The 71,626-nt window shown below is 46.6% G+C and overlaps 1 long non-coding RNA gene across 1 annotated transcript; it reads left to right on the plus strand.

The window, feature by feature from the left end:
- Positions 1-23,438: 23,438 nt before the first annotated feature.
- LOC133629554 (uncharacterized) lies at positions 23,439-29,568 on the plus strand. The gene is made up of 3 exons (XR_009821076.1): positions 23,439-23,518; positions 27,527-27,688; positions 29,455-29,568. It is a non-coding gene; the product is annotated as an uncharacterized LOC133629554 (long non-coding RNA).
- Positions 29,569-71,626: the final 42,058 nt, after the last annotated feature.

Consider the following 71,626-nt stretch of genomic DNA (forward strand, 5'->3'; position numbering starts at 1 on the left):
GCAGCAGCTGTTTCTTCCTTTTCTAAAATGCAATTACTTGGAGACTGAACTTCTCATGAGCCTGCATTCTGCACTGACCCCCTGGCAGAGCAGAGGTGGGATTCATTCCGTGGATTTCTAGCTGTCAAGAAAGGATTTGACTAGTCTGAGAGGATGAGTTTTCCTTTCCCCATCTTTAATGTTTTCCTTTTTCTTTCCCCATTGTTCCTCCAGGGCAGCTTTTGCTACAAAAAAGGATGAAAAACCTCAATTCTTGCAACAGGAGCCATCATCATCATCATCCTCGTCCTCATCCTTGTCCTCCTCCTCCTCAGCTGTTCCTATTCCTGAGGAGCTCTTATGTCCCCTCTGTAAAGAGTCAATCAGGGACGCAGCTGTTATTCCCTGCTGCCGAAGCAGTTACTGCGAGTACTGTAAGTGTTACAGCCATGTTTGTTAACTCCAAACATCACATCTCACCTTGTGAAAGCTGGAAGAGGAGATCACAAAAGAGCTTTGTTACCTGTTGTATTGAAAACTGAAGTACACTTGGAGTAGGAAAGGGCTCTTATTCAAAAGAGAAGAGAAAGGGAGCGAGCTCTCTGTTTGCTTTTATGTATCTACTTAGAGGATGTCTACAGGCAGAAGGAGTCTGAGGAGAGTGCATAGTTGTGCAGGTGAATTCCAGGGTAGATACTGAAGGCATTTAGTCTGCTCGCAGCCCTTTTGTTCCCACGAGACTGTACAGCCAGCTCTGGTCTCTTGCTGTGCTCTGCCACAGACAGACAGTCAGGCATTTCATCCACATTCTTCTCCACAGGAGAGCGGGTTAAAACCTGCCCAGCTCAAACCTACTGGTGGCTGTGTAGATGAACCTTGAGCTTGGTGACTTCTCACTCTACTGGAGAGTGGAAAGAAGGCAAGTCAAAACCTGAGGACACAGCCCACTGACATCTGCAAATGGTCCAGGAGGGACAGAGCAAAGCTGTGGAGTCATTGACTGCAGACAAGGGAACGTTTGAGGCGATTGGACATTTCTAGCTTCACGCTCTCAGCTCAAGGCCAAACTCACCCCTTAATCAGAGACAGGCTTTTGTAACTGATTGGAACCCTAAACCTCTCCTCAGTTGGGCTGAAAGCTATTTTGGTGGTTCTAACTCTTCACAGGCATTAGAAGAGCACTGCTGGAGTCTGAGGAACATCAGTGCCCAACGTGTCATCAGACAAATGTTCCTGCCGGCTCTTTAGAGGCCAACAAGTTCCTGAGCAAAGTAGCACCATGGCTTGGGTGGAAGGGGCTTGTGAGGAAAGTCTGTTTGCAAACAGCTGGAAGGGAAGGAAATGTTCATTTACATCTCCCCAAGCAAGGCTCAGTGGGGTTGGGCTGAACTGGCCATGATCTGTTGCCAGAGAAGCTGACAGCTCCTTGCAGGCAATCTGGCCCATTCATGTCACACCTCTGTTTCCCAGCACTGCCTCCCTTTCCAGGTGGCTGTTAACACTCAAGGTCTTTAAATGCAGCTGTTCGAAGCGACCAGTCATTCATATCAGTGTTTAGTGGGATGTGCCCATGTATCTGTCTCTGGGTTGATTTTAGGATTGACAGCTATTACAGGGACACACATCCCTTCACTCTGTGGAGGCTTTTGTTCCTGACTCTCAAGTGCACCCTCAGTGAGTAGGACGATCCTTTCAGGATCTGGCCCAGGCTGCCAGGGAGAGTGTGGAGGCTCCTTCCCTGGAGCTCTTCAAGACCAGCCTGGACCATCAGGCTAGACAATTTCAACAGGCTAATCAGAGCAAGTTTGAAGTCCCATCCCACAGATGTTTCAGACCCACATGTGTATAGAAACATCTGGGACTCAGAAGAGAAACACCCAGTTATAGATCAGAATAGAAGGGAGGTGATGACAAGCTTTTTGCTTTGTCAGGATCTGGATTTAGGTCATTGGTCGTGTCAGAAGCCGCTTTTCTAGAATTTTTCTTTGACAGATATGACATCTTGTCTGTGCTATCTCTTGATAATTATGACATCAGCAATACCTCTACTTGGCCAGTAATCCAACTTGCAGATTTTCTCATTTCATGGTTGCCAACAATGGCAGCAGAGCCACACAAAAGCTGCGAGCAGGGGCTGGCTGCCCAGAGACTGAGCTGAGGGGCTGCAACGTGTGTGTGAGGAGGAAGGCTGTGGGCCCTGGGGCTGCTGAGGCTGGAGAAGAGAAGGCTGAGCTCAGGGGCACCTCAGCAATGCTGCTCAGTCCCTCCAGGGTGGGTGTCAGGAGGCTGGGGCCAGTGTTTGGTGTGTAGGGGGCAGTGGCAGGACAAGGGGCAGCGGGCACAGGCTGGCACACAGGCCGTGCCCCTGGCCCAGGAGGAGCAAGGCCTTTGGTGCTGAGCGGAGGGAACCCTGGTCCAGGCTGCCCAGGAAGGGTGTGCAGGCTCCTTCTCGGGAGGTGTCCAACCTCAGCTGGACACGTTCCTGTGCCCCCTGAGCCAGGGGCAGCTGCTTTGGCAGGGGCTGGACTGGATGATCTCAACAGGTCCCTTCCAGCCCCTGCCATTCTGTGTGATTTTGTGTCTAGCACTCTCTCCTCCCCTTCAACACCTCAGCACGTGCTTTAGACACCACAGGCCAGAAATGGGCCGCACTGGTTGAATTGTGGTGACTGAGCTTTATTGCTTAAAGCAAAGCACTTTGCATCCATAAAAGAACACAGAACAAACCCAGTTGAGTTCACACAAAGGAGAACTGAGAGCTGCCAACCACAGAAAATGGTTTTCATGTGGTGAGCAACAACAGAAAGTCAAACGCACACCAAAGGGAAACAAATCCGAGCGTCAAGCCCGGTGCCTGAACCAATGCAGAGACACAAAAGAAACGGGTGGTGGGTTATGGATTTGCCACAGAGCACAGGGAGGATGGCACTGAAAGCTCCCTGGGATGGGCTCTGCTCAGGGCTCCCGCTGCACAGTCAGCCACGGGCCCAGAGACAAGATCGTCTCCTCCAGGCCCTGCGCAGCCGCTCCCGCAGACTGGGTCTGGAGGAAGCTGCTTCCTCTGCAGCTCTCTGCAGGGAGAGATGGGTCTGAGCTGCCAGGTTGGACAACGACGAGCTGATGTCACCTGGCAGGTTTTGAAGGGCTGCAACAGAGAAGAACAGAGCTGAGATCAGAGCCTGGGTTCACCCCAGGAACCCCCCCTGCCAGGGCCAACCCCCAGCTCTTCCCAAAGCCCGGAGGGAGCCGGGGCTGGAAGTTGCTGCCCACCGATTCCCCCCGTGCCCCTGACACCTCTCTCTGCTCTCCCTGGCTGGGGCAGGGGCTGCAGCCCTTGCCCAGGGCCTTTCCTCCCCTCTGCCAGCCCCCACTGACACCCCCTGCCCTCACTCACCCTCATGGATGACCTGCAGCTGCTCCTCCTGACCCTTCAGGCACTGCCCGGCGAGCCCTGGGAACACACAGAGAGTCAGAATTGCCCCACACCGGCCCCTCCGGCCCGGCCACACGCCTCCCTCCCTTTGGCAGGGCTGAGCCCAGGCTCTCCCCCCAGCACTGGGCCCTGGGGGCTGCACAGCCATGGGGCTGGGGCCGAGCTGCAGTGGGGCAGGGAAGGACAGGGGCTGCGTCTCACCCAGGAACCCGACGGCCGCCTCTCGTGTGGACTTGCGCCGGCTCCAGAGGCACCACACTCCCTGATGCACATAGTCACTGGCTCTGCTGCTGCTGCACTTGGAGAGCTGCAGGGGGAGAGGAGACAAAGGGATGGGTTGGTGCCGACTGTGCCCCTGGCTGAGCGGTGTCTGTGCCCAGCGTGAGCTGCAGCAGTGGGCAGGGGCACAGCGTGCCCGGGCTGGGGCTGGGGCTTGGGGCCATCCTTACCAGGCACTTGCCCACCGCCTCTGTCTTCCCGCTCTCCAGCAGCCAGCTGAGACTCCTCTTCTTGAGGAAGGTGGCAGCTCGCAGCAGGGTGTCCCGAGAGGCCTGCAGGGACACAGAGAAGGGAGCTGGTACTGCTGCCCAGGGCGCAGGATCCGTGTCCCCTCGCCTGGGCAAAGCTCAGGGCTGTTCCTGGCCACGGGGACGTCCTGTGGGCGCAGACACAGGTCAGAGAGCTTCACCTCTGCCACCGCCTTTCTCTCATCATGCAGGAGGCAGAGCAGTTGGATCAGGCTCTGCTGCACCTCTGCCTTCAGCTGCTTTCTTCCATCTTTGTTGACAAAGTCCATCACATGTCGGAAGAGCTCAAGGGAGAGCAGCTGCACACGGCCGGTGTCCTGGTGGGAAGGAAGAGGATAAGACCTCAGTCCTGGCTGCTGCAGGCCCACGTGGGCATGGGCCTGAAAACCCACACAGCACAAAGTTTCCTGGCAGCAGCCAGTGCCCGTGGTCACAGAATCTCAAGGGCTGGAAGGACCTGCAAAGCTCATCCAGGGCAACCCCCTGCCAGAGCAGCACCACCTAGAGCAGGGCACACAGAACTCATCATGCTGGGTTTGGGATGTCTCCAGAGAAGGAGCCTCCACAGCCCATCTGGGCAGCCCCTGCCAGTGCTCCCTCACCTCAACAGGGAACAAGTTCTGCCTTGTGTTACTTTGGAACCTCTTCTGTTCCAGTTTGTCCCCGTTTCCCCTTGTACTGTCACTGCCCATCCCTGAGCACAGCCTGGCCTCAGCCTCCTCACACCCACCCTTGATGGATTTGTAACATCAATGAGGTCACCCCTCAGTCCAAGCTGCAGAGCCCCAGCTCCCTCAGCCTTTCCTCACAAGGCAGATGCTCCACTCCAGCATCTCTGTGGCCCTGAACTGAACCCTCTCCAGCAGCTCCCTGTCCTTCTGCAACTGAGGGGCCCAGAACTGGACACACTATTCCAGATGTGGTCTCATGAGGACAGATGGCGGGGGACACAAAGCCTTACGTGTTCAAAAAGTGGCCGGAGCCTCTCAGCCAGCTCCAGAGCGATGGCGCTGCAAAGTGGGCTGTTGGTAGCCTGGAGCATCTTTCTGAGCAGCAGCAGAGTCGTCTCAACCACCTCCTCATCTGCATCCTCCAGTAGCTCCACGAGCTTTCTCTGCAGGATCCACATTCTCTTGGCCTGTGTGGAAAAACGATGCTTGAGGTGAAGCCGTGAAAAGCTGCACAGCCCAAACTGCTGCAGCGCTTGGACCCCACGCTGCTGCCTCGGGACCCAGAAGGCAAAGACCCGCCCCAAGGGACTTGAGGAAGCCACTGGGGAGGCAGGAGGGCTGGCAGCAGCTGCCTGAGCTCCCAAAGCCCAGCCAAGCCCCAGCTGTGTGTCCCCCAGCTCCCCTCACCCAGCCTCAGGCCCCCAGCACGGCTGCAGCCATCTGCTCACCATCGCTGGCCTGTCGCAGAGGCTGAGGAGGCCTCCGAGCACCAGGCACCGCATTGCGCTGCTCTCGCTCCCCAGGTACCTCAGGGCCAGCTGCAGGAAGCGTTCATCCAATGCCTCCACTTCAGGGCAGGGCAGGAGCTGAAACAGCCAGCAGTGATGAGGGTGCCCGGCTCTGACCGGTGTTCCCCCGCACCTCAGCCCAGCTGTCAGTCTCACCTCGACCAGGAACACCATGGCAGGGAGCTCCCAGTACGGCTCCTCGCTGGCCAGCACCTCCAGCAGGCACAGAGCCATTTCATAAGTCACTGTACTCGAGATCTTGCGCATCTCTCTGGCGAGAAGGGGCAGGAAGACACCAGTAACCATGAGCAGGGTGGGCAAATCGCTCCAAGGACTGACTCCCCCAGGGCTGGTCTTTTTTAATCCGGGGATTACGGGGGGTGCTCCATCTGCAGGGGGGAAAAGGGGGGGGAGCAGGGAGAGGGGGGCTCTCACCTGGCCAGTGACCACATGGCATGGTGCCGGGACTCAGCACGGAGAAGAAATTCCCAGCCACACTTCTGCTGAAATTTCAACACCACGTCCTCATGGCCCAGGCGGCACAGCAGCTCTTGCACAGTGTGCAGCACAAACCTGTGTGCAGAGCAAAGCCCAGGTCACACTGGGAGCCCTGGACACGGCTCCAGGGCCGCGGCAGGGATGGCAGGACTGGCGTGGGGCACCTGCTGGGGCTGGGGGGATTGTGGTCTTCCTGCTGGCATCCCTGCCAGAAGGCATCGACCTCCTCGGGCAGCTCCTCCGTGCAGAAGAAAATCTGGAAGACCAGAACCAGGAAGAAGGCAGGAAAATACAGCGACAAACTTGGTGGGCACTCAGGCATCTGCAGGATCTCGTGCAGCACTGTGGTTGCCTGCAGGAAAGGAAACACCCCGAGACAGAGCTCAGTGCTGAGATGTCCCCGTGGCAGGGCCTGAGCCTGGGGGTGAGCTGAGGAGCGGGACAGAAACTCACAGCCAGGGCACAGATGTGGATGCTGTCCCCGTTGGACGTGGATGTTGTGTGCAGGGGCCAGTCCTCCAGCACGCAGAGCAGCTCCCACAGCACCTTATCTGTTGTTTGGCTGGTGGAGATCATCTGCTTCCAGATGGCTGCAGCAGCTCTGCAGGCACAGAGATCAGAGTCAGAAGGGGCTTGGCCACAGCACCATGGCCTGGGCAGCCGTGGGGGCTGGGGCTGGCTGCTAGCCCTGCCTCTGCCCACTGCCCCCAGCGAGGGGCAGGGAGGGAGCAGGGCAGGGGGCCAATGCAGGGGCCAGAGGGTCCTGAAAAGCCCTGTCTGCCTGGCAGCTCCACGGGCCGGGCTCTACAGCTGCTGAGCCCGGGGCTGTCAGGGCCCCGTTACCTGTCACACGACGAGACACAGCGCAGGAGGGTCACCACCATATCATGGGGGTCATCCAAGACCATCTTCAGAAGACACTTGTCCACTTGCTCAGCAGACACGTGGCTGGGCCTCTCCTCTCCTGTCAGGTTCCTGCCTGGAAGGGGCAAAGAGCGAGCTGAGGCAGAGCTGAGGGGAACACAGCTGAGCCCTGCGCTCCCCGGGCAGGGCCAGCCCCGGCACAGGGGCTGCTGGGGACGCTGATTCGCGTGTCTCTGGCTGCAGTCTGGGGGTGTCCAGGGGATGGAGCCCAGCCATGGGGAACAGCCCCAGCCCCTCTCTCTCTGGGGATGCCCAGCGGGGCTGGGACAGGGTGCAGGCGGCTCCAGCGGCTGGATCTCCTGCAGCTCATCGGGCTGCCCTGCTGCAGCAGCCCCAGAGGTTTTCTCCTGCACTTGCTCCTCTCCCTGCCAGGCCAGCCTGGGCACGCTGGGGGGTCTCTCCTCCATCCTGCTGAGGCCTGGCCTCGAGGGCTGGGGAGACACTGCGCAAAGCACGGCGGCCACGGGTCCAGAACAACGAGGGGTCTGCACAGGGCTCCTGGCAGCCATGCTCTGTCCCGTCCTGTCCCGGCGCCTCCTCCGGGCACTGTGGGGTGGCCACGGCAGCGCCAGTGCTACATCATGCCCGGGAGCCAAGGGCTCTGTGACATCATTGTGACGTGTTGCCACGGCCCCTGGGGCCCCGTTTCCCCCTCACACCGGGCCCAGCCCCGAAGCAGCTCCCTGGGCCGGCGCCTCGGAGCCCTCCACGGCCCAGCAACAGTTCCCAGGCAGCAGAGGAACGGCGGGTCACGGCTGGGGGAGGCTTTGGGGGCAGCTCCAGGGACAGGTTTCTCAGGCAGCCCCACGCTTCGGGCATCTCCAAGTGCCGTCTCACAATCCAGGCCTATGCCACAAGCAGTCTTTTCGGTTGTGTCAGAAAAATCCCCTGGTGTTTCCCAAACTAATGTCCAGGGAAATGTGAAAAGGAACTTCAAAAAGATGACAGCGAGAACTCAGGAACTTCCTCCCCTTCCCTTGGAGAAGAAGAGGGGCTTTCACAGCCCTGCAGCAGCCCCAAGTGAAAACAGGCCTCTGCCACTGAGAAACCAGCCATATGGCAGTTCTGATGGTGCCTTTCATCGGTCACTCCAGTCACACAGCTCTACAGTGCCTTTGCTTCACAGAGCTGATGCTGCCTTTCTTGTTCCTCAGCAAGCTGGTTGACTTCTATCAGTACGCTTCTCTATTCCCTTGTTTGCATCTCTCGCTCTCCAGTATCTCCTTTTCCTGTCAGAGGTCAGGGGACTCCTTCTCCCCTCAGATGTTCTCCATCACCCTTGTTTCCGTTTCACAGTGTGCTGCTTCACATGTCTTGTTTGTCTGGAAAACTATTGGAATGAATCAATCCTGTATCTCGTCATTAGCTCTTGTAAGACTCCAGTGGGCAGCTTTAGCACTGCAGTGCAGTAGCATGACAAAGTAGGGCTCAAAAGCTCCTGTTTGGCAGGGACTGACATTAGATCCACCTCAGTGCTGGAGTTACTTGTTGCAGTAAATACCTTTGGCAGCTGCAGCTTCACAGCTGAACATCTGCATTGAACTAGCCATGTATAAGGCATCTGGAATATCATCTGGAACGTATCTAGAACAGAATCTGTTGTTTCACAAGGAGAGAAGTGGATTTGGTAAGTCTCAGTAACAAAAGGACTTTGCAAACAGCCAGTAGCAGTCCTCTGCCTTCCCTCAGGCACGAGCCAACTGCACAGTTTTTATCCAGTGGCTTCATTTTCAGCTGGCTCACCTTCAGTGGCTTATTTCTACAGATGCCCCTGCCCCAGAAATGACAAATTCTGCTTAGAAAAAAACCTTTTTCTGACTTTAACTGGAGAAGACACTTGGCATGAACTTATTAGAGTTGGACACAGAGGAACCTGCTGAGGGGCACCAAGGGCAAGGGCAGAGTCCTGCAGCTGGGGAGGAACAAGCCCAGCACCAGCACAGGCTGGGGAGGGGCCTGCTGGAGAGCAGCTCCAGGAGAGGGACCTGGCAGTGCTGCTGGGCAGCAAAGAGCCATGAGCAGCAACATGGGCTCGTGGGCAAGAAGCCAATGGCAGCCTGGGGGCAGCAAGCAGAGTGTGGGCAGCAGGGCCAGGGAGGTTGTGCTGCACTTGATACATTCCTTTGTCATCTTTTCCTTTATTCTTGCTTTCCCTCATCCCCCTCTGACAGATGGGTTGTCCTTCTTTTGGGAGGAGAAGTGACTGATATCAACACCCCGCTGCCATCCCTCTTCTTCTTTTTAAAGCAGAGGTCAAAATGCATAAAGTGACTCTGCTCTGCCTGGCTGGTTTGGGTTTGGGAGTCCTGCTGCATCACTTCCAGCAGAGTCATGAGTATCAAGTCGTTTCTCTTCTGAGGTAGGACACATCTCATTCAGTCCCTGGGAACACGTGGGGCAAGTGATCATCTGTTCCTGTTGCCCCTGGATGAGTTACTGGGCACCTCATCCCCAAACTGCACCTCCTCCCCAAATTGCCTTTGCATCAGGCTGGTGCAGAGAGCCTCAGTCTGGATAAATGTCCAGCAAGAACTGTAAAGGGAGAATCCCAGGCAACAAATGTGAAAAGGGGGGTGGAAAAGGGAGGGAGAATTCTCAAGTCCAGGTGGCCAAAATGTCAAACCAAACCCAAAGTAAAGTCCCCAGGAGATCAACAGAAACTTGTCACCACTGCAGTGAGAGGGAGACTTTTAAAACACCCATTGTTTGCTCTTCCAGATGCTGGGTTAGTGAGGAAACACTGGGCTGGAGAAGAGCAGGAAAGAACAGGCAGCTGCGTCATTGAAACACCATCACTTAGTTTTGCTACCAATAGAAATCTAGAGAATCAGCAAACCCAGCACCTCCCCAGTTCCTGTACGTCTGTGAGCTCCTTGACTTCAGTTAACACCACCTGGAAGCCTTCTCAGACAGCTCATTCTGCTGGAACTATCTGAGTTTCATCATTGGTTAGAACAATCCTTGTTGTTTCTTACTCCCCATCCCTCTGCTAAGCAGGAACAGTTGGCTCTCCTGCTCCTCTGCCCATTGCGCCCAAATACCCAAATTGCTTGGATGGGTTGGAAGACTTAAACCTGAACTTGACACTTGCTGTGCTTTAAAAATCCCATCTGTGGTCAGAGCACATTGTTGTGCAGAGGAGAAATGCTCTTCTGCTGAGGGCCCCCAGGCACAGAGGCAGCACTGGACAGTTGTCCCTGTGAGAAGCTTTTGCTAGTGGCAGTGATCTAGTGCAGGGAATTCGACCTGCACTGGCCCTGAAGGGATTCCCTTCAGACAGGCACACAGCATTTTCAGTTCCACCTCCCACAGAACACTCTTCTGTTTAGCACACAGAACCTGCGTTTTAGGTTTCCTTCATATACAGCACAATCAAGTTTGATTCTGCTTGGTTTGCACTGTGCCCTTTCTTCTGCAAGCTGGGTGGCAGCTGTCCTGTGCAGTGAGCACTGAGCACTGGAAAACCACCTCTTACAGCCTAGATTTCCTTCTGATGAAGTTTATCTCTCTGGGGCAAGGGAGACATGCCTTGGCACACTTCAGAGACGCCAAGACTTTGGACACTGTTGTGTCTAAAGGAACTTGAATGATTCATGTGCACATTTAGGGTGCAAAATGGTGGTGCTGGTGTTTTTGTTTCCTGGGCATCCCAAGGGCCAGGTGGAGATGTGGAGCCAGCTGCACTCAAAATGTCCCTTGAAACAGCCTCCTTGCTGTCACAGTTCAGCAGGCCACTTGTGCAGCCTCAGTGACTCGTCCACACAAGCAGACCAGGCGAGACAGGTCAGGCTTTCCACCAGGAAAACAGTCTACAGGGGCAAGAACGTGCCCAAAGAGGAAACACAACCCATGAGGAGCAAAGCTGATGCAGAGTAATGGTCGCCTTTGTCTCAGCCCAAAAAGGGGCCTAGGCTGGAAAGTCACTTTCACCTCAGCACTGGCCTCCCTGCAAGACCTTCAGAAACTTGTTCACACCGTAAGGTACCAAACATCAGAGCTCAGCAGCAGCCGCCCACCTCTTTGCTTTCCTTCAGCCTCTGCAGACAAGACCTTGGTCAAGAGCACAGAGGGACAGCAGAGCAGCTTCTGGCACTCTGGATGTGCCTGGGGGGTGACCCTTGAGACCTGGGAGCAGAGATTGAGCTGAGGGCACTTGACAGAGGAAGATGTAACCATAAGCTCTTCCTGCTCATCGAGGTGTCACTGAGCTCTTGTTCCTTTTCCTCAGAACATCACGAAGAGCATGTAGACCAAGAGCCAGGGAAACTGTCCCATCTGTCAGTCAAGTCCTAGGTCCCAGGCTTGCAAATTCGAGCTGTGTGAGCAGCAAGAGCACTCTGCAATGTCCTGGGGCATCCCTGAGCTCAGGAGCTTCTCACCACACTCCATCCCACCTGAGGCCAATCAACAGCTGTGGCACTTCATGTGATGGGAGCGAGTGGAAATGGACCTGCCCTTCCTGTGCTGTTGTAACAATGCAGCAGCTGCTCTGTCTGGGCACAGCAGCTTTCCCCTGTCAGTAACTTCTTCCCTTTGCAGTACTATGATGTCAGCAGCTGAAAGCCACTTTGACATAAACATATGGGGAGGAAAAACCCAAAGCTAGCTGGGGAGGAAAAAAGCTGGAGAGAGAGAGCTTTGAGTGAACTGATTTTTCTGTGTTTGGGTGTTTTTCAGACTCCTTGCTCTAGAAGTTCATGTACCCGCTGCAAGCCAAGGACAGATCCTGCCACTCGCAGTCCTCACCTCAGTGCCTTTGTCATTCCCTGTCCCTGCATGGAATGGCAGATAATAAAGAACTGAATCCCTGAGTCAGCTGAGTTCAGTTTAGTTAAAATGCCAATGAATTCAAGCCTGGCAAATGAAAGACCCTGCGTTGCACTTCAGATCTTGCTGCTTGGTTCTTTTTACACCAGGCCTTTGTAAAAGGGACCATTTGGTACAGAGGGTGAGCTGAGACCCAGAACGTGAACGGTTTTGCTGAGGCATCTGACTTATAACCACCATGAGTCTGAGGCTTGTCGGCCTGAACTTGAGGTTGGGGAACAAAGAGGACAACCAAGGCTTCAGGCCCAGGCAAAATGGCTCTGGCCGGCTGCCCCCTGCTCACCATCGCGGGTTCGTGGCACAGGGCGCTGAGGGCTCTGAGCACCAGGCACCGCATCACGCTGCTCTCGCTCCCCAGGGACCTCGGTTCCAGCTGCAGGGCACGTTCATCACAGGGCTCATGTCAGGGCAGGCCAGGAGCTGAAACACACCCAGCACTCACCCTCTGCCCCACTGACTGCTCTCCCCCCCATCTCCTCCCAGCAACCAGGCTCACCTGGACCAGGAACGCCATGGCGGGGAGCTCCCAGCAAGGCTGCTCCCTGCTCAGCAGATTCACCAGGCAGTGAAGCAGTTTGTAACGGGAGCCCCTTGTAACATCTCTCTGGCAGGGGCTGGGGGGAAAAAAGGCAGCGATGACCCCAAGCAGGGTGGGCCAGGCCCTGGACTGACCAGCTGGGGGCTGGACTTCTCAGGACAAAGGTAGCGCCCAGGACCAGCAAAAAACACCCTTCCTGCCCCAAAGCCTCCTGCCGACACTCTTCTCCTGCCCACGGGCCAGTCGTCCCCCCGGCTCTGTCTCTGGCCCTCGCTGCATCCTGCCTGGCCCTGGGACAGACGCCCCGTCCTGAGCCCTCAGCCCAGGCCCCACGGGAGGGGACGCTGGTGCTTTGGGGGGTGTCTGCTCCCGGGCACCCGCCTCTGCCAGGCTTCTCCAACCTGCCGGGCCAGCCCTTGGGGACGAGCCCCTGTCACCCAGCACCAAGGGCATTGGTGGGGGCGTCCTGTTTGCAGGGGACAGACGTTGGAGGGAGCAGAGGGAAGGGGGCTGTCAGCTGGCCAGCAGCCCCATGGCGCTGTGCCGGGTCTCAGGGTTGAGCAGCGCTTCCCTCCTGCCCCTGCACACAGCCTGCGCCTGAGGCCCAGCAGCCCCATGCTGAGGGTCCCACCCGCCTGCTGCGGCCACAGGAGCCCTCAGGCCCCCACAGCAGCTGCCCAGAGGGGAGCCAGAGCCCCGCACAGCCAATGGCAGTGCAGCAGCGGGCTCAGCCCTGATTGACGTGTGAGCGGCGGCCAATCAGAGGCGGCGGCGCCTCAGGGAGGGCGAGACCAGGCAGGGCGGTGACAGCCCCGCAGCCAATCAGAGGCAGCGGCGCCTCAGGGAGGGCGGGACCAGCCCAGGACAGAGTGACAGCTCCTCAGCCAATCAGAGAAAACGCTGCCTCAGGGAGGGCGGGACCAGGCAGGGCAGTGACAGCCCCGCAGCCAATCAGAGGCGGCGGCGCCTCAGGGAGGGCGGGACCAGGCAGGGCGGTGACAGCCCCGCAGCCAATCAGAGGCGGCGGCGCCTCAGGGCGGGCTCTGGCCCCTCCCGCCCTGTGCTGCAAAGCCCCTGAGCCACAGGCAGAGGCAGAGGCAGGGCCAGAGAGACGGGAGCTGCTGGACACAGGCCCCGAGGGGCCGAGTGCTGAGGGGCCGGCACATGGCTGTGGGCAGCAGAGGCTGCGGCCCTGCAGAGGAGAAGGCTGAGCTCAGGGGCCCTTCTCAGCGCTGAGGGCTCCCTGCAGGGCGGGGGGCGAGAGGCTGGGGCCGCTGTGTGCTGTGTGGTGGGCAGGGACGGGACACGGGGTGCCGGGCACACGCTGACACAGGGGCGGCCACCCAAGGCCCTCCCTGGGTACCCCCAGGCACTGCCCATGCGCAGCCTGGGGTGTGAGGGGACGCGGCACGCAGCGGCCGCACGGGCACAGAGACACACAAGGGCAGCATCTGCCCAGCTCCTGCTTGTGCCCTCCAAGGGGAGGCCTTGGCAGCTCAAAAGGAGGGGGTTTACCCAACAAGGTCTGTTAGAAAGCCAAAACGAGGCTTTGGATGCTGATAACTGAGGTTGAGACCCGAGAGTGAGGGGTTGAAGCTGAAAAGGAACAGGTTAAAGCTAAAAAGAAGAATTTGGGCCACAAAGTGAGACTTTGGAATCAAAAACTGGAGGACTGTGCTCCAAGCAATAAGGTTGAAAAGGCAAAAAGGAGGCTTTGGAAGCTCAAAATTAGCATTTGGGCCTCAAAACGAGCCTTTTGAGGTTAAAATTGAGTGTTTGGAAGCAAAGGAATGTGGGTTTGTGCACAAAAATGAGACTTTGAAAGAAAGGTGATGGTTTGGACCTAGAAGACGATGATTTGAAATCTAATCCCAAGGTTTGGAAGGTGAAAACTGGGCTTTGGGAGCAAAAATTAGGGTTTGGGTCACCAAGTGAGGTTTGAAAAATTTACATGGTGGCCTAAATAAGGCATTGGAAGCTAAAAAGGAGGGTTAGGGCCCCCAGAGGAGGGTTTGGAAGCAAAACCTCTTGCTTTGGATGGTGAAAATGAGGCTTTGTTCCCAAAAGTACCACTTTGGAAGCTAAAAATGAGGTTTTGGATGCCAACCAGGAGGTCTTGGGCCCCAGACCGAGGACTGAGGCAGCCAAGTTCTACCTTCCCAGCCCTTTAGGTGTGGGAGCTGCCCTCAGTCGTGTGCAGTTCGTCTGCTCAGCCCAGATGAACAAATGCAGGGTGCAGGCCAGAGAGATGGGGTGGGCACTGAGGCACACAAGGAAGAACCCAGCCGCAGCTTTCCTACCTCTGTCATAGAACCATGGAATTGTTATGGTTGGAAAAGGCCTCTCAGATGATCGAGTCCAAGGTCGTGCAGATGTTGAGGCTGTGAATAGTGCAGCAGGAGATCAGAGAAGTAACTGTGCAGAGGGATTTCTGAGCTTCCCCAGCCAGCCCTCGGCACAACCAGCTCTGAGCCAGAGGCGTCCCTGTGGGGGCAGAGAGGTGCAGCCGTCGGCTGCTCCCAGGAGTCAGAGGCAGCCTGAGCTGGAACCTTCCCTGACTGATTCACGATGCTGTCTTCCCTAACAGCCCCTTTCTTAAGCCATTTTTACAGTCTCTTTCCCTTCGAGGTGGGGCTGGAGTGCCTCTGGTCACAAAGACCTTCATCTGGATTGCTGTGTAATGCTCTCACTTTGCTTTTAAAGGTGTGGGGTAAGGAGAATGCAGAGCACATGCTCAGTGAGGGCTGGTGGCACCTTGGAGCTGTGTGGGCTTTGGGATGGAGCTGTATTTCGGTGTTATAATGAGAGTCTAATGAGCAAAGATCACCCAAAACCCAGCATTTTTTAAGACAATGACAGGCTGTTGGCCCAGGTGTCAAATGAATTGCAGATGTTACAGAAGCCTCAGAGCACAGAAGCGTCATTCAGCCAGAAATCTGCAAGAACACATTTGTAAGTGTTTGGTATCTGAAATATTGGCGTTAGGAACTTGTTCCCTTGTGGCAGCACAAGCTTCAGGACATTGCTGATCTTGTAGAGCTGCAAGAAGCCGTCACTGCAGCACATCTCACTCCTGTTGTCATCTGGCAAGAGCAGAACTTATCTTGGAACAATCAGAGTGAGAGAAGTGAATCAGCAACTGATCAAGCCTGTCCTAATGTCTGGACAAACACCAGGAAGCCAAAGGTGAAGAATACACTGTGAGGAAGACTCAGACCTTCATCCTCAATGGCCCCCAGGCCCAGCGAAGGAGGCGTGAGGGAGCTGTCGCCTGGGCAGACTGAGGCAGGACAATGGGGGGAACTCATGAAGAAGTGCAATGAACATGCAGATCTAGTCTGGGACATGTGGAAAGTTTTGCTCTAAGCAGGGCACACACTTGGTGGAGCCATCCCCTGTGTGCCCAGCGCTGCCAGAAAGAATACCTGCTTGACAGTCACATTGGCTATTGAGTCCTGATTGGCACTTTCCTGGCATCACAAACATCAGAGAGGATTTCTTGCTCCCCAGCTGCCTCCTCCCTGCAGCCCTGCTCAGTGTCAGACTTTCCCTGACAGTGTGAGCAGTGCTGTGCCTTTAGTAGAAGTTAAAGTTCTAAAGTATTGCCAGGAATGATTCCAGAGGCCATCCCAGGGCACGGGCAACGCTGTGGCCGTCACCAAGGGAGACAGAGAATGTTGGGCAGTGCTGATGTCAGGGGCTGTTCCAGACCCCACCCGGCATTTGTGACCTCACCTGGCCAGAGTCTATAAAGCCTCCCAGTGGGACAGCCAGAGCCAGTTGGGCTGAGCTGCCCTCGGGACAACTCGACTCCTTCCCTCGCTACTCGCCTTCCTGATTGCTTCCAGCCATTTCTCATTTGCTGCCCACTTCTCAACTCCCATTTTCTTCCAAAGGTAAGGCTGACCTAACCTCTTAGGACAGGGAAGAGACAGGGACGACAGGAGAGGCTGCTCTGCAACTCCCAGTCAGTTTCCATGCTGAACTCTTCTACCTGCAGAGCCTGGCCAAGGTAGTGTTGCTGTCTGGTGATTCTTCTGTTGACCACAAGATGAGGCTTTGGAAACTGAAAGTAATGCTTTGGGCCCAAACATGAGGGTTTAGAGCACAGAGCTGGTAGAGCAGAGCTGTGAATGGAAGGAGCAGCCGGAAACCTGCTCCTAGCAATAGCTCAAGCAATTCCTGTTCCCTTGCCTAGGACTACAGCTTGGCTGCAGCTTGTGTTTTTGGTGTGGTGGTTCAGGAGCTGGTGCCAGGTGCCCACCAAGTCTCTCTATCCCTCCCCCTACTCAGCTGGACAGGGGAGAGAGAAATAAAACAAGAGGTTTGTGAGGCAAGGTAAGGACAGGGAGATCCCTCAGTAATTAATGTCTGGGGCAAACCAGACTCAGCGTGGGGAGAAAAGGTTTGATTTATTAATGAACCATTCAAACTGAGCAGGGAGAGGAGACCTCCTCCTCTGGAGGTCTTCAAAAGCCACCTGGACATGTTCATAGAATCATAGAATCACAGAATGGTGGGGGCTGGAAGGGACCTTTAGAGATCATCCAGTGCAACCCCACTGCTTTGACAGCCAGTGTGTGTGTGTGGGAAATGTTCCACAACCAGTGTGTGAGTGTGTGTGCAAAGGTTTGATCCTTTTTAGCCCTGCTCAGTGTCAGACTTTTCCTGACAGTGTGAACAATGCTGTGCCTCTAGCAGAAGTTCTAAATTATGGCCAGTAGTGATTCCAGAGGCCATCCCAGGGGAGGGGCAGCGCTGCGGCCGTCACCAAGGGAGAGGGAGACCTTTGGGCAGTGCTGATGTCACACAGGGGCTGTTCCAGACCCCACCCGGCGTTGTGACCTCACCTGGCCGGGGGCTGTAGAGCCTCCCAGCGGGACAGCCAGAGCCAGTTGGGCTGAACTGCCCTCGGGAGGACTCAGCTCCATCTGTAGCTACTTGCCTTTGTGCTTTCTTCAACGACTGCTTGTTTGCTGCCCACTTCTCCTCAACTTCCATCCACTTCCAAAGGTAAGGATGAACCAAATCTGCATCTCCAGTTCGATCTCTAGGCTGAGCTCTTGCCCCTGCCTAGGCTGGCCACGGCTGTGGAAAGTGTTGCTCTGTTCTAGTTTAGATTGTGGTCCAAAAAGGAGGCTACAGAGGAGGGTTTGTGCCCAAACAGGAGGGTTTGGAAGCTCGAGATGGTAGAGCAGAGCTGTGAGTTTCAGGAGCAGCTGGAAAACTGCTCCTGGAAATACCTCAAGGCATTTGTGCCACTTTTGCCTTCCTGTTTCTTTCCCTGTGTCTATTTGAACGTGCTGTCTGTGTCTCCTGCTAGATCCTGCTGAGGCTGTGTGCAATGTCTCTGCGCTTCTGCAGCGTGATCCCATACGTCGTGCCCGGAGCGCTGGCACTGCTGGGCTGCTGGTGGCTCTATTCCTCCCGAAAAGCGCAGGCCAGAGACCGTGAGGAACCGGCCACAGCTGCTGAGGAAGCGCTGGAGGAAGGAGGCACAGAGAAGGAGTCGTGGCCCCAGATAGAAGCCTGTGTCCCTCAGGGACTCTCTTCCTCATTGGAAGAGGAATGCCCAGAGACTGAGCTTCCAGAAGTGTCAACAACACCAGTTGTGCCGAGCACCCAGGAGGATGACAAAGACAGAGAAGAGCCAGCAGGATGTGCAGGGGAAAGCAGCGTCCCTGCTGCTGTTTCTGTCCCCGTGCAGAGCACAGAGTGTCCCGGCAGCGCTGCAGCCAGCCCCGCACAGGACTCAGGCTCAGGCGCCGACGCAGAGCAGCGGCCGTCAGCAGCGCCGGCAGCGCCAGGAGCCGGGCAGAAGCCGAGCTATGCCCAGATAGCTGCTGCGCTGCCGCCATCTCCCCTGGCGGCGGGCAGCCATGCGCGTGGCGCGGCAGGTAAGGGCTGTGCCGGGCTGCTGGGCACCTGGCTGGGCTGGGGCACCGACACAAACGGCTGCTGCTCCACTTGGGGCAGCGTTTGCTCAGCACTTCTTGGACTGTCTTGCCTCTGTTACTGGGGAAAGGGTCACTGGGTTTGAGGGGCTGCTGCTGAACTCGGGCCTCCTCCTGTTGCATTCCCAGAGGTGGGCTGGTTACTCTCCAGGCATCAAGGGTGTGTGATGGGACTTGACTCTTTGCGACATCCTGGGGAACCTGATGGAGGAGCATCCCCATGGAATGCGTAGCAAGTGCTCAGTGTCACCTCTCTAGGAAAGGATCTCATTGCCTGGCCTGCTGTGTGGCAGCTGCACTGTGTGGGCTGTCTGAATGCTGACCTGTGTGCCTGTCTTGCAGATGTAAATGGCTCTGACAAGCACTCGGAGGACACAGACGGTCCCGAGTGGCAGACAGTGACCCGAAAGAAGCGCGGCCAAAGAGGAAAATCCAGGGTGGTTGTCTGGGCAATAGAGGTGCCAAAGGTAAGCAGCCACTGTCCTGCTCGTGCCTCCTGCCCTGTCCTACAGAGACACTTTCAGCTGCCATGGGGACCCAACAGGAATGAAGAAGAGGTGCAGAGATGGAAAGAAGAGACATGTTAGAGCTACACCCAGGGCTGGTGGTTGGAGTCCTTCTCCAGCACCTTCCACCCTGATCTGTCAGGGCGATGCTCTGAAAGCCTTCAGAAGGCTTTGAGGGTTCACAGTCCCTGAGAGCAGGGGATGAATTGTGATGCTTTCCCCTGTGCAAGAGGGTCACGCTCCCGCTGCCTGTCCAAACCCACCCTGCAAATGAGCTGCAGGAACCAGGAAGATGGGCAAAAGAAGCCCCAGGGCTCAGTGGGGTTTGATCTACATTTCTCTCCTTGACTCTTGCTTTCTTGTCTTTCATCAAGGATACAGTCAGATACTTGATTGGCAAGCAAGGACAGTTTATTAACAGCTTGAGGAGAGAGTCTGGGGCCACAATTTCTCTCTCAGCGCTCCCTGATGTTGATGACTACAAAGTCTGTTACATCCAAGGTAAGAGGAATGCCTCTTTGTTCAGAGTCTAGAAAGTAGCTTGGGGGCTTTAATTAGACTAGAAATGGATTCAGTGGCTTGGCAAGGCCGTGGCTTTTACCCAAGTGTTCCGCTCAGGGCTGTTCCAGCAGAGGGATGTGGCAAGTGGCCTGAGCCTGGGCACGTGCAGCCTCTGTTGTAGGGCTGGGAATGCATTTGAGCAGCTTTGGCTGCTGGAGCTGAACCAGCCCCTTTTGCAGGATCCCTTTGGGCTTGAAGCAGCAGATAGGGGATGCTTCGCAGCATCTTGTCTGGGAACGTTGTTGGAGCAATTGGGGCTGAAAAATGTCTGTCAGTGAGTCTCTATGCTGGAGGCCAAAGCCATTCCAAGTGGGGCCTGGGGCTGTGAGCTGCTCACGTCGGTTGGATATCAGGGTCTGTGTCCAATCTGTTCCAACTGAACTTGTCAGTGCAGCTCAGGAGGCTTCTGGCAGCTGGGTTGCTTCCCATGGCAGGGCTGGAGGTGTCCTCAGCCTACCTGTGCTGCTGACCTTGGGTGGGATTCTTGTCTTCCAGGCCTCTCCCATGAAGTTGAAGGAGCGCTGAGCCTGATTGGCAGGAGGTTCAAACACCTGTGTCTCGACAACATCTACCATCTGCATCCCCCTGCACCGGTGACACGTCCTTCTGTCCCTAGGACTGCAAAGTCCCAGACGCCTCAAGTGCTTGCAACAGAGAAAAAGAAGAGGAAATAGTAGTAATTGTAAGAAATAGTAGTGACTGTAGTAAATGCACTACAAAATAAAGTCTAATGTTGCCAAAGAAAAACACAGGAAACAAAGGAAACTTGACAGAAAGTGAAGTACAGAAACTTGAGGGAAAGCCAGAGCCCCAGGCAGCTGCTGCCACCTGGACACAGGCTCTGCTGCCCAGGGCGGCCCCTAGTGCAGGGCTTTGCAGGTGGCCAGGGAGCGGCCGTGGCACATGATGGGGAGAAGATACCGCTGTCCTGAAATGAAAAGGAGACTCCTCAATGTGTGGGCAGCACATCCCAAGTAGGACATGTCCCAATCGTCCCAGTGGGAATTGGCCATGGCTTTGGTGACAGTGGTGAAAGTATCCCCAGAAGGGCAGCCAGCCCAAATGCCAGCCCATCTGAGCGGGAACCACAAGTCATCAGGTTCTCTGCTGGGGGCAACTGGTGAGAGCAGTGGGTGTGTGTGTAACACTGGTGTGTGTGTGTGTGTGTGTGTCGTGGTTTGGCCCAACCAGCCCAGCAGCACCACGACAGTGTCTCGCTCGATGCCCCCATCCACCCCCACCCTCGTTAGGATGCAGAGGCCCTGGCGAAATGGCAGTAAAAAGATCACCAAGGCTCTTGTGGATAGAGACAAGGGCAGCTATGGTTCTGGGCAAAACAGACTCCAGTGCTCGACTGAGAGAGGAAAGGAGGAAAGTTTATTCTACAAGAAATAGGAAGGTGGGAGCTCTCGTCATTCGTGTGCAGTCAGTCTGCTCAGCCCAGACTCAAATAAAGGTTTGTGGTGCCAGCTTTGACGTGAACAAACCGTTCTTCAAAGGTGGCCATGGTCAGGGAATCACAGAATCACAGAGTGGTGGGGTTGGAAGGGAGCTTTAGAGATCATCTAGTCCAACCCGTCATGTCACACAGGAACGTGTCCATGTAGGTTCTGAGAGCTCCAAGGAAGGAGCCTCCACACCCTCCCTGGGCAGCCTGTGCCAGGGCTCCCCCACCCAGCAGCACTGTCTGTGCCTCAGTGTGTCTGTGCTCTCTGTGGGGCACTGAGACAACACACAGCTCCCAGGCAGAGAACAGACAGGACATGGACAGAGCTGCTTGTGCCTGACCCAGAGGCTCCCTCAGGCCGCAGCCCCCTGTGAGGCCAAAGCCCACAGGCCCAGCTGGTTGCCAGGCTCCGCCTGCCTCACATTTTTTGAGGGGAAAAAACTGTTTTGGGATAAGAATCACTTCTTTGAGGCAAACTAAGTTGATCTGAGAGGGATAAAATCCCTCTGAGGTGGGAAAAGCGCCTTTCTGAGAGGGAAAACCGCTTTTTGGGTGAAAATCGCTGCTTTGAGAAAAACTGAGTTGATCCGAGGCTTTGTGTGAGGGAAGAAGCCACTTTGTGAGGGGGATAGTCATGTTTACAGAGGGAAAAGTGCTTTTTTGGGGGAAAAATCACTGCTTTGAGGTAAATTAAGTTCATCTGACGGGGGAAGAAATCCCTTTTGAGGCAGGAAAAGCACCTTTCCGAGGGGAAAAATGTCTTTTTGGGGTGAAAATCACTGCTTTGAGGCAAATTAAGTTGATCTGAGGGGTGAAAAGTCCCTTTGAGATGGGAAAAATGCAATTCTGAAGGGATAAACTGCTTTTTTTTCTGGGGTGAAAATCGCTGCTTTGAGGCAAATTAGGCTCATCTGAGGAGGAAAAGTTCCTTTCTGAGGGGGAAAAATGATTTTTGCGGTGAAAATTGCTGCTTTGAGGCAGATTAGACTCACCTGAGGAGGGAAAAATCCCTTTGAAGTGGGAAAAGCGCCTTTCTGAGGAAAAAATCTGCTTTTTGGGGTGAAAATAGCTGATTTGAGGCAAATTAAGTTGATGCGAGGCTTTGTGTGAGAAAAAAATCCAGTTTGTGTGGGGGAAAGTCACATTTTGAGGGGAAAAAAACTCTGGTTTAGGGTAAAAATCACTGCTTTGAGGCAAATTAAGTTCATCTGAGGGGAGAGAAATCCTTTTGAGGCAGGAAAATTGCCTTTTTGAGGGTAAAAACTGCTTTTTTGGGGGGAGGGGAATCGCTGCTTTGAGGCAAAATTAGCTCATCTGAGGGGGAAAAGTGCCTTTTAAGGTTATAATCAGCTTTTTTAGGGGGGAAATTGCTGCTTTGAGGCAAATTGAGTTAATATGAGGGGAGAAAAGTCCCTTTAAAAAGGGAAAATTGCCTGAGGGGAAAAACTGCTTTTTGGGGTGAAAATCGTTGTTTTGAGGAAAATGAAGTTGATTCCAGGCTTTGTGTGAGGGAAAAAGCCACTTTATGTGGGGGAAAGTCACATTTTGAGGGGAAAAAAACCTATGTTTTAGGGTAAAAATCACTGCTTTGAGGCAAATTAAGTTCATCTGAGGGGAGAGAAATCCTTTTGAGGCGGGAAAAGCGCCTCTTTGAGGAGAAAAACCTCTTTTTTGGGTGAAAATCGCTGCTTTGTGGAAAACTGAGTTATCTGAGGGGGAAAAAATCCCTTTAAGGCAGGAAAATCGCTGTTCTGTGGGGAAAAACAGCTTTTTTTTTGGAAAATAGCTGCTTTGAGGCAAATCAAGTTAATCTGAGAGGGGGAAAATCCCTTTGAGGCGGGAAAAGCGCCTTTCTGAGGCAAAAACTACTGGTTTAGGGCAAAACCGCCGCTTTGAGGGCGAAAATGGGAATCATTTGAGGTATAAAACGAAGGTGTGAGGGGAAATTTAATCTCTGAGGGCAAAACGGTCCCTCTAAGGTCAACAACCCGCCGCTTTTTGGGGTAAAATGGAGCAATTTAAACCATTCTCTCCCCGTTCCTGCCAGCCCCGCGGCTCCCAACACCTTTCTCCGACTCCCTCTCGCGCCCCTCCTCCTCCCCGTGCCCCTCCCCGCTGTTCCTCGCCCTCGCTTTTGGGGTCAAAAGCCGCTTTTTCTCCGCCTCCCTCCGGCGGAAGCGGGAAAACGCGCGCTCGGCACAAAATGGCGGCCGCCTCTGTCCTCACCCAACATGGCGGCGCCCTCACAGCACCCGCCCCCTTCACCGTAACGGCGTCCGTACAACATGGCGGCGTCCGCACAGCCGCCATGTTGGGTGCTTTGTACCTCCCACGAGCTCCTTTTCCCACCTCACAGCAGCGGTTTTGCCCCTAAAACGGCCGTTGTCGCCTCAAATCAAACCTGTGACCAACTCGCCCTCATTTTGTGACTCGAAACCCCCATTTTGGTTGGGTTTTCGGACCATTTGGGGCGTTGTGGGCTCATTTGGAGGGGACTTGGGGCTCATTTTTTGGGGGTTTGGGTTCATTTTGTGGGGTTTGGGCTCATTTTGGGCGATTTTGAGGTCATTTGAGGGGGGTCTGAGCTCATGGGGAGACACCCCCCCCAATTCCCCTCCCAGCTTACCCCGAGGGACATTTTGGGGCGGGAGGGGGAGTTATTGCACCATCAGGGGGGTGGAGCCCCCCTAAACCCCACCTACCCCCCCAAAAAGTGGGTGGGCTCCGGCTCGACCACCCCCCACGCTCTTTTCCCCTCCTCCAGCCTCCCTACGTCTTTGGGGGGTATAAGGGACAGTCCCCCATCATCCGGGGCGGGGTCTGAGGTGCCACAGGGAAGCAGAAACTCATCGAGAGAGGGGGGAGGTGAGTTGGGGCGGTCTTGGGGGCGTTTGGGGGTGGTCTGGGGTTGTTTGGGGTGGTCTGGGGGCGTTTGAGGGCGTCTGTGGGGGGTTGGGGGGTTTTAGGGTCGATTGAGGGGATATGGGGTCACTTGGGGGGATTGGAGTCCTTTGGGGGGGATTGAGGTTATTTAGGGGGCGTTGGGTTCATTTGGAGGGGTTTTGGGGTCATTTGGGAGTGCTTGGGGTCGTTTGGGGGTATATGGGGTCACTTGGGGGGCAGGGGGGGATTTGGGGTCTTTTGGGGGGGTTGGGGATTATTTGGGGGAGGTTAGGGGGGAGTGTGGGTCGTTTGTGGGGATTTGGAGTTTTTTGAGGGGGGCTGGGGTTTTTATGGGGGGTTTTGGGCTCATTTGGGTTGATTTGGGGGAGTCTGGGTCCATGTGGGGGCTCTGGGGTCATTTGGGGCATCTTGGGCTCATTTGCGGGAGTTTTGGGTCTTTTGGAGGGGGTTGGGGCCATTTTGAGGGATTTTGGGATCATTTGGGGGGTTTTGGGGCTCATTTGGAGGGAGTTTGGGTCATTTGGGGAGGTTTTGGGCTCATGTGGGGGGCTTTTGGGACAATTTTGGGGGGTTTTGGGTCATTTGAGGAGGTTTTAGGTTGATTTAGGGGGATTTGGGCCTCATTTGGGGGGATTTGGGGGGTCTTGGGCTCATTTGGGGGAGTCTTGGGCTCATTTGGGGGAATTTTGGGTTATTTGGAGGGAGATGGGGCCATTTTGAGGGGTTTTGGGATCATTTGGGGGGTGTTGGGGCTCATTTGGCGGGAGTTCTGGGTCATTTGGGGAGGTTATGGGCTCGTGGGGGACTTTTGGGACCATTTTGGGGGGTTTTGGGTCATTTGAGGAGGTTTCAGGTTCATTTAGGGGGGTTTGGGCCTCATTTGGGGGGATTTTGGGCTCATTTAGAGAGGTCTTGGGCTCATTTGGGGGAGTTCTGTGTCATTTGGAGGGAGTTGGGGCCATTTGGAGGGGTTTAGGGCTCATTTGGGGAGGTTTTGGGCTCATTTGGGGGGTTTTGGGACAATTTTGAGGGGTCTTGGGCTCACTTGGGGGGTCTTGGGCTCACTTGGGGGGTCTTGGGCTCACTTGGGGGAGTTTTGGGTCATTTGGTGGGAGTTGGGGTCATTTGGGGAAGTTTTGGGCTCGTGGGGGGCTTTTGTGACAAGTTTGGGGGGTTTTGGGTCATTTGAGGAGGTTTCAGGTTCATTTACAGTGGTTTGGGCCTCATTTGGGGGCTCATTTGGGGGGGTCTTGGGCTCATTTGTAGGGAGTTGGGGTCATTTGGGGAGGTTTTGGCTCATGTGGGGGGCTTTTGGGCTCATTTGGGGGGGTCTTGGGCTCATTTGGGGGGGTTATGGCTCATTTGGAGGGAGTTGGGGCTCATTTGGAGGGTGTTGGGGTCATTTGGGGAGATTTTGGGCTCAAGTGGAGGGGTTTTGGGCTCATTTGGGGAGGTTTTGGGCTCATTTGGGGAGGTTTTGGGCTCATTTGGAGGGAGCTGGGGCTCATTTGGAGGGAGCTGGGGTCATTTGGGGAAGTTTTGGGCTCGTGGGGGGCATTTGTGACAAGTTTGGGGGGTTTGGGTCATTTGAGGAGGTTTCTGGTTCACTTACGGGGGTTTGGGCCTCATTTGAGGGGTATTGAGGGGTCTTGGGCTCATTTGGGGGAGTCTTGGGCTCATTTGGGGGGGGGTTGGCTCATTTGGGGAGGTTTTAGGTTCATTTAGGGGAGGTTGGGGCTCATTTGGGGGGATCTTGGGCTCATTTGGAGGGAGTTGGGGCTCATTTGGAGGGAGTTGGGGCTCAAGTGGAGGGCTTTTGGGACCATTTTGGGGGGTTTTGGGTCATTTGAGGAGGTTTTAGGTACATTTAGGGGGGTTTGGGGATCATTTAGGGGGTTTTGGGCTCATTTGGGGGAGTTTTGGGTCAGTTGGGGAGGTTTTAGGTTCATTTAGGGAGGGTTGCGGCTCATTTGGGGAGGTTTTGGGCTCATGTGGGAGGCTTTTGGGGCTCATTTGGGGGGGTCTTGGGCTCATTTGGGGGGAGTTTTGGCTCATTTGGAGGGAGTTGGGGTCATTTGGGGAGGTTTTGGGCTCAAGTGGGGGGCTTTTGGGACCATTTTGGGGTATTTTGGGTCATTTGAGGAGGTTTTAGGTTCATTTAGGGGGGGTTTGGGCTCATTTGGGTCCCTTTGGGGGGGTCTTGGGTCATTTGGGGGGGATAGGGCCATTTAGGGGAGTTTTGGGATCATTTGGGGGTTTTTGGGTCATTTGGGGAGGTTTCAGGCTCATTTAGGGGGGTTTTGGGCTCATTTGGGGGGATTTTAGGCTCGTTTGGAGGGGTTGGGGTTCATTTGGGGGCATCTTGGGTCATTTGGGGAGGTTTGTGCCCTTTGCCCTTTGCCTCTTGGCTTGGGGGGGGGGGGGGGGGTGTTTTTTTTGGGGGGGAGGAGACGTCCCCTTGCCATGATGCCCCAGGTGTAAGAAATATTGATGTTGCTTTTGCAGAATTAGAACTTAAGACAAGGAGTTTCGACTGCTGTCTGTGTCTGTGTGGTGTAAATCAGTGCACTGACCATAAGACAGTTACCTGCTTGTTTGTAGCGTTAACTAGAGATTTAAATCTCAGGCCTGTGGGGAATGGGTCATAATGTACAAAAACCAGCCATCCCCTGAGGGGATTGTAGGTGCCTGGAGAAGTTGTAAACCTTGGAGTACCTGATCAATGGGGAAACAAGGGAGGGACCCTGGATAGGGAATAACAAGCCGAATGTTGTACCTGTCAGGTGTGCTGCTGGCTCGGACACCGCTCTTGCAAGAACGCTTCATACAAGTGCTTCCCTGCAGAGTCTGACCCGAGTCTTTCACGAGGAAGCTTGTTTTGTTTCTCACATGGATGTTCTGTCATTTCTTTTTATGTGTTAGAGGTGTTTATACTTGTTTAATCTCAACAGTGGTCAGTAGGGATGCAGCTAAAATCTAAACTGGAAGCTGTGCACCGTAATCTTAAATACAGTGCAGTATAGTGCTAGATTCTACTCAATTCCACAAGGCATCAGGGAAAAGTCCTTTTCCCAGAATATAGCTAGGATAGCTAACCCCAGCTGCCCAAGGGACGTTCCATACCATAGGATGTTGTTCTCAGCAATAAAACCTGTGGGGAAGGAGGAGAAAAGGGGAAGCCAAATTCAATAAGTAGAGACGTTCCCAAGTCAGTGTTAATACACACTGAAGCCTTCCAGGAGATGCATAAACATCTGGCCACCAATGGGAAACGATGTATTCCTCATTTTGCTTTGCTTCTACACCTAGCTTTTGTTTTACCCCTTGAGGTGTTTACCTATTTCACCCATCAACCTAGGAGTTTTCTCACTTTAATCCTTCCAGGTCTGTTAATCATCCCACTACAGGAGAGTTAGGAAGCAGCTGTGTGGTGTTGAACTGGGATTAACCCCTAAGAGCAGGAGACCCAGATCAGAGGAGAGACTGGGATAGAACTGGTTACAAAGGCTAAGCAGAAAGCTATGACTCTATTATAAAGAAAGCAACTGTCCTGTAGACTCTTGAGCATGAAGAAAAGCCCGTTGATGGGGTTTGTTGTGTGTTCTGTGTTTTCATACATAGTTCTTGAAAACAATAGGGAAGCCTTATGTCTCTGAACTTTACACAGTGTTTGGTTTAACAAACTGTTTAGATAACAGCAATACCTTTTAGATTGTATGTGCCATTAATTACAGTGCTGAAGAAACTTGAAAGCTGAGAAGTCATTTAATGACCTAAAGACTTGAAGTTGAAAGCTGTTTTGCTTGTTGACATTCTGTATGCTCAGTATGCAGCCCCAGTACTTTTTAACAGGCCTCACTAAAGATTAAGTTTCGTTTTTAGATTTGCTGCTCAGATAGCTTCTGCTCAAATAAAGGGATGTTTTTAAGTCTAATATTACCTGGTTTTGTTATCTACTCCTTGCCCTAGGTTGAAAGTCCGAGTTGCTTCTGGGTTACTATGGAAGGATGTGAGCCTTACACAGTCGATGAAATAGAATATAAAAACCTGACTGCTGAAATGAATCAGCTCTACCACACACCTTACAAAGATGTGGATGAGGTAAAACCAGTCACGGTAGAAGAAGGACAGGTAAAAGCACCCTTATGTTGTGTAGATAGCAAGAGTCTTTGCACTGGTTTGGGGCTGAAGTATCCAGGATGCTTATTGAAAACAAAATTGTCATGTATAAAAACAGCTCAGGGTATCAGTGTGAGTTGTGTCTTCCTATCTGTAACCTTCAGAACTACATAAGTTGTAATGCCTGTGTTTTAAAAGCAAGTTGAGGCCGTATAATCAGTACTGTAGTCTCGCTTCTAAACAAACCTGAGTGTAATTCACTCCATTTAGAAGAACGTACGGTCTTGTTCTTTCTCTTTCAGGTTTGTGTGGTTTTCAGTGGAGAGCTCAAGTGCTGGTGTAGAGCAGTTATTAAGTCAATCATACGCTGTACAGACCATTATCAAACACAATGTTTCCTTGTGGATTATGCCAAATATATTTTTGTTAAGTCAGATAAGTGTGTGTTTGGATTATTTTGACAGTTTTTCGTTAGTTGATGCATACAAATACTGCTGAAGGCTTCTTAAGATTGGTAGTAGCAAGGCTTTGGTTTAATTGAGGCGTGACTCGAGTCCACGAGAAACTTCTAGCCATGTAACAGGCCATTGCAAGTGTGCATGCAAACCAGTCTTGTTCTGTGGATCTTTTCCCCACTGCAGTTTACTGGCTTGTTTGCTAAGAGCTGTCAGTCTGTCTTGACATACTGCAAAGAAAAAGAGTTTTTACAGGTTCCTAGTTGTAAATAAAACCACTGTGAAACCTGCAGTTTCTGAATTCTTGAGAAATACGGTTTACAGAATAACTGTTCTGAGTTTTTAGCTACATTTAAAGTTAGTTTCTCTAATAAAGTATGCAGCTTTGAGTACAAGAAGCTTTACCATTTTTTTTGATATTCTGCAAAATGAAGCTTATTTTAAAATAAAACTCAAGTTTAACAATGTCTTTAAATTTGATGTATTGGAAAGCAGGTTGACAATGCCTCAAGTTTAAAATATGATCATCCAGAAGTAAATCTGTGGGGTTTTTTAATTGCAAAAGAAAGATTTAAACAGAATTGATAGATACATGGATCTTAAAATCTTACTGTACAAGGTGTTTTGCTGGTTGTTAAATGTCTCAGGTGAAATCAAGTGTAAAAGGTAAATTAACACTCTGGTGATAGCTTTACAAAGAATAAGTTATTTCTAGGAAAGTGAGTACAAATGCACATTAGTGTATTTATCAGGATTGCTTCTTGCTGGTATTAATGATACCTGGTTTCTCACAGCAGTAATTATTGTAGAGGGGAATAAATGGTGCCAGGTGCTATATGTAGTAGTAGTATGAGGGCTAAATGCCATGAAAATGCTTCAGATTTTATGGCAAAAGATCAGAAAGACTTTAAGTAAAGTCTAGGTGAAGTCTAGGTAAAGTCTAGTCTAAGAAGACTAGGATGCCATAAGAAGTCTAAGTAAAGCCTAGGTAAAGTCTAGTCTGATCTAGGTGAAGCTGCTTCTGCAGGGGGGTTGGACTAGATGATGTCTAAAGGTCCCTTCTGACCCTGCCATTCTATGATTCTACAATTCTAAATAGGAAGTGTGTTCATACCTGGAGCGAATCTATAGGTTAATTGCTCCTGGTAGCACCTCTCTTGGAGAGAAAAATGATGATTCCAAGATGTATCACAGTGGGAGCTAAACTTCTGGAAGAACTGTATTGTCAGACACCAGACAATGGAAGAATGTATATGAGACCAATGACTTTTGAAGAATAAAGTCTACTTTGTAAAAGGAGATTATTTCTGCTTTGTTTTTAAGCATTCAAGTGGCACTGGAAGCATTCATGTGGATCCCATATAGAGCAAAGAAATGTGGACTGTATCGCACACAGCCAGTGACACTGCATGTCAGCTTCTGTGGAAGTACTGCAGGAACAGTGTAAGTAGAGTTTAATAACTGTATTAGTAAGTTTCCTAAGCATGAAGTCTTGTTACATCAGTTATTTTTAGAAGAGATTGTGTTTCAAGAAGGTAGGAAATGAGGTTACAAAACCTGTTTCAGAAGAGCAGTTCTTAAACAGAACCGATTAGTGATTAATGAATGTTTCTTCCTTAGTGATTCCAGTTTTATTATTGACCTGTTTTAATCCTTTGTTATGTCTCATTGGTGCACTTCTTAAGATTTATCATGACTTGAAGTAATCTCTTGACATGTATCCAAAGATTTTTCCAAAGTTGTTAGTTTTTGTTGAGGTAGGATGGTTGGTTGTGTTTATTTTCCTAGAGCAGCTAAAAGATGGGATAATGCTGCTGCTCAGTATTTTCAAAACCTTCTCAAAGGTAAATAAAACATCCTGCCAAAATGGTCATTGGTATTTCTGTTTTGGGGAAAAGAAACCATTGGAGAATTGTAGTGCTTGTATTTAGTATTTATTTAAGAATGTTGTATGTTAAAAATACAGAAAGAAGCTACATGAGTGGTTTCTGTGTGGACTAAGGCAAAAACATTTGTGGAGCTGCATGTTGAGTACTGCGGGCTTCCATGCTGCATCAATTTTGACAGTTGACTAGAGGGTATCTGGCTCTTGGATAGGCTAAATAACGTAGGACTCATGTGACAGTTGTTTTGACCAATGAAGCCTTTCTGTCTATTTGTCCTGAATCTTTGATTCAGCATCACAAATGTTTTGTTGTAGTTTTGTGTGGAGATGTCACAATCTGGCTTACGGATTTACCCTGTCAGTTGTTGTTTGACGAGGATGTAAGCAGCAGCTCAGAAGAGGAGTATCTTTGTTACACATGTTAAAAAATAGATTGAGCTCTAAGTAGACATTTCGTTGTCCAGAACTGCTTTCTCTTTAATCTCTTCTTGTCTTTTCCCATATTTGAAGTTTCAGTGGGTCATACAGTCTTTCTGTGATAGCTTTTGGTCTTACTAGAAAAGAAACTCTTCACTGAGGTATCCTAATCTTGTGTTATATTCTTCTACCTGAAAAACTGCCTGCCATTTACTTACCTTTTATGTGGAGTTTTCTATACTTGTATTTGGGGAGGAGAGGATGAGTTTATGAAAATGAGAAAGGGTCTTTAGGCTGATCAACTCCCCAAGGTAACCAGTAAGCAATGCTTCTCGTGATTTACTTATTTTTCCCCCACACCCAGCTGTGTGTCACCATGCAGAGTAAAGGGAAAGGTTCCTATAGAAGCAGTAATAACACTGAATTTCATTTCCCAGACTGTACCATACGCAGTGATAATTTTTTTTCATTGCTGGCACATCCTTAGTGTGTGCAGAAGCAGTGCTTCACAGTTGACTCGTGGACTTCATCAGCTGTGTTTGCTTGGATGAAGTGCCTAAGCTATACACACGTACAAATAAAGCTTCTTTCAAGAAAAGTAAAGGTCAAGCTTGGGAAGTATGCATTTGTGCTACAGATTAGCTCATCTTTTAGACTCTGACAAAGATTTTTAGTGTAGAACTAGGTTAGTTTGTGTGTGGAAGTCATTAATCTGTTTTGGCTCTCAATTTTCCTTCAAAGACCAAGGAGAACTTCATTTTTGTAACCCTTCTTATTGCCCTGTTACTTTCTTATTTCATTTAAAAGTTACAACAGTTGTACTAGCTTCTCTAAAGAGATAGTGTACACATCTAATTGTGATTTCTATTTTTGTCTGTGTCAAAAGGTGGAAGTGACAAATACTGATAATTTTGTATGGCTTTAATCTTTTTCCTTGTTCCTGTATTTATAACTCTGTTTAGCAACTACCCAGATGACAGCCAAAGTATGTGCTGTAGAAGATACCACATCTGATGTTTTCCTTTATGTGACAATAAAAGGTGAAAAGGTAAGATATTTTTATCTCTACAAACCTCTTTGTGCACTCTGCTATAGAAGTTATAACTTTGTGACAAATTTAAGACCGAAAAGTGTTATTTGCAAGTGAATTTTGTAATTTGCCATATACAGTAGAAGTGCAATCATTAACTTATTAGAAGATTTATTTTCTAAATCTGTTGTTTGTGAACTTTGGAATGAATTCTGTGAGGTGGAAACTTGTGAACCGCTTTGGAAGGTATTGACAAGCAAATGAAGTCCCCCAAGTACTTCAGATGAACAACTATGTGAATTTACTGTACTCTTGTCCTTCTTTGTGATACACTTAAAGATATTTCAAGAAGGCAGTTGCATGGTGTTCTGAAAATAAATACAAGTTCATATGTGCATAAGGCTGAATTCCCAAACAGTTGGGAGAAAGGAAGAAAGCTCGTTGCACTTACCAAAGTGCGTAACTCCTGCTAAATCTCTGCTGCAGCTACTGTCAGACTTAAGCAGCTGCCTAGTAGACAAAAATAAATGTGTTTGCAAACTGCTGCCATTTGGAGTATTTTACCAAGACTTTTAACATTAGAGCTGTGGTCTTCACTCCCTTCCAATGAAAGTTGTTAATCCTGCACTTGATTTGAGGACAGTGCTGCTCCAGCAGAAGGTATCAACAGATCCTGAAACAAGTGGGAACCGTGTGTGTTGGCAGCAATCATTCATGCAGTGCATCATTTGTCTTTAACTGGATATATTGAACTACTGTATCAGTTGGAATCCAACAAGTGGAACAAAAGGTATCCTAACAAACACTGCCTATGTATCAGACTTTACAAAGAGCAATCAAATCAGCAGATGCAGGAATATTCTAAAGCATTTTGTACTTGATAAGAAAAAGGGTGAGTTGCAGGGTCATTTGTTGATATGCTGAAAAGCATTAGATACTGTTGAAATAACTTGCAGCATTGATCAGTGATACCTTACTGTTTGATTTGAGTTTAGAGGGATTTCTCTACACAGAGGTAACTTGAATGTTTTCTGTGAGTTGTCTTGTTTAAAACAGACTTGAATCACTATAAATATCCTCTGTCCTTGTTCCCTCGGTTCATTTGCATATCTTTATGTAAATACAACTGTCTTTTGGTTGTTCTTTTTGCCATTAGAAAATGAGACAAGCAGAGAAAGAAGTCAGTTGCAACCAACTGTAAAAACACTGGCCTTTCATAGATTCAGATAATCACAAACGTGTTTCTGCATCTTTTAAAATTGTCTTTCTAGATCTTGCTGTATCTGGTTCTGTTCTTGAAAAGACATGACAAAGCTCCAACACAGATGACAGTGAAACTACCACATCTGTAAGTGTTAGATTTTCTATTCAAATGTCAGAATGAATTAAGTGAAGCATCTGTAAGGCAGATTAGGAATACTGTAGTCAGCTATCACGTCCTTTTCTGTAACAAATCTGGGACTAACTCTTGATCTAGTTAAAAGAGAACATTGTCCTTCAAGTTTGTGGCTCTGGTGGTTTTGGTTTTTTAGATTGCAACGATGGACTTTGAACAGGTTGTGTCTCCTTTTGTACTCACTTGCTCTAGTGCTGTGAAGATGTGTAGTGGTTTTGTGTGGCCAGCTTTTGGTAGTTGTTGGAGGAATACAGGGGCAGATTCTTCAAAGAAAGAGCTGCCAGAAGCTATAGCTTGAGCTGTGAACATGAACTGATTCTCCTGTGTGGTTGATGTTCTTGTTGCATGCTTGATTCTTAATGAAGAAAATTCGGTTAGGTAAGAAAACCACCTTGAGCTCAGTAATGTTTTTTTTCTAAAATGTTGCTCTTAAACAGTATTTTACTGCCAGAAAAGGGTTTGTCTTTTCTTGAGAGATTATCAAAACAATCCCAGGATTGCCTTTCAAGGAAAATCCAGCAGTTCACACAGACAGGTATGGTAAGGTATGTTACATATTTGAACCAATTGTGTAGCCAGATAATTAGGAGCTGTAGTATGTTTCCAGTTACTCTTCTTAGACAGCTAAAAGGGCAGAGGGTAAGACCAGATGTGTGCACATGGTATTGGGGAAGGAGGCCATTAGAAGCTGCTGATACTTATCCAGACCACAGTAAAAATAGCAATTCTTTCTAAACAGTAGCTTGAAAACAAGGCTGTGATGAGGCAGTACGTTTCTGCACACTCAGCATATTCAGTTGCCTTCTTTTATTCTTAGTGTGATTGATAAAGTTTTCAAGCTGAATGAAATCTGACTGAGTTGATTTGTGCAAGGCTTTTATTATGCTGCAGATCACTTGCTGCATATGTAAACAACCTGAGGGGTGTTTTTAATTCAAGTTTTAAATGTTGCAAAGATACATTGTTTCATGTTTTTGCAACTTTAAGACACCTTTTTCCTGCAATCCCATCTGGTTTTCTTCTGAAGTTGAGGAACCCACCAATTGTCTTGGTTAAAAAAACCTTTGGGTTATTTTCAGATACCTAAAACCTAATAGTAAATTTTACATCCAAAATGGTACTTTTTGATTTCTTCTTTCATATTTGAGGATTTTTGTTGGCACAGGTAATACATCAGAGATATTTTGTAGGTGAACTGTTTCATGCCATTTAGAAATATTGGTGATATTTATCGATTACACTTTCCTTTTGCATTTCCATTGAATTTAATATTTGTATATTTCTCAGGCTTCAGCAGTGCTTAAATTCTGATCCTTTGAAGACACATAGAACCGAAAATGAGCAACAGGTAATTCCAGGATATAACTTCCATTTAACCTCTGCAAACGTGTGTCATATATGTGGAAGGTGTGGGTAGTGTTGAGGCTACAAGAGTGGTCATTGTGGAGGGACTCTGTGGAGGGACACCAGGGACTGAATCCAGCCACATCAGCAACAAGACCAGACCAAAGGTCAGCAAGCCAGCAAAGTTGGTGGTGCCTCTGTGAAAATATGAAGGGCAAAAAAAAATGCAGGGGAAGAGACAAAAAGAAAAAAAGCAAGAAACAGAGGCCATGGCCAAGTCAGGGGACAGTAGGAGTCTCAGCACTGTTCTGTGTGACGTGTGTGTGAGTTGTACTTCATTTGTGTTTACATTTCTTTGGCTAATTCTTCTCAAAAAAAATAGTTTTTAAGTTGGATGTAAGCTCAAACCCATCTACTAAGTATTGCCTTTGTCATCTATTTCATATGGTTTCAGAGTTTTCAAAATCTTGAAGAAAGAAACTTTGTCTTTCTTGGCAAGAAAATGAAGCCACCATCAATTCTGGAAACAGCACCACTTCTTGAAGATCTGGAAAGGGTAATGCTAATGTAATACATTACATTTAGTATTTTTAAGACTAGTATCATACCTTAACTTTCAGATACTAAATACTATAGTAGCTAATTTTGATTGAGGAATGTGTAGGAGGTTGTTCATACGGTTGAGTAAATTATGCTTCAGAGAGACTGTAGAATTGTACAGTTTCATCTGATCTATCAACCACTGCTACAAATGATGGCATTTGAATGAGATGTAAGAATTTAACTCCTCATCCCAGAAGAACTCTTATCATATTGTGTGTTAAGGAAATGTATTATGCAGTGGGTCAAAGGCTTTTAAATTGCTCACTGCTTTGTGTTGCCTTGTTGGTGTTTCAAGCACACGATTTTCAGGTAGAACTCTTTATTTCTCTTTCTGTAGGAACTTGCTTGGAAAAAAGTTTTAGGCCCTAACTCCACTGAATCTTACTGTTGGCCACCAATAGCTCAAGGATGTGATACAGTTGCCATCTCATGTCAGGGAAATAATCCTTTCTTGTATATTCCACCAGTTCTTACACTTTTGCAGTCGAGCAGTTGCTACAAACCTTGAGAAACAGGAGTGGAGGATGTATATATTAGAGTACTGCAGGTTTTGTGTTCTAAGGTGCAAATGTCAATGAATGATCCAAAAGGTAGTGCATGTTGAGAATGGGTGCATCTGATGTCATCTTAGAGTATCTTCATTGCCGCGATTGAGAGACGGAGACGCAACTTGATACAAGCAAAGTGTTCACTTTATTGAATACAGGCAACATATTTATATATTCTTAAGGCCAACATGTCACTTGCTAATTGATACAATTGCAAAAGCTGAGCTCCTAATAGGCTAATAAAAAACATACGATTCTGCCAAGAGATTGTTGTGTCACAAGACTAGATAAGTTTCAAAGTTTACCTAACAGGGTCCTAAGATCCTGTTACTAAACAGAATATTCTTATCTGTAACCACAAATTCCTGTACTTTTGTACTTACTTCTGCATGTTTTAATTTTCCACTGTCCTCAGTGCTTTTCCATACTGACACAACAAACCTAAAGGCCAAAGCTAACTTTATTACTTACAATATATATCTATATAATTACTAACATTCCATAAACTCAAATAACTCCTATCTTTACATAACCTACATCTCCCCCTTTTTGTTTTTAAGCATCATCTACTTCCCAAGGTTTGCGTCCGACTAGCTCAAGAACATCTCGTCTCACTAGCTCCTCTGCACTAGAAGTTTTTACCAGGTCTTGCTGTTATACAAAAAGAATCTTATTGACAGAAACAGCTATAGATTTTTTCAAGCACTGCAAAATACAGAACAATTCCTGCAACATAAGCAGAGTCAGTAATTACATTGAGAGGAATAGACCATTTCCGAAAGACACGAACCACAGCCGACAATTCTGTTATTTGAGGAGAACCCTGTACAGTTTCTACATCAGAGTCCCAACGTCCAGACTTATCATCCCACCAAAGAATGACAGACTTGTGGGTTTTTCCTGATCCATCTGTAAAAACAGTAAAGGCCTGCAGAGGCTGATCACTTCTTTTTGGCATCGGCAATAGGTGAAAATCAGTGTGTAACAGTTTATGAGAAGGTGGATGCGAAGTAAGTTGACCTGCATAGTTGACTAAAGCTGTCCCCAAAGCATCCGATTGTTGCAATAACCATTGCAAATAAACTGCTGTTACTGGCAAACAAATAAGGGTAAAATCTGTTCCTGCCAAAGTTAACAGTCTCTGTCGAGCCTTGATGACAAGGGATGCAAACATTTCATGCTGTGTCGAAATAGTTTTTGTAGCTTGGTTGGGTAGAAAAATCCACTCAATAATTAACAAAGGGTCTGGTTTCTGGTTGTCCCACTGAAAGATCAACGCATGAGGTTGTCGCACAGGGTTTAAGATGATGAGTTGAAAAGGCAATTCAGGTGCATACCGCTGCGCTTGTCTGCTGGTAATTGCTGTGGCAACCTTTTGTAACGCACTCATAGCTGCATTGTCAAGGCTCCGTGGGGCGCATAGGTCTGTATCTCCTTTAAGCATTTGAAATAAGGGACTTAGATCTGTATTTGTGATACCAAGTAAAGACCGCACCCAGTTAATTGTTCCCAACAGCTTTTGTATGTCATGTAAATTTCTTACATTAGCATGAATCTGTAAAGGTTGTGGAACAATAGTCTGAGCTCTAATACGCCATCCTAGATATTTCCAAGGTGGTAATTTTTGTACTTTCTCTGGTGCGATACAGAGGTCTGCTGATTTTACAGCAGCCATGACAAGGGCTACGGCCTCCTCCATGACTTCTTGGCACTGAGCTGCCACTAGAATGTCATCCATGTAATGATATATCAACACTTTAGGTACTGCAACCCTAACAGGGCTAAGTATTTTAGCTACAAACCACTGACATATTGTGGGGCTATTTTTCATTCCTTGTGGCAGCACAACCCAGTGGTATCTCTGCAAAGGGGCTTGCATATTGATCCTAGGGACTGAAAAGGCAAATTTAGAGGCATCGTCTGGATGCAATGGGATATTAAAAAAACAATCTTTAAGATCAATAACAGTTAAATGCCAATCACGAGGAATCATGGTTGGTGATGGTAGCCCGGGTTGTAGGGCTCCCATGTCCTCCATAGCATCATTAATTTTTCTCAAGTCATGGAGCAAGCGCCACTTGCCAGTCTGTTTTCGGATAACAAAAATTGGCGAATTCCAGGGACTTGTAGAGGGAACAATATGCCCCTCAGAGAGCTGCTCTGCAACTAACTCCTGGAGGGCGTGAAGTTTTTCTATAGGCAGGGGCCATTGATCGACCCAAACAGGAGAATCGGTCTTCCAAGTTAATTTTAGGGTTTCACGCCCTGCAATGGCCCCACCTAAAAAGGCTTTTGGGTAGTTTAAATAAACATTCCCCATTGAGATAACACGTCGCGTCCCCATAAAACCATAGGGACAGGTAAAACAAATGGTTTAACAGAAGCTGTTTGACCATTCGAATCCTGAATCTGAATCAAATCAGAGCTTTGTCGGCTAGTTCCATAGCCCCCTATCCCAGCCAGCGCCTGAGAAACATTTGCCAGTGGCCATTGTGGGGGCCACTTAGCTTGGGAAATAACTGTAACATCTGCCCCTGTATCAATGATTCCACTTAAAACCACTCGGTGATCCCCGCGAACTAAAGTACAGCGGCACATGGGGCGCTTCTGGGTGATAGATTGAACCCATAAAATCTCAGGCACTCCTGTAGAGCCAAAAGCTCCCTGTCTTTGTTTCGACTGGCCACCAGACTGGAGGCTAGTTGCTTTAGGGATTAAAATCAATTGTGCTATTTTACTATCTTTTGGTATGGTACAAGGTGGAAACGGAGTCCAAGCCATGATTTTAATTTCCGATTCGCTATCAGAATCAATTACTCCTGGCAATACAAAAAGACCCGACAAGGTAGCAGACGACCTCCCTAACAATAGTGCTTGAGTCTGTGGTGGTAAAGGGCCAGTAACTTCAGTAGACAACAAGTGGACAGAAGAATCAAGTAAAGTTACTGTGTGGGAGGTTGCCAGGTCCAAGCCGGCGCTCCCTGCGGTTGCTGGGCAGAGGTCAGAAACCCTCCGGTCTCCTGCCCCCCCCCGCGTACGGAGAGGCACCGGGACCGGTCGCGGAATTTGTGTCTGCACGCGCCGCGGATTCGCGTTCAGCTGCCGGTTTCCCTGTATGGGACGCCCATTCACATCAAATTTGGATTTGCATTGGTTCGCAAAATGCCGTCCTTTCTGACACTTAGGGCAAACCGGGGGTCTTTTTCCAGACCCAGTGTTACGGCAATTCCTTTTGAAATGCCCTGGTTTTCCGCAACCATAACAATTCTGTTCTTCACTACCTCCCATCGGCCCTTGCATAGCAGCGAAAGCAGTGGCCATGGCCTCATATTTGTGATCCACTGTGCCAATCCTGTTACAAGCCTCAATCATCTCAACTATCGTGGGGTTTTGATTCGGGAGTGATTTCAAAAGTTTTTTACAATCAGCATTAGCATTTTCTACTGCTAGTTTCAATAATAAAATTTCCCGAGCTTCAGCATTCTCTATTTGGCGATCTAAAGCCTGTTTTAGCCTATCAATAAATTGCATATACGATTCTCTAGGCTTTTGGGTAATATTAGTAAACGCTTTTTGGGGTTTCTGGGAGTCGGGTATTTTCATCAAAGCCTTTTTCGCCTCCTCCCGGATCGCCTCCAAAGCTTCACGGGGGGTGCGTCTAGCCTGAGCAGCTGGGTCGGCGTGTTGCCCCGTCCCAGTGAGATGTTCCATAGTTAAAGCTGCTAAGGCAGCATTAGCATGCCCAGCATACCCTGTTAAAAGTGACTGAAGCCCCGACCGCCACTGAGATTCCCACATTGTATACTGAGCCGGGGTTAATAGCAACCGCACAAGAGATTTCAAATCATGCGGGGTCATAACATACGTATCAAATACTGAAGACAAAAGGCTTGCAAAATAAGGAGAAGACAGACCATGCTCAGTAACCGTACGCCGCAGCTCCTTGATTACTGAGAAAGACAATGGTTCCCATTGAGCCGCCCCCCCCCCTTCCCGGACCTGGATAGATTACAGGAGCCACAATAGTTTTTGCTATTTCTAATTCCCCCTCCTTTAACGCCTGGCGCTTTATTTTTCCCCAAACATCGTGGGGATCAGGGGGAAAGAGGTCAGGCTCCTTTTCAGGATCAATAGGTCCTGGATCAAACGGATCATCCTCGGGTGGGTAAGCGGCAGCACAAGCTAGTGGGGGTGGTGACGGGAGCCGTGGGACTGGCACGGTCGAGGGCTGTGGAATTGGCGGCGAGGAGGCTGCAGTGGGCTGCGTGTCCCCCTTCATGTCCCGTTGGTTTTGCTCCTTCGTCTTAATCGTCTCATAAATCAGTCTCCATCGAGGGAGCATCCGTTGTGCCTCCTCACTGCCAGAGGTAGCCGCGTCCCACAATTTTACTCCTACATCATCCCAAACATCTTGGGTAAAAATTGAAGAGGCCATGACTGTGGGGATCTTAGCTTGAACCCATTTAAGGATTAACTTAAGATCCTGTCCCGAAATGGCCTTCTTCCCATGCTTTTTAAGCAAGGCTTTCATTAGTTCATAAACATCTCTTTCAGGAGAACTGGCCTGATTTCCCATTTCTCAGTTTCCCGCAGCTCACCTCTCGTTCCAGACGGGGGTGATGAGGCGCCTTGTTCTGCTTCGTTTCAGCAGCTTCCTTCAGTTCTGCGGGACTCACAGCACGCCACCAGATAGGTGATTATCTGTCTCCGACGGACTCTTCACAAAAGATCACGTCGGGGTCACCATTTGCCGCGATGAAGAGACGGAGACATAGCTTGATGCAAGCAAGGTGTCCGCTTTATTGAATACAAGCAACATTTTTATATCTTTTTGGAGTCAACGCGTTACATGCTGATTGAACCATTCACTTAATTAGCTCATACATATTGCAAAAGCTAAGCTCCTAATAGGCTGACAAAAAGGCACACGATTTCTCCAAAGGGCTTATTGTTTCCCAAGATTAGATAAGTTTCAAGGTTTACTTAGCAGTCTCATAGCAGCCTGTTACTAAGCACCATGTCCCTATCTCTAACCACAAGTTTTCTGTCTTTCCGCCAAGTTCCTATTCTTTTGCACGTACTTCTACATACTATGCTTTTCACTACCCTCAGCATCTTTCCATGCTAGCACAACAAGGCCTAAAGATCAAAGCTAACCAATATTCTATAGTCTTAGCTAAATCATATTTCTACATGGACCACAGTTTTCCTCTCCAAGAATCTTTGCTCATCGTGTACACAGCATGCCTGACAACTTCTGTAATGCGATAAAGGTTTGACAAACCGTTGCCAGGTTAATACTGCATTTGATCACAAAGTAGTGGATACACAGAAGCTGTTAAAAATACGTGTGTATTTGTTTTAGGATTCTTCTGTAGATCAAGAGAACACAAAGGCACAGTCAGTCATTCTGTTAATGTTAGCATTATAAGTTGTAGTTAGAAGTAGTCAGGCTAAGGCCTGGATAAAGGGCTAGTTGGAAATATTAAAGTGAATAATCTTAGTAGGACATGCTGACCATGTACATTCTTGCTTAGAGAATCAAAGGAATTAGTGGGGCATGTTGAACATTCTGTGTAATCAAGCAAAGAATGTCTTAGGAAATTGTTACTGATTATCAATTGTTATCTGAAAAATGTATGACTGTATAGTAGATAAATGGAAAATTGTTCTGAAGATTGTATGTGGAAACACAATGTAATTATAAATCTTTGAGAAAGCTGGCAAGCAGTATGTAGGCCTAGTGAAGCAAGACTTTGTGATGAGGTAATCATAAAAAGAAAGTATATAAGCTCTGTGAAATTTCTTTAAGATGGGGGCTCTGACTTTGGACACTAGTCCTCAGGTCCCTAGGGCCCTCAATAAAGCACCGCATAAAACGACCTCGGTTGTTTTGTGTTTTCCTCTGGGAACGGGCAACATTAACAGAAAACAATAAGTGTTATCACATCTGGAAACTGCAGCATGGCTATGTGACATTAAATCACATTTGAGAATTGCAGAGAGGCTCTGTGATATCAGAGCTCATCTGGGCACTGCTACAGTGCTCTGTGACCTTACAGCACATCTGGGCACTGCCATAGTGCTCTGTGACATCACAGGATGTCTGTGCGCTGCAACAGGAGTGTGTAATACAACAGCCCATCTGGGCTTTGCAGCGGCACTGTGTGACATGACAGCACTTTTGGGCACTGTAGCAGTGCTCTAAGACTTCACATCATATCTGGGCACTGAAACTATTTCAGTGCCCAGATATGATGTGAAGCCTTAGAGCACTGCTACAGTGCCCAGACGTCCTGTGATGTCACACAGCACTGTTGCTGTGCCCAAAGGTGATGTGACGTCACAGAATACTGCCGCAGTGTCCGGATGTGATGTGATGTCACAGAGCCCCATTCCAGTGCCTAGATAAGCAATGATGTCACAGAGCAGCGTAGTGGTGCCCAGATGTGCTGTGATGCAATACACACAGCACAACATCTGCAATGCCCACATCTCCTGCAATGTCACACAGCCGTGTTGCAGTACCTAGTTGTGCTGTGATGTCACAGAGCACTGTTGCAGTGACAACGTCTGCTGTGATGCCACAGAAACCCGTTTCAGTGCCCAGATATGATGTGAAGTCTTAGAGCACTGCTACAGTGCCCAAAAGTGCTGTCATGTCACACAGTGCCGCTGCAAAGCCCAGATGGGCTGTTGTATTACACACTCCTGTTGCAGTGAGCACCTGTGCTGTGATGTCACAGAGCCACGTTGCAGTATTCAGATGTGCTGTGATGTCACAGGGCACTGTTGCAGTGTTCAGATGTGCTGTGATGTCAAACGTCCGCAGAAGAGGAAGACGGAGCACTGGAACAGGCTGCCCACAGGGCTTTTGGAGTCTCCTTCCTTGGAGGACTTCAGCATAAGCCTGGACACGTTCCTGTGTGACCTGACCTAGGTGAACTTGATTCTGGAGGAGGGGGTTGGTCTAGATGATATCTAATGGTCCCTTCCACCCCCTACCATTCTAGGATTCTATGTTGTCACACAGCCTGGATGCAGTACCCACATGTGCTGTGATGTCATGGATCACTGTTGCAGCATCCAGAGGTGATGTGATGTTATAGAGCACTGTAGCAGTGCCCAGATGAGCTGTGATGTCACACAGTCTCTCTGCAATTCCCACATGTGCTGCAATGACAGAGCCCCGTTGCAGTACCAACATGTGCTGCAATATCACACAGCCATGTTGCAGTTCCCAGATGTGATGTCGCAGAGAACTCTTGCAGTGCCCAGATGTGCTGGATGTAACAGACTCCCACTGCAGTTCCCAGATGTGCTGTGATGTCACAGAGCACAATGGCAGTGCTCATTTGGAGGGAGTTGGGGTCATTTGGGGAGGTTTTGGGCTCATGTGGGGGACTTTTGGGACCATTTTGGAGGGGATGGGTCATTTGAGGAGGTTTCAGGTTCATTTAGGGGGCTTTGGGCCTCATTTGGGGGGATTTGGGGGATCTTGGGCTCATTGGGGGGAGTTTTGGGTCTTTTGGAGGGAGTTGGGGCCATTTTGAGGGGTTTTGGGATCATTTGGGGAGTTTTGTGACTCATTTGGAGGGAGTTGGGGTCATTTGTGAGGTTTTGGGCTCGTGGGGGGGCTTTTGGGACCATTTTGGGGGGTTTTGGTCATTTGAGGAGGTTTTAGGTTCATTTGGGGGGTTGGGGGCTCATTTGGGGGGTCTTTTGGGCTCATTTGGGGGAGTTTTGAGTCATTTGAAGGGAGTTGGGGCCATTTTGAGGGGTTTTGGAATCATTTGGGGTGTTTTGGGGCTCATTTTGAGGGAGTTGGGGTCATTTGGGGAGGTTTTGGGTTCATGTGGGGGGCTTTTGGGGCAATTTTCGGGTAGTTTTGGGTCATTTGGGGGTTTTTGGGTCATTTGGGGAGGTTTTGGGCTCATGTGGGGGGCTTTTGGGACCATTTTGGGGGGGTTTGGTTCCTTTGAGGAGGTTTCAGGTTCATTTAGGGGCGGTTTGGGATCATTTGGGGGGATTTTAGGCTCATTTGGAGGGGTTGGGGTTCATTTGGAGGCATCTTGGGTCGTTTGCGGGGGTTTATGCCCTTTGCCTCGTGGCTTGGGGGGGGATTGTTTTTTGGGGGGGAGGGGACATCCCCTTCCCATGGTGGCCCGGGTGTAAGAAATATTGATGTTGCTTTTGCAGATATAGAACTTGAGACAAGGAGTTTCGACTGCTGTCTGTGTCTGTGTGGTGTAAATCAGTGCACTGACAGTTGCAGGGTCACTTGTTGATATGCTGAAAAGCATTAGATACTGTTGAAATAACTTGTAGCATTGATCAGTGATACCTTACTGTTTGATTTGAGTTTAGAGGGATTTCTCTACACAGAGGTAACTTGAATGTTTTCTGTGAGTTGTCTTGTTTAAAACAGACTTGAATCACTATAAATATCCTCTGTCCTTGTTCACTCGGTTCATTTGCATATCTTTATGTAAATACAACTGTCTTTTGGTTGTTCTTTTTGCCATTAGAAAATGAGACAAGCAGAGAAAGAAGTCAGTTGCAACCAGCTGTAAAAAGACTGGCCTTTCATAGATTCAGATAATCACAAACGTGTTTCTGCATCTTTTAAAATTGTCTTTCTAGATCTTGCTGTATCTGGTTCTGTTCTTGAAAAGACATGACAAAGCTCCAACACAGATGACAGTGAAACTACCACATCTGTAAGTGTTAGATTTTCTATTCAAATGTCAGAATGAATTAAGTGAAGCATCTGTAAGGCAGATTAGGAATACTGTAGTCAGCTATCACGTCCTTTTCTGTAACAAATCTGGGACTAACTCTTGATCTAGTTAAAAGAGAACATTGTCCTTCAAGTTTGTGGTTCTGGTGGTTTTGGTTTTTTAGATTGCAACGATGGACTTTGAACAGGTTGTGTCTCCTTTTGTACTCACTTGCTCTAGTGCTGTGAAGATGTGTAGTGGTTTTGTGTGGCCAGCTTTTGGTAGTTGTTGGGGGAATACAGGGGCGGATTCTTCAAAGAAAGAGCTGCCAGAAGCTATAGCTTGAGCTGTGAACATGAACTGATTCTCCTGTGTGGTTGATGTTCTTGTTGCATGCTTGATTCTTAATGAAGAAAATTCGGTTAGGTAAGAAAACCACCTTGAGCTCAGTAATCTTTTTTTTCTAAAATGTTGCTCTTAAACAGTATTTTACTGCCAGAGAAGGGTTTGTCTTTTCTTGAGAGATTGTCAAAACAATCCCAGGATTGCCTTTCAAGGAAAATCCAGCAGTTCACACAGACAGGTATGGTACAGTATGTTACATATTTGAAACAATTGTTTAGCCAGATAATTAGGAGCTGTAGTATGTTTTCAGTTACTCTTCTTAGACAGCTAAAAGGGCAGAGGGTAAGACCAGATGTGTGCACATGGTATTGGGGAAGGAGGCCATTAGAAGCTGCTGATACTTATCCAGACCACAGTAAAAATAGCAATTCTTTCTAAACAGTAGCTTGAAAACAAGGCTGTGATGAGGCAGTACGTTTCTGCACACTCAGCATATTCAGTTGCCTTCTTTTATTCTTAGTGTGATTTATAAAGTTTTCCAGCTGAATGAAATCTGACTGAGTTGATTTGTGCAAGGCTTTTATTATGCTGCAAATCACTTGCTGCATATGTAAACAACCTGAGGGGTGTTTTTAATTCAAGTTTTAACTGTTGCAAAGATACATTGTTTCATGGTTTTGCAACTTTAAGACACCTTTTTCCTGCAGTCCCATCTGATTTTCTTCTGAAGTTGAGGAACCCACCAATTGTCTTGGTTAAAAAAACCTTTGGGTTATTTTCAGATACCTAAAACCTAATAGTAAATTTTACATCCAAAATGGTCCTTTTTGATTTCTTCTTTCATATTTGAGGGTTTTTGTTGGCACAGGTAATACATCAGAGATATTTTGTAGGTGAACTGTTTCGTGCCATTTTAGAAATATTGGTGATATTTATCGATTACACTTTCCTTTTGCATTTCCATTGAATTTAATATTTGTATATTTCTCAGGCTTCAGCAGTGCTTAAATTCTGATCCTTTGAACACACATAGAACTGAAAATGAGCAACAGGTAATTCCAGGATATAACTTCCATTTAACCTCTGCAAACGTGTGTCATATATGTGGAGGTGTGGGTAGTGTTGAGGCTACAAGAGTGGTCTTTGTGGAGGGACTCTGTGGAGGGACATCAGGGACTGAATCCAGCCACATCAGCAACAAGACCAGACCAAAGGTCAGCAAGCCAGCAAAGTTGGTGGTGCCTCTGTGAAAATATGAAGGGCAAAAAAAATGCAGGGGAAGAGACAAAAAGAAAAAAAGCAAGAAACAGAGGCCATGGCCAAGTCAGGGGACAGTAGGAGTCTCAGCACTGTTCTGTGTGACGTGTGTGTGAGTTGTACTTCATTTGTGTTTACATTTCTTTGGCTAATTCTTCTCAAAAAAAATAGTTTTTAAGTTGGATGTAAGCTCAAACCCATCTACTAAGTATTGCCTTTGTCATCTATTTCATATGGTTTCAGAGTTTTCAAAATCTTGAAGAAAGAAACTTTGTCTTTCTTGGCAAGAAAATGAAGCCACCATCAATTCTGGAAACAGCACCACTTCTTGAAGATCTGGAAAGGGTAATGCTAATGTAATACATTACATTTAGTATTTTTAAGACTAGTATCATACCTTAACTTTCAGATACTAAATACTATAGTAGCTAATTTTGATTGAGGAATGTGTAGGAGGTTGTTCATACGGTTGAGTAAATTATGCTTCAGAGAGACTGTAGAATTGTACAGTTTCATCTGATCCATCAACCACTGCTACAAATGATGGCATTTGAATTAGATGTAAGAATTTAACTCCTCATCCCAGAAGAACTCTTATCATATTGTGTGTTAAGGAAATGTATTATGCAGTGGGTCAAAGGCTTTTAAATTGCTCAGTGCTTTCTGTTGCCTTGTTGGTGTTTCAAGCACACGATTTTCAGGTAGAACTCTTTATTTCTCTTTCTGTAGGAACTTACTTGGAAAAAAGTTTTAGGCCCTAACTCCACTGAATCTTACTGTTGGCCACCAATAGCTCAAGGATGTGATGCAGTTGCCATCTCATGTCAGGGAAATAATCCTTTCTTGTATATTCCACCAGTTCTTACACTTTTGCAGTCGAGCAGTTGCTACAAAGCCTTGAGAAACAGGAGTGGAGGATGTATATATTAGAGTACTGCAGGTTTTGTGTTCTAAGGTGCAAATGTCAATGAATGATCCAAAAGGTAGTGCATGTTGAGAATGGGTGCATCTGATGGAATCTTAGAGTATCTTCATGATGCTTCCCAGGTTATTTAGGCCATCTGCTTAGACATTGACAGAGATGGACTGCATGAGTGTGGGAGTCTGTAACTTATTTATCAAGTAATATCTAACAAGTGGTTAATGTCATATCACTTTGATACTCGATGAAGCTTGATTTTTAAGGGGCTGTTACATAGTGAAATGGAAATGTCTGGTTTGATTTTTAAAACATTGTCATTCATTTTCTAATGCATTAGATCACAGAAACATAGACTTACTGAGGCTGTAAGGGACCACTGAAAATGGCTCACACAGCTCCAAGTAAGACAAGATGTTTCTGCTTCTATGAAACTTTTGGACCTTTCACCGTGTGTTGCTGCACATCCATTTGTCTCCAGCTTGGTGCACGGTTCCTCGGGCCTGTACCATCTGCATTGAAGAGGTGATATGGTGTTAAAAGCTTCTGTTTGAAGCATTGAAAGGCCTGTTTTGCGGATTTTAGTTTTGCCCTGAATTCTGAAACAGTACAATGACTAAGATTCTAAACAGTTGTCTCATGCTCTACTGTAACTGTTTTGTACATGCACACCTAGCCACTAGCACTTCTCTTGTGTCCTGGGTGGAAGAAGGCAGAACTTGTTTTTGAGCTACTGAAAACATACCAGAGATGCTCCAGACAGCTTCATCCAATGTTGTTAATACTTGGGCAGAACAAAGAAGCAGCTAAAAGTGTGAAAATCCGAGGATGTAAGAATACTTCTGTCGTCTGAATGACACTTGAATGCAATGTGGGCTGTCTTAGTTGCACAAAACTGTAAGAAATGAAGTTTTACTTTTTCCTATGAAGTGATCATTTTGTTTCTTAGATGCTGTAACTCTAGTGATGCATGAAACTTCATTAATGCTATTGAACAGTAAATAGTATTAAAGCTGTTAAAATGATGTGTGTTTTTGCAAGTCTCATAACCACTTTTTTGAGTCAAATGAGTGGGAGGGGTTTGCTGAGGTTCATGCTGAATGAAGATTCATCATAGATGTTCCTGATTTAGAGGCAGGTTTTACGATAGTGGTTTTATTTTTACATGTGTGTATTTTTACACACATGTGTAGATATGGAAGATACAATATTGGCTTTATTTTGTTGCTAAAACCAAACTTCTAAAGGCTATGCTTGAATGTGTTTAAATATTTACCTTCTGTTTATTTGGTTCTACCATGGTCCTGTTGGGAAATGAAATGACATCCTGCTCTGTAAAGCTGTTAACAAAGACTTTTCAGTGTTTCAGAAACACAGTTTTGCCTACTCAGATCTTAAAGACACACAGGGGTAAAGAAATAGAAGCGAACTAAAAATGACTGTTGACTAGAAGTCAGAACATGGAGTTATATGGTCCCTATTTAAAGAAAAACAAAACAAAAAACCCCAACCAAAAATCAAACACACACAAATATCCAAACAAAAATACCTTACCACCAAAACCAACCAAAAAACCCTTCCCATAACTTCAAGATGATGCATCTGAAATGCAGTTGAGACCTTCTTCATAAAACTAGTGTGTCATGATGTGGAATGTAAATTAATGTTAACAGTTGTCCTTTACCGACTTGTAGGTGAGGTAATAGTGCCTGCACCATATTGCCTCCTGAGACTGTCTGAACGTCACACGCTGTTTCGTAATCTTTGCCATCTTGTTCTTGATGAGGTTGAGGTGCTGTTCTCTGATGCTCCTGAACAGGTAAATAGCTTAAATGTTCAGATGGTAAAACACTATTCAATTGTGCAAGTGTCTTGAAAGCAAGTGTCACCCACTGAAAACAAACACCTTCCTGAACCCCAGTGGGAGAGTTGAAAAGAAAATGAAGTTTGAAAACCCCACATTTGTATACTTCTGGCAGAATGAAGTATTGGAGAAGTGGAGTTGTACTCAGTTAAAGCAGACTTTGCCTTGTTTTTTTCTTTAATCAGTGAGCCCTGTCTTGCCCTGGTCTAAGCTACTGCTCCATTATGCTGTTGTCTTTTGCTGTGGATGGTTTCCAAAGCAGTTGCCTTTTCTTTTTGTTCCATTTGGTAGCGGTGGTTTCAGTGTAGGGGTCTTTAATGTGCTTTAAGGTCTTGTCTGTAAGAAACTTCATTTTTCCTCTTACCAGCACTGTTTAAACAGTAGAATGAAAGGCAGAAGTGAATGATCAAATAGTCTTGGAAGTATTTTCTTGCGTTCTTGGGTCTTAATGACAGTGTAGATAGAAGAAGGAGCTGATCACTGTCTTATAAGAGGAACAACATCAAGTTCCATGTTGACCAGGATGTATCAGTATCAGATTTTTTTAAAATCATTAACCTTCTAATATTATCTGTTAAAAAATTGGTGATAAGACTAAAGGGCTGTGCTTCTAGCTGTGATAAGCTAGAGAAATTCCTTAGTGGAAATAGGTTGCCCAATTTGCTGTATGTGAAGCTGTTAAATGTGCCTTTGTAGCAGCAAATATCAAGTCATAAATTAGATGATATGTCTTCTTTATCCAGTGGGCTATTGCTGATTTCTCTTCAGACTGCTCTTTCTGTCGTGCTATTGGACTTCCTGAGATGGAGTGTGGATATAACATTAAAATTGTGGGAAAGGTAGTTCTCAGTTTCTCAAAAACATCTGTCTTGAATAGGAAAAACAAAGATGCTCTTTCAGTGGGAAATGGTCATTTGAAAATGTTTGAGCTATTTGATAAAAATCTGATTGTAGCTCTTCTAAAGTATTGTTACAGAAAGGGTATGTTATTGCAGCTAGGGGTAAGTTTAGTGGCAGGTTGAGAAAGATCTCTCAGAACTATGCCAGAGCTCTATATTACTTTAAAGTGTGGTAGAGCTTTGCCAAAAATCCTGCTGTTGTTCCACAGCTGAACTGCACGTCACTTAGGTAAGCAGTACACCAGGAATGTGTGAGTTCTGTCTTAGTGGGTTTCACCTGTTAGAAGTAATTTAATGCTGCACACACACCATTTGTGCTCTTGGGTTTGTTTTTTTTTGACAAGTCTGCTGTCTGCCTCTGACCTCTTGGATTTGCTTTTGCCTAGGCTTAGTTTGGTTTTTTTTTCAGATTTGAACTGCTCCTTTTCCTGAGACTTCCATCTTTTGTGACTGGAAAGAACAGTGTGCTGAAACAGTTTGCTTTTTACTGCTGCTACGTACTCGTTGGAACAGGATAAGAGGATAGAAACTGACTTCTGCTTTTTCTTGATAGGTGTTTACTATATGAGATTGTTACAAGAAACCCGTTATTGCTGAAGAATGGAAGTATTCACAGCAAATTATTGCTGTTGGAACTCATTGGAATAAACATACAGCACACTAGATAAAGGAGCTCATGAACGATCCTTGTGATGTGGTAACAGCCATTGAAGAAGCTTCCATCTAGGGAAATGTGCAACAGATAAGAGTTTGGGGATGGTGTCACTCTTTGTTCACGACACTGTTTTACTCTTTGCACTGATTGAGGTCAGTATACATGAGCAGTGCTACAGGGCTGAATGGACTGTCCAGTTGCACGTCCCGCGAGTGCAGCGAGCGAACTCTTGGAAGACCTGTGTCAGTTAATCACTGAACCAGCTGAAGGTCTTGTTTAAGCCTGAGATGAAGGTGCACTCTCCAGTATTTTATTGTTAGTGCAAATGAGCCTGAGTTTGGTATCAAGTACTTGCAAATGCTATTGTTTGTGACCAGAATGTTCCGAATGTTTTTGTGGTTGTTGATTGAGTGGCAGAACTACAAGTGAGTTTTCCAAAGACAGAGCTAGTAAAATGCTTGTTTGACTGCTCTGTGCCACACAGTGCAGACATTAATTTGACCTAATATTTTGAGAAAGCTACTGCATATCCTGAGGTGTCTTCTCATGGAACTTCCAGTCAGTGTGGTATAGAGCTGAACAATTGTATAAAATGTTACAAGTATGATCGGAATTCTTCTGTGACTCAAAACATAATCATTTTGGGATTGAGAATGTTGGGAAGTCTCTAAGACCAGACATTCTGAGCATGACATGAAACTGGAAAAACATCACTTTTTGTGAAAAGTCTAGTGATTTGGCAGCACTGCAAATGTCCATGTTTTGGGGCTTTTGTTTACGACTATCTGAGGTAGTGCACTGTGCTTATGGAGTGTGAAACTTCTTCAGTGGTACTTCAATGAGAAACTTCAACACTGACAAATCATCAGAAATCACATGTATAAGAAAATATTGATGTGGGAATTTGATTGTGGTGGGTTCTAATTTTGCTTCTGGAAGCTGTCAGAAATTCACACCCTTTGTGAGAATTGTATATTGTACATTATAAGTTCAACAGGAGATTTAGGATTTACCGATGTTCTTTGGTATATAACAATGCTTCGTGCTTCTTAAAAGAAGAAATACACAGTAAAGCATGTCTAGATTACATGAATTACCAGCCCTCTGGTTTGTATCCACCTTTAGGTTGTACAGCCTTGTATGGACAGTGAAAGAACCGCTGTGTTACTCAAAATACTGGCTTTTACCCACAGTAATCTTCAGAAGGTGCTGACATTCACTAATTCAGGAGATGAGGCAGAAATGGTTCATCAGGTGAGCATCATTTTACACAGGTAGGTGGGGTTTTTAATTATTAAGATATAACAAACTAAAATATCTTGACTTCTAAGGATAAAGGAGGTTTGTGAATTTGTAATTTAACTACTTCTGCTAAAAATAGCCCAAACGCTGCCCTTCTGCCAGCTAGAAGAAAGGCTGACAGGAATGTCTGACACAGAATGCATTCATGATGACATTTTTATCTATGTTCTGTCTCATTTTGATAAATCCCAATATGGTTCCTCCCCACAGTTACAGCTGTGGATGTTGGGTCCCTCCTTCGGGACACGGCCTGCTCTGGCCATAGTGATAAAGAAGGAAATCACTGCCCCTGGCTCGGGGCCAACAATGAAGTGAATCGATGCCCCTGGACTGGGGCCAGCTTTAGCAAAATGAGTCTCTACCGCTGCTGTAGGGTCTTTAAAGAAATGCAAACAAACCTCAACTTCCCCAATTCTCTCCATAGAATGCAGGGAGGTCTCTGTTCCAGCACACCTCCTCCTCTCTTTCATCGCTGACCTTGGAGTCTGCATGGTTGTTTCTCTCACTGTTCCTACTCCTTGCACTACCACCAGCCAGAAGAAGAAAGGGCAGAAGAAAGAAGAATGGAGGAAGAAACCTCCTCTTCAGGCTTCTTGTTACAAAGTGATGGTGGAGCTGTCTCATTGGCTCAGCCCCAGCAGTGGGTCTGGCTCAGAGCTGGGGAGAGCTGCGAGCAACTTCTTCCAGGAGCCATCTTTACAGCCCCTTCCCCCTTACCAGAAAAGGCTGTCATGGCAAACCATGACAAAGTGGTTTGGGAAGGACCTTTTTTCTTAATGCTTAAATCAGTGGATGGAGAGATGGAAACAGCCACTGTTAAAGTGATGTCACACTTCACATGCTTCGAGTAGTACACTTACAAGTGTGTATGAACCGTGTGCTTAGCTTTAACAGATGAATGCATGCAGTCTTTGGAAGCTACAGATGCCACTTGTGTGACACATTCCAGTTTTCCTCTCCAAGAATCTTTGCTCATCGTGTACACAGCATGCCTGACAACTTCTGTAATGCGATAAAGGTTTGACAAACCGTTACCAGGTTAATAGTGCATTTGATCACAAAGTAGTGGATACACAGAAGCTGTTAAAAATATGTGTGTATTTGTTTTAGGATTCTTCTGTAGACCAAGAGATCACAAAGGCAAAGTCAGTCGTTCTGTTAAGAGAAAACAACGAGTGTGATGCACTTGGGATCCTCCGCTATTTGCAGCAGGCAGAAGCTGAAGTTCCCCCAGAACTGCCTGGTTTGACTGCCAAGGTGCTAAAAGATGAAGAATACCAGAAATTGTCAAGGCCACTGTGTACCCATCTTAAAACATTTGGGGCTTGCAGGTAAGGAATTGCCAAGCTTTCTTACCACCCATACTGGTGTAGGAAGGTGGTATATGCCTCAATCATGGCTGCTTCTGTTTTCTTGCTCAATTTTCCTGTTGGATACTTTCATGAAACCATTTTTTGCTCATGACTCTTTTTCTTGTGGTTACTTTTGCATCAGTTTCACTCTTCTTAGGTACTGCTACGAAAATCAAAATACCAACATTTTCTGCAGACCAATCTCATGTAGCCTGACAGGATATCATAATTCATTATCATTCCTGCCCAAGTGTTCTTGAGGGAACTTCAGGCTCTTTTTTAGTTAGTATTCCAGCCCATAATTGCCCGAGGTTTATGCTTTGCTCTCTCCTCTGTTGTCTTCTGTCCCTCCAGATTAGGTAAGTAGATGACTTCTCTGAGCTGTGTCTAACTGGATTCTAACAGGGCCTTGGATGAAGCCCTCCGATATTCCTTCTAGTGTGGATGACCCTTGTTGCAAGTAACACAAAATTCAGTGTTAGTCTTTGTTTTATTCTGAAACTAGTTTCCTGGTGGATTTTGGTTTTATTGTATAAACTTTTCCAACAAGAGCTTTTTGGCCACTTCTGTCTAATCTCCAGTCATTGGTGCTACTTGAAACAGAAATTGAATACTGAGGGCTGATGAAATGTTAGTGTGAAAAGATGTTGTAAGCCACATCAAAAATAGTTTACAAGTAAAAGGGCTTTGTTCTAAAACCAGTTTTTAAATATGTAGAAACAGAACAGTGTGTCTGGATCGTCATCAAGTTAATTTACAAATAGACGTGCCCCAGCATATCCCAGATACAATGACACAAACACCTGGATATCTGATGGTAAGTTACAGTTATTGCTTTTTCCCTTGGTTTGGTGTACCAAGAATACATCTTAAATACCTCCTTAGCATATTACCTTCATGTTAATGTAGTACATATCCCACATCTCTTGGGTATTTGGGAGATTTTTAGCTTTTTTAGTTTCTCCATTGCTTAAGTGTGTGTCAGATTTTCCCTTAATCTTAAGCTTGACCTAAAATTGTTTTGTAGGTGGTTCTGAGTTTACCTTAGATTTTCTCCTGCATTGGAGCCTCATGTTCTATGGGAAGAGGGCATTTGTTCTGTTTATTCCTTTCCTCTATCAATTTAGAACATAAACCAAAATAGGCAAAGATTAAAGGTCCTGTAAATGTCATTATTTCTGTAGTAGAGCAAACACAATCCTCTGGAGTGAAGAAACGTTGCAGTGGAAGATCATGCCTGTTTAACAAGAGTTGAAGGGAGGATTTTTCCTTCTCTGTCACATTGATGCAGACTTCCTGAAAAATGAGTATATTCTGGCCTTGTCAATTGAACCAAATATTTTCTCTATTTGCACTGTCCATAGACATGGGATATAAATTCTCTCTTCTAGATGGAGCAGTTGCTTCCTACTAAGGTGTCATTGTGGTTTTGAAAACAGTTTTGATAGAATCCTGTTACATTCAGACTGCCATTTTTAGTAGTTAAATAGTCATGAAACCTTCCTGGTTACTGGTTTGACTTTGCTATAGTGGTTCTTCACATCTCAGTAACAATTTGTATGTCAAAACTCCCTTCACTTGGCTTTTCAGTCCCGACTTTACTAGAGAGTCTTCCTGTACAGCAGTACTGTAGAGTCTGTCTCGTCTCCACCTTGGATAATGATTGCTGAGGGCAGGTGTGTAGACACTGGTGCTTCCTTTCAAGGTTAGTACTTGGATCTGAGAACTGCTGGGTGCTTTCCTTTTTGGATGAGCTGCTTACACTTTCTTCCTGCCCTGTCTTTTGCTAGAATTCAGGTGCGCTCAAGTCATGCAATCAAAGGGTGTTCCCCATTCCCAAAAATCATAGGTTATGAGAATAGACAATAAAAACTGGGTGGATTCCTTGGTGTCACTCCATTTCTGCCTAATAAATAAGCTTTTGTTGGCAGCTGGTAGTTGAAACTCGTTGATAACCTATAGATACAGTTTGAGTGCTTGAAACCTGGACAGATTTCATAATACTCCTGTTATAAACTCTACTTCCCTTTTGTGCACTCAAGACAGCAGTTGTGGCCTCTTTCCTCATCTAGTTCTGCTTCTGCTGACTGCAGAGCCTGCATATATGCCTTACAAATCAGTTGTCAATTGGATAAGTGTTCACTGTCTCTTTTGTTTAGAACTCGGTATCATGTTGCTTTCCTTTAAGAATCTCTAGTTGCACTGTAAGAGTTTTAGGTTTTTTAGTAAGTGGAAATTACCTTTCTGGTCTTCTTTTCTGTCTGGCCTCATACACTCAGTTGTATCTCAGTACTTGTGCCTAGCATGAGCCTTTGGATGAAATGCAGCCAGCATTTTGTGAACTGGTGTTCTTGGTAGCTTATGTCAAGCATTTTCTGTGCAAAAAGAGGGAAGGCGTCACGCTTCCCCAGTCAGTTCTTCTAAATCTCATTGTAAGGTTAGAGAACACTTACAATTAAGCTTGGATGATGTGAAATGCCTTAGTGGTTAGTAGCTTGACAGGTAATACTGTAGTTCACTAGTGTTCATTTAAGTGGAATACCACCAAGACCTATTGATCTTGCTCTATAAACTTGTGTCCAGTCTGGACTGGGCTATGGACAGTTACCATTCATAAGGATTCATTCATTCAGTGTTATTCCTAATCTTTGGAGTAATAAGAGGTCATCATCTTCTGAAATGCATGTGTACAGCAGTATTTGTCATCTCTTTAGGCTGGAAAGAGGTAGGTCACCTTCAACATGAAAACGTCTCATTAACTTAAGAAACCATCAGTTGTCTTTATAACGTATTTTATGCTTTCAGATTCTGCCTCTCCACGTTGTAAATGCAACAAACTACTTTGGTCAAAGAGTAGATCAGCAGAAGGACCAATATACAATTCTTGCTGAAGGAATTATTGGGTATTTTAAGGAACCTGGTAATAAGATTGCTGTTAAAAATGTGGAGAAGCTGGCATTTCATGGTTTATGTCAGAAAACAGTTGTTCACAGGTAAAAATGTGGATTTGTTTTGGTTTAAATTATTCATGTGCTCTTTTTAATACAAAGTAGTTTAGAACTTTTACTGCTAAGTTAAAGTTAACCCACCATGAAAACTAACAAAAAAATCTCTGCTGTACAAATTGTTTTTAAAAAGCTCTCCCATGCTGCCTGTGCTGAAGGGAAGCCAGAATGGCTCCACATACACACCACTGAACATTGTGCTGTGAAAGTTTAATCTTTTTTAGACACAAGGAGGTGAAGAAACTTTACAACTATAATAATTCTTTGTTTCCTCTCCAACTCTGAAGGGCTCAGGTGCTAGATATTTCCCCAAAAGAGAAGGAAAATATGTTCTGTAGTGTCAAAATTAACTATATCGATGAAGGCAGAACATGTCAAGTCCAAAGTTACCAGCTGCTTCACTCACCTGCCAAGTTTCAGTGTCTGCCACCTCAGGCTGGGGAATTTGTAGAGTGACACCCATTGGTAATGAACTGGAGTGGAACCCAAAGGTAATATTTATCAGATTTTCAATGGTATGTTCTTTTATTTCTCTTTGTGTGTTATTTTCTGTAAGAAAGCAGTAATGAACTGCAAAGTTAGTTTTCAAATTTAACTCCTCATTAGTATTGACAAGAAATATCTACTATTGGCCAGATTCTGAGAAGTCAGCTTTCTTGGTTTGTTTTCCTGCAAAATCAAGTGAGATTTATGCGATTTTTTTTCTTCAATTCTTCTGAATTCAGTATCTTCTACCAGAAAACGTTATTGCTGCTTTTGCATCTGTGGGGATTCAACGGGGGAAGGGTAGCCTCTGTAAATGAAAATGTGTTTGAGTACTGTCCCATTCAGGAAGCTCCTTCCTTAATGAGTAACAAAATCTGGTTTTATTTGTTTAATACTCGTGTCATGTTTAAGCTTGGAAGATTTGTTTCATTACAGTTATTGTAAAGTTATGTTGGAATTCACCTCAAGTGCAGTGACTTTGTTTTTCCTTAGGTAACTAATTCTATTCATCAAACAGTTAAAGGAGAACTACACAAAGCGAAAGTAGTACTGACCTTGGGAAGCACAACTGGGATTGACCCAATGGGAGGTATAGAATTGCAGCATTACAAAATATTTGTATCTAAACTCCTTTACCAAGAGCACCTGTTCTTTTCTTTGCTTCTGTCCGTTCCAAGTTCAATTTGATTCCACACGGTATTCAGGTAATACTGTTGGATAATTTACTGTGGTGGCGTCTGACCCCTGGAACAGGTTTCTCAGAGACTGTAGAGTCTCTGTCCTTGGAAATAAGCAGAAGCAACCAGCATGTGGTCCTGGGTACATGATTCTAGGTGTCCCTGCTTGAGCAGGGAGTTTGGATGAAATTACCTCCAGAGGGCCATTCCAGCCACAGCCATTCTGTGGTAAACTGAGATAACTTCTCATGGCAATAATCTCAGGCATGGGGTGAAATTGTTTTAATTATTGGTTTTCTCAGAGTCAACTCTTCAGGTTTTCCTGAAATGAAAATATTACAGTCAGTGCCATGTTTGTATTGTTCTGTCAGTTCCCTGGCCTGTAATAAAGGCACTGGCAAATATTCTTCTGGGTAAGACTGACTAGAAGGTAACAGCCCTCCGTGCAGTGAATGTTTCCTCTCAGCATTCTCCTATTCTCCCAAAACCTTGTTGGTAGGAGATTCACTTAGAGGTGAGTTTTGCTTAAAGAGTTGGTTATTTTTTAATTGTCTGGACAAGTTCATCAGAAAGGCCACCGCTCCATCTCAGGATCATGACGTGCCTCTTGTGGCTGCTTGGTCCTGTCCAAGAGTACAGTTAGTTAGTGTTTTGGAATGTGTGATGCTGTTTTCCAACTGATCATTCAGTCAATTTCAGATGAAAAATACAGTGGAAACAGGGAATTACTGGAAGTAATTATCTTTAGCAGCTTCCTTTTCTATATGGCACATCTCAGCCTTTTTCTGATTGCTATGCTATTGTTTAGAGTTTTTCTAACTGTGTCCCCCCAGCAGTTTTCTTCTTCTATTTTGGTCTAGGAAGTTATTCTGTGTGGTGTGTATTTCAGATGTAACTTGTGTAATCAGGGCTCGGATTGTTTACTTGGTTGCTCTCTTGGTTGTGTTACATGCAGTTAACTACGAGTTCCTTACGACACTATTATGATGAAAAAGATGGCAATATCTGGAGAAGAATTAAACATGGGAACGTGCCTGTTGGGACATTGGGAGAAAACCAATTACTTACAGGTATCAATCAACGGGTACATGTTTAAAGTTTCACTTAGAGTAGCTTAGAGTTAAACTACTGATGAGTTATGTTTTCAACTTGGTGTGTTTTGTCATCCAAGGTCCGGGTTACCAGGCTTCCAGACTTGAAGATGTCAGTTAACGAATACGACGTTCAATCTGAGGTTTTGCCTACAGGTCTGGGAACTGACAATGCAGAACATAGAACACAACTTCAGAAGCTGTGCAGCCACATGAACATATTGGATCATGCAGCAAACTTGGAGCCCTTGTAAGAGTTTACAAGGTCTTTTGAGCATACATTTTATGAAAAAAGAATGCTACAATTAAGGAGATGTTTTCATGATTGATATTACTGACTGTGTGTTTTGTTTGAACACAGAAACAATAGTGTTTGTAATATGTCTGCATTCCTGTGACTGTCTGTAGTGGGTCTGGGACGGTAGTGATTTTCCACAGCAGCTCCTGCAGTGCTGTGCTTACTGTTGATATCAATATTATGACTACCGCTTGCACAGCATTCCTTCCCCCACCTTCACCAATAGCTGTGAGTGGGCATGATCTTGGGAGGGACTATGGCCAGGACAGCTGACCCAGGCTGACCAAGGAGATATTCCATACCCTATGACGTCAGCTCAGTAATATAAACTGGGGGAGAGGAGCAGGAAGGGGAGGCGAGATGCATTTCTGGCCTTCCCAAAGCAACCGCTACGCGTACCGCAGCCCTGCTTCTCGGGAGGTGGCCGGACATCGCTGCTGATGGGAAGTGGAGAGGAACAGCTTTATCTGCTTCTGCTTTGCTTCCCGCGCGCGGCTTTGCTGCTTCTTTATTAAACTGCTTTTATCTCAACCCACGAGACTCCCATCTTATTTTCTCCCCTTCCCTGGCTTGCTGAGGAGGTGGGGGACAGAGTGGTGTGGTGGGCACCTGGCATCCAGCCAGGCTCAAACTACCACACCTACTTACCACTGTAGTTGGGGTCTGTGTACCTGCTTTCTTGTAGTGTCCACACGCAGTGGCATAACTTCTACTGGCAGCCTGTATGTTTTCAATGGGAACTGAGCAGCCCAAGTGCAGGGGATTGGAGATAAGTCCCACAGGAAAGCAGCTGCAAATGTGACACAGTGCAAGATGATAGACTACAATGGGACCTACTTACCACTCTAGGTGGAGTCTGCCTTCCTGCTTTCTTGTAGCTCCCACACTCAGTGGTAGAGCTTAACCGACAACATGTGTTATTTCAATGGGAGCTGAGGAGTCCCCGTGAGTGGGAATGGAGATAGTTCCCTCAGGAAAGCAGCTGCAAATGTGACACAGTGCTGGCTGATAGACTACATGGGGACATCTCAGCACACGTGGGCACTGCAATGGGGTTCAGTGACATTGCCACACATGTGGCAATTGCAGAGAGACTCTGTGACATCACAGCAGACGTGGGCACGGCAAAAGTGCTCTATAACATCACATCACCTCTGGACACTCTAACAGTGCTCTGTGACATCACAGCACATGTGGGTACTGCATCCAGGCTGTGTGACATCATCGAATCCTAGAATGGTAGGGCTTGGAACGGACCATTAGAGATCATCTAGACCAACCCCCTCCTCCAGAATCAAGTTCACCTAGATCAGGTCGCACAGGAACGTGTCCAGGCTTATGCTGAAATCCTCCAAGGAAGGAGACTCCACAAGCTCTGTGGGCAACCTGTTCCAGTGCTCCGTCTTCCTCTTCCGCGGACGTTTGACATCACAGCACATCTGACCACTGCAACAGTGCCCTGTGATATCACAGGACGTGTGGGCCCTGTAACAGTGCTCTGTGACATCACAGCACTCCAGGGCACTGCAAGAGTGCTCTGTGACATCACAGCACAAATGGACATTGTTACAGTGCTCTGTGACCTTACAGCACATCTGGGCACTGCAAGAGTGCTCTGTGACATCACAGCACATCTGGGAACTGCAGTGGGACTCTGTTACATCCAGCACATCTGGGCACTTCAAGAGTTCTCTGTGACATCACATCTGGGAACTGCAACATGGCTGTGTGATATTGCAGCACATGTTGGTACTGCAACGGGGGTCTGTCATTGCAGCACACGTGGGAATTGCAGAGAGGCTGTGTGACATCACAGCTCATCTGGGCACTCCAATAGTGCTCTGTGACATCACAGGACGTCTGGGCACTGGACACACACTGCTCTGAGACTTCACATAGTATCTGGGCACTGAAACGAGACTCTGTCATCACAGCAGACGTGGGCACTGCAACAGTGCTCTGAAACATCCTATCACAAGAGGACATTGCTACAGTGCCTGTGAGATCACAGCACAAGTGGGAACTGCAGTGGTACTCTGTGACATCACAGCACATCTGGGCACTGCAACAGTGCTCTGTGACATCATAGCACATCTGGGCCCTGCAACAGGGCCGTGTGACATCACAGCACATCTGGGCATTACAAGGGGGTGTGTGAAATCAGAGAACATCTAGGCACTACAACAGGACTGTGTGGCACAGCAGTACATGTGGGCATTGCAGAGGATGTGCAGTGTGCGTCGCATCACAGCACATCTGGGCAGTGCTACACTGCTCCGTGACATCATAGCATATCTAGGCACTGGAACGGGGCTGTAGGACATCACAGAAAATCTGGGCACTGCAACAAGAGTGTTTGATATCACATCACATCCAGACACTGTCGTGGGGTTCTGCGACGTCCTAGTACTAGGCAGTGCAACAGTGCTCTGTGACATCACAGCACATCAGGGAAAGGCAACAGTACTCTGTGACATCATAAGACGTGGGCACTGCAATAGGACTATGTAACGCGACAGCACATCTGGGCTTTGCAGCAGGGCTGTGTGATATGACAGCACATCTGGGCACTGCAATAGTGCTCTGTGACATCACAGGACGTCTGGGCACTGGACACACAGTGCTCTGAGATTTCACATAGTATCTGGGCACTGAAACGAGACTCTGTAACATCACAGCAGACGTGGGCATGGCAACAGTTCTCTATAACATCACATCACCTCTGGATGCTGCAACAGTGCTCCGTGACATCACAGCACATCTGGGTACTGCATCTAGACTGTGTGACATCATAGAATCCTAGAGTGGTAGGGGTTGGAAGGGACCATTAGAGATCATCTAGAGCAACCCCCTCCCCCAGAATTCAGTTCACCTAGATCAGGTCGCACAAGAAAGTGTCCAGGCTTGTGCTGAAATCCTCCAAGGAAGGAGACTCCACAAGCCCTCTGGGCAGCCTGTTCTGCAGGGTTTCTTTTTCTTTGTGCAGGGGTTCTTCTTTGTTGCGCGAAACGGGAGTGACCAGACACCAATCTGATGTGCATCAGCTCCAATTTATTGTCACATCATCATCACTTCTATACCTTTTCCAAATGCTTTGTACGTGCCACAATTCATGGCAAATAGTTAATACTAAGCATCACGCACTATGCATAAGGCCTCAAAGTTTCATTTTGGTAAGAACTTAAACACCAACCTCACTGTGTTTAAACACCATTCTTATTGTGCATAAAACATCAACCTTATTGTGTCTAAAATATCACCCCATCTGTTCGGCCTTCAGTTAGTTTTCTCTCACACTATGGTTATGCTTACCTTACGTTTAGTTACCTTTATATTATTGTTAGTTACATATGTTACCATTTATTAGTCAAGTACAGTCAATCATACAATGCTAAATTGAATGCTATATTCAGTCCTCTAACAACGCTTGGTTTAATGTCCTGTCCTATCTTCTTGCTTTGACCTTGTTTCTGTTACAATCTGCTGTTTCGGTTTCCCCCTTGCTGAAGCTTGCTATGGATGTGGATGAGGAGGTGCAAGCCGGTCCATCACAACTTTATCCGTCCATAATTAACCTCAGCTCCCATTGAAAAAATACAAACTGTCGGTAGAAGTTATACCACTGCGTATGAGAGCTACTAGAAAGCAGGAAGGAAGACCCCAGCTACAGTTGTACGTAGGTCCCATTGTAGACTATCAGCCAGCACTGTGTCCCATTTGCAGCTGCTTTCCTGTGGGAGCTATCTTCAGTCCCACTCCTTTGGACTGCTCAGCTCCCATTGAAAAAATACATGTTGTCGGTTAAGTTATAGCACTGAGTATGGGAGCTACAAGAAAGCAGGAAGGCAGATCCCAGCTACAGTAGTAAGTAGGTCCCCATGCAGTCTATCAGCCAGCACGGTGTCACATTTGCAGCTGCTTTCCTGTAGGAGCTATCTTCAATACCACACTCTTTGTCTCCTCATCTCCCATTGAAAAAATACACGTGTCTGTTAAGTTACAGCACTGCGTATGGGAGCTACAAGAAAGCAGGAAGGCAGATCCCACCTATGTGGGGAGTTTTGTGGAGACTTGGCTAGAGAAAAGAGGACATGATAGAATACAGCTGGTTAGGCAGTAAGCATTAAGCGATAAGATATTGGACTCCTGCTCAAGGCCGTGAGAGCAAGAGAGCTGTATGATAACAGGATGAGAAAGCAGGAGCTTAGTTTGGGTTAAGCAGCCACACGTATCTGGAGTATGTTGAAACAAGGGCGAGGTTTGCACCTAACTGGGAACCAATGATGAGCTTAGCTTTTGCAATATGTATGAGCCTGATTATTGTATCTATAAAAGAGTTGTATCTTTGCAAATAAAGTTGAGACTTGTTGCACTGCAGGGTGGGCTTGTCTCCCGTCGTCTTCAGCAAATGGTGACCCCGACGTGATACGCGAAGGACGTGATATACCGACTGGGCGCCACGGCGGAGCGGCGAAGGGGTTCGGGTCCTATGCAGCAAGGACGGCAATAAGCGTGAAAATTGGGAACACGCCGTGCCCTGGGTGACCATATAGCCGAGCCCGGCCAATACGTGCCGCCGGACCTTGAAGGGCTGCAACAGCGCGCTGACAAATAGGTGTGGAAAGGCAAGCGGCATATGATTTATTTACTGCATTCTTGCAGAAGCGGCAGATAAAGGGTATAGATCTGCAAAAAGACCTACCAGGGTTGTTAGCTTATGGGTATGCTAGGGGAGTGTTTCAGAATCCACATACAGTGCATGAATTGAGCGAATGGCGTAGATTTGGGCATTTGCTGTGGGAAGCTACCCTGGAGGACGATGAGATAGCTGAAAAGTTAGGGAAGTTTTGGCGGATAGTGCACAATGAGTTGTTGCAACATCAGGCAGAAAAGAAGGCTGCTGAGCACGCATCAGCAGCACAGAGTAAGAACAAAAACGATGAGCGTGACTGCTTCCAATCCACCCCGCTGGCTCCTACCGTCTCAAAAGTAGTGCTCCCCCCCCCCCCCCCCCGCGTGTAGAAAATGACCCTGGAGGCACGGACGGGGTACGAGAACCATATGAGCCATCAGCCCCTCCCGAGGAACAAGAGTGCCGGCCTAAAGAGCCCCCGCCTCCCCCCCCCCGCACTTAGTGAGCCTGTCCCTGGGGCAGAGAGTGAACTGGCAGAGGCACCGACAGTAGTGCCGGGAGAGGTGCCGGGAGAAGCGCCGGGAGAAGCGCCGGGAGAGGCGCCGGGAGAGGTGCCGAGAGCAGCGCCTGGAGCAGCGCCGGGAGAAGCACCGAGAGTAGTGCCGGGAGCGGCGCTGAGGCGGATGATACCGAGAAAAAAGAAAAAGATTCTTCTCTACACAAGAGTTTTACAAAGTCAGAGAGGCGAAGGGGCTTCAGAGCAGAGCCCCCGCGGGAGAGCTGCTTCCCATTCGAGCCCAGCCCGCCGAGTTACCCCTGGGACGACTCGCAGGGGAATGCCGAGCGGGCAGAGTCGGGCGGGGATGCAGCGCAGGATGATCAGAGGAGAGTGGGGGAGCGCGACCCCGTGTTACACTCGACACCATCGGGCATGTGAGGGGAGACAAAGAAAACACGGGAGAGAGTAACAGCGGCTGCGCCGCCGGCGCCGGCACAGAGTGAGCCAGACCCCCCAGCCCCTTCCATCCGCAGCCGCCGCCGCGCAGCCGCTTCCCGCGCCCGGTCGGTGTCTCCGGAGCCCCCCCACACACATCGCACCGACACCGCCGGCCCCGGCCCTCTGGTGTGGAGTTCACCCGTCCTGAGGAGGGACAAACGGCAGAAGCTATCGGGAACAGGCTAACTGAAACCCCCACTGCCTGCCCCCTCGAACCGTTCGGGGGGGGACAAGGTAAAAGCCCCGGGATCAGGGCTCTGAGCCCGGGAAGAGGGGAGGGGTGGCAAGAAGGTGTTCTTCAAAAGGCTGGTTGGACTCTTCATTGATGTATTGCTCTGTGTTGTTTAATTTTGGTTATGTTTTGGGTTTTTGGGGGTATGTTTTAGTTGACATTGCATCAAACTGTTTCTCTGTTTTCTTCCCCAAACCGAGTGGCCTGGTCTGCTTTGTCCTGAACCTTAAGTGGCAATTAAGCTCTCCCTGCCCTTGAGCAATTCTCAGCCACTTGGGTACTCAGGGCTAATCCTGGTCTTTGTTCCCTGATGGGCCTAAACCAGGACACTTTCTGAGAGCAAAAGGGAGGTTTTGTTGGAGTTTTAGGAGAAAAAGTGGGTTTTGGTGCAGCTTTGCAGGGAAAAGTGTAGTTTGGAAGAGTTTTGAGAGGCAAAGTGGGGATGGAGTAGATTTCTGAGGGCCAAAAGCAGTGGAGTTGTGGGATAAAATGAGGTTTTGGTGCAATTCTGAGGGGAAAAGGTGGGATTTGGGTGGAGTTTTGAGGGAAAAAGTGGGGTTTTGGTAAATTTTTAAGGGGAAAAAGTGGGGTTTGTGTGGATTTTTAAAGGGAAAAGTGGGGCTTTGGGGAAATTCTGAGGGTAAAAGTGGAGTTTGGGTGGTGTTTTGGTGGAGTTCTGAATGAAAAAGTTAGGTTTTCGAGGTATTTTCAGAGGAAAAGTGGGTTTTGGGTGCTATTCTGAGAGAAAAAAAAAGGATTTTGGAGGAGTTTTGATGCAAGTTGCCTTTGCATCAGGCCAGTGCAGAGAGCCTCAGGTTCCATCAGAAATCATCTGCTGGTTGTTTCAAGTGGAGAGCACAGAGTCTGGCTAAATGTCCAGCAAGAACTGTAAAGGGAGAATCCCAGGCAACAAATGTGAAAAGGGGGGTGGAAAAGGGAGGGAGAATTCTCAAGTCCAGGTGGCCAAAATGTCAAACCAAACCCAAAGTAAAGTCCCCAGGAGATCAACAGAAACTTGTCACCACTGCAGTGAGAGGGAGACTTTTAAAACACCCGTTGTTTGCTCTTCCAGGTGCTGGGTTAGTGAGGAAACACTGGGCTGGAGAAGAGCAGGAAAGAACAGGCAGCTGCGTCATTGAAACACCATCACTCAGTTTTGCTACTACCCAGACGACAGCCAAAGTATGTGCTGTAGAAGATACCACATCTGATGTTTTCCTTTATGTGACAATAAAAGGTGAAAAGGTAAGATATTTTTCTCTCTACAAACCTCTTTGTGCACTCTGCTATAGAAGTTATAACTTTGTGACAAATTTAAGACCGAAAAGTGTTATTTGCAAGTGAATTTTGTAATTTGCCATATACAGTAGAAGTGCAGTCATTAACTTATTAGAAGATTTATTTTCTAAATCTGTTGTTTGTGAACTTTGGAATGAATTCTGTGAGGTGGAAACTTGTGAAGCACTTTGGAAGGTATTGACAAGCAAATGAAGTCCCCCAAGTACTTCAGATGAACAACTATGTGAGTTTACTGTACTCTTGTCCTTCTTTGTGATACACTTAAAGATATTTCAAGAAGGCAGTTGCATGGTGTTATGAAAATAAATACAAGTTCATATGTGCATAAGGCTGAATTCCCAAACAGTTGGGAGAAAGGAAGAAAGCTCGTTGCACTTACCAAAGTGCGTAACTCCTGCTAAATCTCTGCTGCAGCTACTGTCAGACTTAAGCAGCTGCCTAGTAGACAAAAATAAATGTGTTTGCAAACTGCTGCCATTTGGAGTATTTTACCAAGACTTTTAACATTAGAGCTGTGGTCTTTACTGTAGACAATAACTTGGATTACATCTTAATTTGAATACCTTCTCTGTTCAGAATCACAGTTGGCAAGTGTCACTTCTCTCTGAGCCAGTAAGAACTTTGAAGTTGAATATTGTTTTTCCTGCCAGGTTTGGATGCACTCTGAATCAAAGGGACATAAAACTAAGATAGTTTTTCTAAAAATGTTTAAAGCTGATAGAAAACTGAGCACAGAATTTTAGACAAAAGCATGAAACTGGTAAGTAACACCTGTTTGGAGAACATAGAGGAAGATATGACCAACTTTCCTGCCCTGGAATGAGTACTCTTCAGAAAGCATTTGTACATACTGCATATGTCTTCCTGTTGTCTCCAGCTTCAAGTAAATTCTAAAGCAGTATGTGATGGTGACTTGCTTGTTGATTCTGGTCAGTCAAATACTTGGGTTCTCTAGGTATGCATTAATGATGATCTCGTCTTAAGCAGCTTTGCTCATTTTGAGCAAGCTGAAGAGAATGCAGTGAGTTCAGCAGATTATCAGGAGACCCAAACATCATTAAATCTTGTCTCTCTTCCAATGGAAGTTGTTAATCCTCCACTTGATTTGAGGACATTGCTGCTCCAGCAGAAGGTATCAACAGATCCTGAAACAAGTGGGAACCGTGTGTGTTGGCAGCAATCATTCATGCAGTGCATCATTTGTCTTTACCTGGATATATTGACCTACTGTATCAGTTGGAATCCAACAAGTGGAACAAAAGGTATCCTAACAAACACTGCCTATGTATCAGACTTTACAAAGAGCAATCAAATCAGCAGATGCAGGAATATTCTAAAGCATTTTGTACTTGATAAGACAAAGGGTGAGTTGCAGGGTCATTTGTTGCTATGCTGAAAAGCATTAGATACTGTTGAAATAACTTGTAGCACTGATCAGTGATACCTTACTGTTTGATTTGAGTTCAGAGGGATTTCTCTACACAGAGGTAACTTGAATGTTTTCTGTGAGTTGTCTTGTTTAAAACAGACTTGAATCACTAGAAATATCCTCTGTCCTTGTTCCCTCGGTTCATTTGCATATCTTTATGTAAATACAACTGTCTTTTGGTTGTTCTTTTTGCCATTAGAAAATGAGACAAGCAGAGAAAGAAGTCAGTTGCAACCAACTGTAAAAACACTGGCCTTTCATAGATTCAGATAATCACAAACGTGTTTCTGCATCTTTTAAAATTGTCTTTCTAGATCTTGCTGTATCTGGTTCTGTTCTTGAAAAGACATGACAAAGCTCAAATACAGATGACAGTGAAACTACCACATCTGTAAGTGTTAGATTTTCTATTCAAATGTCAGAATGAATTAAGTTAAGCATCTGTAAGGTAGATTAGGAATACTGTAGTCAGCTATCACGTCCTTTTATGTAACAAATCTGGGACTAACTCTTGATCTAGTTAAAAGAGAACATTGTCCTTCAAGTTTGTGGTTCTGGTGGTTTTGGGTTTTTAGATTGCAACGATGGACTTTGAACAGGTTGTGTCTCCTTTTGTGCTCACTTGCTCTAGTGTTGTGAAGATGTGTAGTGGTTTTGTGTGGCCAGCTTTTGGTAGTTGTTGGAGGAATACAGGGGCAGATTCTTCAAAGAAAGAGCTGCCAGAAGCTATAGCTTGAGCAGTGAACATGAACTGATTCTCCTGTGTGGTTGATGTTCTTGTTGCATGCTTGATTCTTAATGAAGAAAATTCGGTTAGGTAAGAAAACCACCTTGAGCTCAGTAATGTTTTTTTTCTAAAATGTTGCTCTTAAACAGTATTTTACTGCCAGAAAAGGGTTTATCTTTTCTTGATAGATTGTCCAAGCAATCCCAGGATTGCCTTTCAAGGAAAATCCAGCAGTTCACACAGACAGGTATGGTACAGTATGTTACATATTTGAACCAATTGTGTAGCCAGATAATTAGGAGCTGTAGTATGTTTCCAGTTACTCTTCTTAGACAGTTAAAAGGGCAGAGTGTAAGACAAGATGTGTGCACATGGTATTGGGGAAGGAGGCAATTAGAAGCTGCTGATACTTATCCAGACGACAGTAAAAATAGCAAGTCTTTCTAAACAAGGCTGTGATGAGGCAGTACGTTTCTGCACACTCAGCATATTCAGTTGCCTTCTTTTATTCTTAGTGTGATTTATAAAGTTTTCCAGCTGAATGAAATCTGACTGAGTTGATTTGTGCAAGGCTTTTATTATGCTGCAGATCACTTGCTGCATATGTAAACAAGCTGAGGGGTGTTTTTAATTCAAGTTTTAACTGTTGCAAAGATACATTGTTTCATGTTTTTGCAACTTTAAGAAACCTTTTTCCTGCAGTCCCATCTGATTTTCTTCTGAAGTTGAGGAACCCACCAATTGTCTTGGTTAAAAAAACCTTTGGGTTATTTTCAGATACCTAAAATCTAATAGTAAATTTTACATCCAAAATGGTCCTTTTTGATTTCTTCTTTCATATTTGAGGGTTTTTGTTGGCACAGGTAATACATCAGAGATATTTTGTAGGTGAACTGTTTCGTGCCATTTTAGAAATATTGGTGATATTTATTGATTACACTTTCCTTTTGCATTTCCATTGAATTTAATATTTGTATATTTCTCAGGCTTCGGCAGTGCTTAAATTCTGATCCTTTGAAGACACATAGAACTGAAAATGAGCAACAGGTAATTCCAGGATATAACTTCCATTTAACCTCTGCAAACGTGTGTCATATATGTGGAAGGTGTGGGTAGTGTTGAGGCTACAAGAGTGGTCTTTGTGGAGGGACTCTGTGGAGGGACATCAGGGACTGAATCCAGCCACATCAGCAACAAGACCAGACCAAAGGTCAGCAAGCCAGCAAAGTTGATGGTGCCTCTGTGAAAATATGAAGGGCAAAAAAAAATGCAGGGGAAGAGACAAAAAGAAAAAAAGCAAGAAACAGAGGCAATGGCCAAGTCAGGGGACAGTAGGAGTCTCAGCACTGTTCTGTGTGACGTGTGTGTGAGTTGTTCTTCATTTGTGTTTAGCATTTCTTTGGCTAATTCTTCTCAAAAAAAATAGTTTTTAAGTTGGATGTAAGCTCAAACCCATCTACTAAGTATTGCCTTTGTCATCTATTTCATATGGTTTCAAAGTTTTCAAAATCTTGAAGAAAGAAACTTTGTCTTTCTTGGCAAGAAAATGAAGCCACCATCAATTCTGGAAACAGCACCACTTCTTGAAGATCTGGAAAGGGTAATGCTAATGTAATACATTACATTTAGTGTTTTTAAGGCTAGTATCATACCTTAACTTTCAGATACTAAATATGACAGTAGCTAATTTTGATTGAGGAATGTGTAGGAGGTTGTTCATACGGTTGAGTAAATTATGCTTCAGAGAGACTGTAGAACTGTACAGTTTCATCTGATCTATCAACCACTGCTACAAATGATGGCATTTGAATGAGATGTAAGAATTTAACTCCTCACCCCAGAAGAACTCTTATCATATTGTGTGTTAAGGAAATGTATTGTGCAGTGGGTCAAAGGCTTTTAAATTGCTCAGTGCTTTCTGTTGCCTTGTTGGTGTTTCAAGCACACGATTTTCAGGTAGAACTCTTTATTTCTCTTTCTGTAGGAACTTGCTTGGAAAAAAGTTGTAGGCCCTAACTCCACTGAATCTTACTGTTGGCCACCAATAGCTCAAGGATGTGATGCAGTTGCCATCTCATATCAGGGAAATAATCCTTTCTTGTATATTCCACCAGTTCTTACACTTTTGCAGTCGAGCAGTTGCTACAAACCTTGAGAAACAGGAGTGGAGGATGTATATATTAGAGTACTGCAGGTTTTTGTTCTAAGGTGCAAATGTCAATGAATGATCCAAAAGGTAGTGCACGTTGAGAATGGGTGCATCTCATGTAGTCTTAGAGTATCTTCATGATGCTTCCCAGGTTATTTAGGCCATCTGCTTAGACATTGACAGAGATGGACTGCATGAGTGTGGGAGTCTGTAACTTATTTATCAAGTAATATCTAACAAGTGGTTAATGTCATATCACTTTGATACTCGATGAAGCTTGATTTTTAAGGGGCTGTTACATAGTGAAATGGAAATGTCTGGTTTGATTTTTAAAACATTGTCATTCATTTTCTAATGCATTAGATCACAGAAACATAGACTCACTGAGGCTGTAAGGGACCACTGAAAATGGCTCACACAGCTCCAAGTAAGACAAGATGTTTCTGCTTCTGTGAAACTTTTGGACCTTTCACCGTGTGTTGCTGCACATCCATTTGTCTCCAGCTTGGTGCACGGTTCCTCAGGCCTGTACCATCTGCATTGAAGAGGTGATATGGTGTTAAAAGCTTCTGTTTGAAGCATTGAAAGGCCTGTTTTGCAGATTTTAGTTTTGCCCTAAATTCTGAAATAGTACAATGACTAAGATTCTAAACAGTTGTCTCATGCTCTACTGTAACTGTTTTGTACATACACACCTAGCCACTAGCACTTATCTTGTGTCCTGGGTGGAAGAAGGCACAACTTGTTTTTGAGCTACTGAAAACATACCAGAGATGCTCCAGACAGCTTCATCCAATGTTGTTAATGCTTGGGCAGAAAAAAGAAGCAGCTAAAAGTGTGAAAATCCGAGGATGTAAGAATACTTCTGTCGTCTGAATGACACTTGAATGCAATGTGGGCTGTCTTAGTTGCACAAAACTGTAAGAAATGAAGTTTTACTTTTTCCTATGAAGTGATCATTTTGTTTCTTAGATGCTGTAACTCTAGTGATGCATGAAACTTCATTAATGCTATTGAACAGTAAATAGTATTAAAGCTGTTAAAATGATGTGTGTTTTTGCAAGTCTCATAACCACTTTTTTGAGTCAAATGAGTGGGAGGGGTTTGCTGAGGTTCATGCTGAATGAAGATTCATCATAGATGTTCCTGATTTAGAGGCAGGTTTTACGATAGTGGTTTTATTTTTACATGTGTGTATTTTTACACACATGTGTAGATATGGAAGATACAATATTGGCTTTATTTTGTTGCTAAAACCAAACTTCTAAAGGCTATGCTTGAATGTGTTTAAATATTTACCTTCTGTTTATTTGGTTCTACCATGGTCCTGTTGGGAAATGAAATGACATCCTGCTCTGTAAAGCTGTTAACAAAGACTTTTCAGTGTTTCAGAAACACAGTTTTGCCTACTCAGATCTTAAAGACACACAGGGGTAAAGAAATAGAAGCGAACTAAAATGACTGTTGACTAGAAGTCAGAACATGGAGTTATATGGTCCCTATTTAAAGAAAAACAAAACAAAAAACCCCAACCAAAAATCAAACACACACAAATATCCAAACAAAAATACCTTACCACCAAAACCAACCAAAAAACCCTTCCCATAACTTCAAGATGATGCATCTGAAATGCAGTTGAGACCTTCTTCATAAAACTAGTGTGTCATGATGTCCACATCATGTAAATTAATGTTAACAGTTGTCCTTTACCGACTTGTAGGTGAGGTAATAGTGCCTGCACCATATTGCCTCCTGAGACTGTCTGAACGTCACACGCTGTTTCGTAATCTTTGCCATCTTGTTCTTGATGAGGTTGAGGTGCTGTTCTCTGATGCTCCTGAACAGGTAAATAGCTTAAATGTTCAGATGGTAAAACACTATTCAATTGTGCAAGTGTCTTGAAAGCAAGTGTCACCCACTGAAAACAAACACCTTC

Source organism: Colius striatus, unplaced genomic scaffold (assembly GCF_028858725.1).
Source record: "Colius striatus isolate bColStr4 unplaced genomic scaffold, bColStr4.1.hap1 scaffold_68, whole genome shotgun sequence".
Classification (NCBI taxonomy): domain Eukaryota; kingdom Metazoa; phylum Chordata; class Aves; order Coliiformes; family Coliidae; genus Colius; species Colius striatus.